The following is a 64,716-nucleotide window of genomic DNA, read 5'->3' as shown; positions in this document are numbered from 1 at the left end:
GGAGAGTTCCGGGGCTGCTGAAAAAAAACGCAGAAAAGCTCCTAAACGTCAGTTTACCAGCTGCAGTATACGTGGAGCCATATTGTATATTCCACATGGTTTCTATCTGTCACATAAAAGTGTGATCTTGCATCATGTGACAGACAGGGCTAGTGCTAGACTATGTTGTGCCGTAGACAAGATCATGTACTCCCCCCCCCCAAAAAAAGAAATTAAATCAAAAAATTAAAACAGTAGAAAATATGAAATCAACAATATATGAAACTGCTAAATTTCTTTTAATTTGCAAAAATAAGTGCCATAAGATGCCACCAGCACCAATATTAATGACAAAATATATATTAACCAAATATAAATGGTAAAACTGTATTAACCACTTTCCCTCCAGAGGATTTACCCCCCTTCCTGACCAAGCCATTTTCTGCAATGCGGCGCTGCGTTACTTTAACTGACAATTGCGTGGTCGTGCAACATTGCACTCAAATTAAATTTATGTCCTTTTTGTCCACACAAATAGAGCTTTCTTTTGGTGGTTTTTTATCGCCTGTGCAGTTTTGTTTTTTGCGCTATAATAAAAACTAAAAAAGACCACCAATTTTGAGAAAAATACAATATTTTTTATTTTTTTGCTATTAAACATGTCCAGTAAAAAAAATTTTAAAAATCTAATTTCGTCATAAATTTAGGCCAAAATGTATTCTGCTACATGTCTTTGCTAAAAAAAAAAAATCCCAATACGTGTAAATTAATTGGATTACATGAAAGTTATAGTGTCTACAAATGGCGGTGTATATACTGGAATTTTTTTTTATACTAGTAATGGAGGCAATCAGCGACTTATAGTGGGCATTCTGACACTGGGGGGGACTGACTAACTGCCACTGACATCCCCAGTGGCACCAATACAGTGATCAGTGCTAATAAAAAGCAATGACACTGTACTAATGACACTGGGGAGGAAGGGGTTAACATCTGGGGTGACCAAAGGGTTAACTGTGTGCTGTTTCACTGTGTGCTGTGTGTGTGCTTTACACTGTAAGCACACTGCTTTGTAAGGCTCTGCTATGCAGAGCCATACAAAGCAATGTGCAGGAGCTGACAGGGGAGAGATGTGTATTGTTTACATACAGGTCTCTCTCCCATCCATAATACATGGTGCCAGCAGGGAATAACTGGCCAGGACCGATGATTGACAGCCTAGGCCGCCAATGGTCTACCTGGAAATGCAAAATCACTGTTCAATTGCTTGGTAACACAAATTGCTAATCAGCCAATCACATTATATTAGAGTAGATTCAACTTTTTGTTATTACACATTTAAAAATACAAGGCAACGAAATGCAGTTTAGTTTCTAGCCAGAAATGCAATAAGCAGTACAAAATATATAGTGTCTGCAATAGACACTATTTATGAACATAATGTACATGTGGAAGTACTATGGCATGGCAGCAACTCAATGCATTTAGGCATCTAGATGTGGTGAAGGTGACTTGCTGAAGTTCAAACCGAGCATCAGAATGGGGAAGAAAGGGGATTTAAGTGACTTTGCATGTGGAATGGTTGTTGGTGCCAGATGGTCTGGTCCGAGTATTTAAAAATCTGATGATCTACTGGGATTTTCACACACAACCATCATCTTTAGGTTTTAAGATAATAGTCCAGTGAGCGGCAGTTGTGATGACAAAAATTCTTTGTTGATGTCAGAGGTCAGAGGAGAATGGGCAGACTGGTTCGAGATGATAGAAAGGCAACAGTAACTAAAATAACCACTTATTACAACCAAGGTATGCAGAATACCATCTCTGAACGCACAACACGTCAAACCTTGAAGCAGATGGGATACAGCAGCAGAAGACCACACCGGGTGCCCCTCCTTTCAGCTAAGAACAGGAAACGGAGGCTAAAATTCACACATGGTCACCAAAATTGGACAATAGAAGACTGGAAAAATGTTGCCTGTTCTGATGAGTCTCGATCTCAGCTGTGACATTCAGATGGAAGGGTCAGAATTTGACATAAACAGTATAAAAGCATGAATCCATCTTGCCTTGTATCAATGGTTCATGTATAAGCGGCTGACAAATCTGCAGCAACTGTGTGATGCCTTCATGTCAATATGGACCAAAATCTCTGAGGAATGTTTCCAACACCTTGTTGAATCTATGCCATGAAGAATTAAGGCAGGTCTGAAGGCAAAAGTGGGTCCACCCTGGGACTAGCAAGGTGTGCCTAATAAAGTCCACAAATGAAAATGTACGCCTCGGTAGAATTCCCCTGGAAGTAGACCAATGGTGCTGCAAAGCTCACAGTGTCTTCCTGGCACATTGAACAGCATAGGAGTATAAGATGAAGAGCCGCCAATTTTCTCCCGATAAACGTGCTTTATTCATAAAGGGTACAGTGTGCAAATTACAGCAGCTGATGCATTTCAGTTAAAAACCTTATTCATAGCTTTGTACCTAACAAAGTGCCGGTGAGTGTATAGTCATATAACCCTTTCCTCCCTAGCAGAAGTCTGTCCTACTTCTACCTAGTAAACTGCCATTGATTTCCTCCATCAGCTCATCCCCCACAGCTATTACCTTTTGTATCACTCAACCCTTCCTCCTAGATTGTAAGCTCTTACGAGCAGGGCTCTCTGTCTCCTCTTGTACCAAATTGTATTGTAACTGTAATGTCTACCTTCATTTTGTAAAGTGCTGAGCAAACTGTTGGCGCTATATAAATCCTGTATAATAATAATGTCAATGGTCTGTCCTTTTCATTCATTTATTTTCAGTTCTTTTTATTTATTTATTTATTTCAGGTACTTCTATAGCGCCATCAATTTACGCAGAGCTTTACATATATATATTGTACATTCACATCAGTCCCTAACCCTCAAGGGGTGTACTTTCAATCATGGAGACTCAGCATCATCTGTGGGCATTACTGAGGGTGGTGTGCATGGCAAATGCAGCCTGCCTAGGAACACCTACTCCTCAAAGACTGACATCCACCCATCAAAACATTTTGACATTTCCAGAACTTCTCTTAAGATCCAGCCCACTGCTTGTATCAGGGTTGTAGGCTTTTCAAATATGTGTTGAGGCAGGGAGATATGATGTGTTTAGAAAGCTATGTACAGCACCCTGGCATGCCATAATATGCATGCACCATAATATGCATGCATTGCATAGAGAAGCACAGAGACCCAGTGGTTACGTCATAAAAGATATGCAATGAAAGGTCTTATTTAAAAATTTTCGTGAGGGGATACCCCCCCCCCCCCCCAGCAATCTGTTATGTTCTACCTCCATAATACTGGTTATTGATCCTTTCCTCCCACTGTTATATAGCACTATCTTTATTTATCTCCATGGATCAAACTACCTCTCTGATGTTTTTCCTTTGTTACTGTATTTGTACTTGTTTTTTATATTTCCTATGCTCTGCTTGGTAAATTTATATAAAATAATAAAGACAAATTTGCCTTTAAAAATTTTCATGAGCATATTGATGAAGACAGAAAAGAGGAACCAAGAAGACAAAAAATATGCAGATTAAACGTCAGCTTTAAAGTCAGCACTGTCTGATTGTTTGTAGCCTAGTCTGTCGGTGGATTTAAAACCACTGAAACATCATGACAGCCAGGCAACTAGCCTATTCAGAAGGCAGTATCCGCTGTGTCAGTCTCTGTACTTCCCTCGTGACAGGTTTACTTTAATCTTGCTGGAAATAAATAGACACATGAAAGACATGCTATTTTTTCCCTGGATCTTTGAGCTCACTGTAATTCCGGTAACAGATCTGCATGAAAACTTTCACAGATGAGTCAAATGACTTATGGAGGGAAGGCAGTGGGGTGAGGATGCCTTGACACTTCATTTTCTCACGTAAGACTCGATTGATAAATGTGGTTAGGCTGTGCAGGAGTTAATGCTGTCCTGATCCTGCTGCATCACAGCATCTAATGACTTTCAGGGATAGAAAGAGCTCCATCCAATCAGCAGCCAGACTGAGCTGCAAATCAGAAGGCGCCTTGCATCTTGTATTTGGGAATGTGTGTGTGGGTACCAGACATCTCCAGCTGTCCTCACATCCTGAACTCAGGACCACGTGTGGGATGCAGGCTGCTCACAGCTGGGGATGACCCTTGTCAATGACACAATCCGAGGGTCACCGTCAAGTGTCTCCCCCTTCTGGGGGGAAGGTAGGTCTTTGTATTTATGGCTCAGTGTGCAAGGGGGGCAAGATAATCCTCTTCAGTGTAAATGTGTCATTGCTGTGCTCAGCCTAACTGGATCACTGGTGCTTTCCACGTTCAGATTAAAATCACTTGTCTTGTTATATAGACTTTGCTTAATTTAGTGAAATTAATCTTTCACAAAGGGAAATACCTGTGTGTGAAGCCTTAGATGGAAGCTGTCATGCTCCTAGCCTGTCAGCTAGTAAAGAAGAAGGCATCACATGATGGTAACTTGGGATTTTCACGTATTTTGTCGCATAAACGATCAGACCAAACAAAAAAGCGCTGGCGGTGTGTAGCGCAATGGCTGAGCAATAGCGGTTTCTTACATGCAACACATTGCAATACTAGTAGAAAAAAAGAGCGAATATTCTGTTATCATTGTTCTTGTATACTAATCTCATACATTTGTTTCCTGAATGTCTTCTTCCTTAATCCCACCTTTATCTCAGACATCTCAAGTAATTATTATTGACTGTGACTTGTATACATGAAGCTGTGACTGTTGTATGAAAAGCTCATTTACTCAAAGTGCCTTGTGATCTCCTAATCCCAGTCACACTGATTTACGATGGTTTTTCTGTGTTTTACTATATAATTGTGCTGTGAAGAATTCTAGATTTTCATAGTGTTATACAACTGGCTTTTTTAATACTTGCTTTATTTAATTCCAATACACTGCAACCTTGTTACAGTGATAAAATCTATTCGTATGATGAGGACCTCGGCTTCTTCCGATGAGTGACCCCAGCAGCCTCTCATATGGAGCCCATCCAGGAGGTGAGAACTAGATTTATTTATTTATTTTGGGTACTTATGTAGCGCTGTCAATTTATGCAGAGCTTTACATATACTGTATATTGTACATTCACATCAGTCCCTAACCCTCAAGGTCCCTCATTTACATTCATACATACACATACTAGGGCCTTTTTAGACAGGATCCATTTGACCTACCAGCATGGTGGGTGAGAGGAGACTGGAGTACCCAGAGCAAACCCATGCAGGCACAGAGAGAACATGCAAACTCCAGGCAGGAGGTGCCATTCTGGGATTTGAACCAACAACCCTAGTACTGCCAGGAGGAAGTGCTAACCATTTAGCCACTGTGCTGCCCCATGACTCTATCTGGATAATGTATATTATGACTTTTGTTTTTAGGTATGCTTTATGACACATGGACTTATTATAGGATTGTTTTCTATTTATTATAGGTACTCATATAGCACCATCAGTTTACGCAGTGCTTTATATATATATTGTACATTCACATCAGTCCCTAACCCTCAAGGGGCGTACAATCTAAAGTCCCTAACTTACATTCATACATACACATACTAGGGCCAATTTAGCTACCAGCATGTCTTTGGAGTGTGGGAGGAAGCCGGAGTACCCAGAGGAAACCCACACAGGCACAGGGAGAACATGTAAACTCCAGGCAGGTGGTGCCGTGATTGGGATTAAAGCAAACAACCCTAGTACTGCCAGGTGGAAGTGCTAACCATTTAGCCAATATAGACCTTCATTTAGATTTCTCTGTTTTCCAAAATACAATTGCGGGTCAAAGCATAGGACAACACAGAACACTACCACTACAATTTGGGTGTATTTTTCTAATTTGTTTTGTCAACCAGATCTGAACATTTGTGCTTAACCACTTGATCTCTGGAAGGTTTTACTCCCTTCATGATCAGGGCGGTTTTTGCTATTTGGCACTGCGCTACTTTAACTGGCAATTGCATAGTCTTGCAGCACTGTACCCAAATTAAGTTAATTGAATTTTTTTTTCACACAACTAGAGCTTGCTTTAGGTGATATTTGATAGCCACTGGGTTTTTTATTTTTTATTATATAAACAAAAAAAAGACAGAAAATTTTGAGGGAAAAAAAAAAAAAAAGTATTTTCTGCTTTCTGTTATAAAACATATCCAATAAAAAATCTAATTTATTCATACATGTAGACTAAAATATATTGTGCTACAAGTGTTTGGTAAAAGAAAAATTCCAATAAGTATTAATTGGTTTGTGTGAAATGTATAGTTTCTACTAATTATTATATTTATACTGGAATTTACGCAGCTATGATGCTATACTGGCAATGGTGATCAGTGACTAATAGTGGAACTGTGATAGTATGGCGGGCTAGCTGACGCTGGCTGAGAGGTACACTAACTGACACTGATATTAATAGTGACACTAATACAGTGACCAGTGCTATTACTGTACACTGTACTAACCACACTGGCTGGGAAGGGGTTAACATCAAGGGGCAATCAAAGGGTTAACTGTGTTCCTAACAAGTGTATTGTGTGTTCCTTTTACTTACAGGTCTGGCTATTTTTTATCCCTGTTTTGTTGGAGAAGAAACAGCCAGACCACCGATCTGTACAGAGCCGTGTGTGTTTGTAAACACAGGACTGTTCTGTGATTGGCTACAGCCAATCAGCAGGTCTCAGCCATAAATCATTGGCCTGTTGATAAAATCTCAAGGACAGTGGGGGTTAGCAGCGGACGCATGCATGCATGTACCTAACTCAGAACAGGTTGGTTGACATGCATGTATGTGATGCAGCCTGCTTGTGCCGCCCGTCCACAGTAATGGTCCTGTGGGTAGGTGGGAAGCATTCAAATTTAGCAGCAAGCAAGAGGAGATGCAATTGCTTCTAAGAGGAGTCACAAGACCTGAAAGGCAGAATTTTAGGATGCCAAAAGGCAGAATTTTAGGATGCAAAGTTCAGAGCTCAAAGCCCAATTCCAGGGCAATTAAAAAAACCTACCTTTGCAGTGCCCCCTCCCCCTCCACGCCACTGCAAGTGTTAATTGTACGTGAAGGCTAAGGGGGAGATGAAGGGGCTCTATCACTTACCGTGCACCCCAATCTAGATGTCACTTGAGTCTGCAGGGGCTGCTATCATATCCAAGATGACGGCACCCAGGAGCAGTCTCGGCTTTTCGATGTCTACACCAGGTAGGCTTTTACAGGTAAACACCATGCATAAAATACATTAAATCACAGAATCATATGATACTGGTAGGGAAAATCTCTCAATTAGGGTCATAGACAGAAATAAATATCTGACAGAAATTTTAACTCCATCCACAACTACTAAAACTTTTTTTTGCTGGCGTTAGACTTTAAAAAGTGCAAACAGCAATCTGACATAGGATGATCTCCAACTTTAGCAGACAAGCAGGTATTATCATTTACAAGTTATTAGTGTCATAAAAATGTATTGTGACTATGACATGTAATTACTAATATGCACATTCATCCTTGCTCCCCTACAGGGAAAGTATAGTGTATTTTTAGTCAGCACATATCATTGCATTGTTCACTTTAAAGCCAATCTCCAGGCAAGCAGATAAATAAACATGTAGGCAGGTGCCTACAAGTTAGGTTGTTGTTAGATTATTATTATTATGCAGGATTTATATACTGCCAACAGTTTGCGCAGTGCTTTACAATATAAAGGGAGACAGTATAATTACAATACATTTCAGTACAGAAGGAATAGGAGGGCCCTGCTCATGGAGCTTACAATCTAAAGGAAGGGGGAGGTGATACAAAAGGAAAAGGATTCTAGACTTCCCAGGTGGGGAATGATTAACTCTGAGTCTGCCAATTTCCCAGGCTTTTCTGGGATTCGCCCTCCCCTAGTAGTGATGTAAAAAGGGGGAAGACTAGGTCCAGTGGAACTGGAAGGACTGCATGGGAGGTAAGCAAAAGGGCCAACAAGGAAGATGTAACTAGGAGTAACCTATGATCACTACCACCCTCAGGGGACCCACCTGCTAAGGACTTCACCATGTATGGACTTCTACATGCAAAGGTATATGTCATGGGCAGCCTAGGAATAGTTAGGGACCTAACTGTTCATGGACTGTATTGTTGCAGAGCCTTCAAGTAAAGATTCATTACCTGTTTCCAAGCCTGGTCTGAATTTACTCTAAAGGGGTACATGGTGGTACATGGAATATCAAAAGAACAGGGCCTGTTATTCATACACATTGCTAAGTGCAATGATGTAGAAAGGGATGGTATGACAGCCTGACAGTGGGAGAGCAGAACCGGCAGGGGTGATGGGTCCCATGCATAGCGAGGGAAGTGGTTTGCCTGTCTCCCTCCCGAGCAGTTGGTGCCCCAGCACCCAGGACTGTATCCATGTGGCAGAGACCCTAGGGACCTAGTGGCAGTTACAGAAAAAGTTAAGTTGTGCACACAAGTGGGTTCACACAACACCTGGTAAAATAATGCACTATCACAGGGAGTGCGGTGATAGAAGAGCTGGACTGGTGGAAAGGGACATTGCTCTGTGTTGTCTCCTTCAAAATGTCAGTATTTCATATGTGTGTATGTATTATGGGACAGTGTGGCACAGTCAACAAGACTCAGGTTGTGATACCAATACATTGGGTATACGGCTCACTTCTGATTCGGGGTACCTTGCCTTGTCCCAGGCATTAGCGAGCGTGTACACATTAGAGGAGGAGAGAGAGAAAAGTCCCCGTGTGCATGGACAAGGTGGTCCCAGCCCCAAACAGAAACCATTATTTTACCTGCCAAAGGATTTTCATTTCTGTCCATCCAGTTTCAAGATTTACACAGCTCGATACACCACAACCTAATTTGGCATGGTAAAAGACCTGATTCTCTGCTCCAGGTAAAGTAACCTGACTGTTGTTGTTATTATTATTATACAGGATTTATATAGCGCCAACAGTTTGCTCAGCGCTTTGCAATATAACAGGAGACAATACAGCAACAATACAGTTCAATATAAGAGGGTTAGGAGGGCCATGCTCCTTGGAGCTTACAATCTAAGAGTCTATAATGTAACATGGATGTAGTAGTAGCTGTTATTTCTATACATTTCTACTTCTAAGTTTACTTTTTAATCTGTCCCCTGGACACACTCCCTGTGACTTAGAAGCCTCCTCTGTGTATGCTCCCGCTTTGTACGGGCTCATTACCACAAGCGTATACATATTTTCTGAATGAACACTGGTTATTGCTGGCAGAGCTCGCAGAAGGCTCTGCATAAAATACAGTACTCACATTTAGATACATACAACATTTGGACAAGTACATTTCGACTAGTGACTTGCCTATACATAAGTTTACATGCATAAAGTCTGCAGATATGTATGACCCCGGATGTAGTTGTGTCCTACTTTCATGTATGCTGCTAAACGCAGCACACATTTTTGTTTGTGAACGCAGCTGTGTGCCTTTAGATGCGTACAAAACTATATGCTGTATGCGTCTTAATGCAGCATTTAGAAGGCTCTTGTGATTGAGTCCTACTACAACTGGACATGCCGAATTCCCAGAGTCTCATACACAGGCAGTGCAAGAGGGACACAGACTGCAAAAGCAACTTCTCTCCTCCAAAGAGGTGCTTTACAATGGTTCTGTGTCCCTCTCACTGCCTGTGCATATGGCGTCTGGAACGCTTGCATGTACAGTTGTAGTACAAAGTCTCAATACTTAAAGTGACACTAAACCCATTGATTTAATGGTTTCCCAAAACAGTTACATCCATGGCATGACATGAATGATAACTGTCACAAGTGCTTGCGCTCTCAGCCGAACTGTCAAACCATCAAATGCTGGTGTCTGAACTGATCAGGAGCACCATGGCACCTGCAGCTCAGAGACTAAGATGGCCGCTTCCTTTGCTGTAAAGTATAGAAGGGTTTAGTTCTGCTTTAACAACTGATATACTAGTCACATAGCTTCCTCTACTAGCACTTGCAGACAGTGTGCGGATTCTGCCTACAAAACGGGCACGTCTGCTTTTCTCTGGCTCTTAGAAACTAACTGGTAACATGAGGCAGGCCCCTCATGTGACAGGATTGAACACACAACCCGGATAAGAAGGCCTGCCAGTGCAGCAGTTATATTATGTGGCCAAAGACATACTTATTTCCAGCTAGTTGGATAGACCAGGGCTACCTACCACCTATTATTATGTTCTAGTTACAGTTAGCCTTTGGAGCGCATTCGCTCAGGTGGCTATAACGTTGTGTTTAGATGTATACCTTGTGCGGCCCTTGAGGGTTAGGGGCCGATGTGAATGTACAATATGTATGTAAAGCACTGCGTAATTGATGGCACTATATAAGTACCTCAAATAAAATGTATACAGCGTATAGTTTTGTAACTAACATCTAAACGCAGCACTGTAGGAGCCATACACAAAACTGCATCTACAAACGAAATGTGTACCGCAAACATCTATACACATTTTAAAAACATTAGAATGTGTATTTTGCATAGAATCTTCTGCTAGCTCTGCCAACAACAACCTGCATTACATGCAGAAGCCATAAGTACACTTTAGAAAACACAGGGAAGTATGCAGTGGTAAGTTTGCCACACAGACAACGACAGTTTGTAATGTTTTCTCACCTTTGTTTTCCCAATTGAACAGAGAGAAGAGAGGCGCAAACACAACGGTCTTTACACTGAAATTCTGCAAATACTTAGTGTATTACAGTGGATACTCTCCTTTCTGTTACTGGGTATGTTGGTATTCACTTTCCTATACTAGCCATGAAAGAAATCTCACTAAAGCCTAAAACATATTTTTATGTTCATTCAATTAACTAAGGCTTTTTTTTCTTTTTCTTGAGTGTTTGTTTGCCCCACCCTCCCCACCCAAAGTCTTACAGTCCAACTGGCTACTTTATTAGGTACACCTTGCTAGTACCGGGTTGGACCCCCTTTTGCCTTCAGAACTGCCTTAATTCTTCAAGGCGTTGGAAACATTCCTCAGAGATTTTGTTCCATATTGACATGTTACTGTTGCCTTTCTCTGCCCACTCTTCTCTGACCTCTGACATCAACAAGCCATTTTCATGGACACAACTGTTGCTGTGTGGATGTTTTTTCTTTTTCGGACCATTCTCTGTAAATCCTAGAGATGGTTGTGTCTAATCCCCAGTAGATCATCAGTTTTTAAAATACTCAGACCAGCCTGCCTATTACCAACAACCACGTCATGTTCAAAGTCACTTAACTCCCCTTTCTTCCCCATTCTGATGCTCGGTTTGAACTTCAGCCAGTCGTCTTCATGTCTAGATGCCTAAATGCATTGTTGCTGCCATGTGATTGGCTAATTAGCAATTTGTATTACCAAGCATTTGAACACGTGTACCTAATGAAGTGGCCAGTGAGTGTATGTAGTGATGTGTGAGCCCAGGCCAGCGCAATGCACACCAGGGGTGTGTGTCCATGGTGGCCTAGGCTCACAGGAAGTGGGTTGAAGAGAGAGAGTGAGCATTATTTGGCAAACCTCTTTTTTTTTTTTTTTTTTTTTTTTTTTTTTAATTTAGAAGGTGGAAGGCACTTTAGATATTTAAAAATTGAGGCTTGATCTAGACACAGGATTTATTTGCCAAAGGACAGCACCCGGTTATGGCTGAACATGTTTGCATTTCATTGCATAGTTACCTTTGTGTAGGTTAGACCAATGTAAGTAAGCCTATGTCATACCTGTTGGACTGCTGTGGATTCGGAGAATCACCATTGCCTTTCGGATCCCGTGCCTACTTGGCATGGGTGCCATTCACAGACTGCCTTGTGTTTCTCTGAATGAAGTGTGTTCCCTGATTGGACAAGGTAGGGAGAAGGGGGCATCAATGTTACCATTTCTAAAAAGGCAAGGTGTTCAGTGAATGGCGCTCTTGCTGAGCTAAAGCAGCTGTGACCACTGTATGAGTTGTGATTACTACAACAGTTCACTGCTTCCACAGCAAATGCTCATGTACGGCATATGTACAGAATACTTACATTGGTACAAGCTAGACCAGTGTAACTCCAATGTAATTATGAAATGTAATTATGCAATCAAAGGTTTAAGTTTTATAAAAAATATATTGGGCACTGTATATCCTTTTATCTACACTATATTTCCAAAAGTATTGGGACGCCTGCCTTTACACGCACATGAACTTTAATGGCTTCCCAGTCATAGTCCAAAGGGTTCAATATTGAGTTGGCTCACCCTTTTCAGCAATAACAGCGTCACCTCTTCTGGGAAGGCTGTCCACAAAGTTTAGAGTGTGTCTATGGGAATGTTTGACCATTATTCCAAAAGCTCATTTGTGAGGTTACATAGTTAGTCTGGCTGAAAAAAGACAAAAGTCCATCTAGTTCAACCATACAAAAAAAAAGTTATAATCCTACATCCACAATTCATCCAGAGGAAGGCAAAAAACCCAGCAAAGCATGATCCAATATGCACCTGCAGGGGAAAAAATTCCTTCCTGATCCCCTGAGTGGAAATCCGTTATTTCCCTGGATCAACTTTACCTATAAATGTTAGTAACCAGTTATATTCTGTGTATCCAAGAAATAATCCAGCCCTTTTTTAAAGCAATCCACTGAGCTGGCCATAACCAACTCTTGAGGATGTCTATTCCACAATTTCACAGCTCTTGCTGTAAAGAAACCTTTCCGTATTTGGAGATTAAATTTCTTTTTCTCCAGACATAAAGAGTGCCCCCTTGTCCTCTGTGATGACAGAGAGAATAAATTCAGTTCCTCTAATGTTTCCTCATAGCTGAGCTCCTCCATGCCTCACATCAGCTTGGTTGCCCTTCTCTATACTTTCTCCAGTTCCCCAATTTTTTTTTTTTTTTGTGAATTGGTGCCCAAAACTGAACTGCATTTTCCAGATGAGTTTTTACTAATGAGGTCAGGCACTGATCTCGGACGAGAAGGCCTGGCTCACAGTCTCCACTCTAATTCATCCCAAAGGTGTTCTATTGAGTTGAGGTCAGGACTCTGTGCAGGCCAGCCAAGTTTCTCCACCTTAAACTCACTCATCCATGTCTTTATAGATCTTCCTTTGCGCACTGGTGTGCAGTCATCTTGGAACAGGAAGGGGCTATCCCCAAACTGTTCCCACAAAGTTGGGAGCACAAAATTGTCCAAATGTCTTAGTATGCTGACGCCTTAAGAGTTCCCTTCACTGGAACTAGGGGGTTAAGCCCAACACCTGAAAAACAACCCCACACCATATTCCCCTCTCCACCAAACTTTACACTTGGGACAATGCAGTCATGAAAGTACCGTTCTCCTGGCAATCACCAAACCCAGACACATCCATCGGAATGCCAGAGAGAGAAGTTTGATTCATTACTCCAGAGAACACGTCTCCACTGCTCTAGAGTCCAGTGATGACGTGCTTTACACCACTGCATCTGACGCTTTTCATTGCACTTCGTGATGTAAGGCTTGGATGCAGCTGCTCGGCCATGATAACCCATTCCATGAAGCTCTCTATGTACCATTTTTGTGCCACGTTATCTGAAGGCCACGCAAAGTTTGGGGGTCTTTAGCTATTGACTCTGACAGTTATTATTATTATACAGTATTTATAAAGCGCCAATAGTTCACTCAGCGCTGACAGTTGGTGACTTCTGCGCCCTGTGCGCTTCAGCTTGCACTGACCCCACTCTGTCATTTTATGTGGCCTACCACTTCATGGCTGAGTTGCTGTTGTTCCCAGTTGTTTCCACTTTGTTATAATACCACTAACAGTTGACCGTGGAATATTTAGTAGAAAGGAAATCTCACGGATGGACGTATTTCACAGGTGGCAACCTATCGCGATGCCACGCTTGAATTCACTGAGCTCCTCAGAGCTGATGTTTGTAGAAGCATTCTGCATGCCTAGGTGCTTGATTTTATACACCTGTGGCCATAGAGGGGATTGGAACACCTTAATCCAATTATTTGGAGAGGTGTCCCAATACTTTTGACAATATAGTGTATATAGTTATGATACATATGAAAGAACTCTACGTTTAAATGTTGAAAGAACTGCTAAGTATATATTCTGTTACCTACTCAAAACTGAAATGGTTTTGGTGAATTGCAATAGAAAACCTCAAGACAAAACATTTTTTCTAGGTTGGAACAGGGAAAGTATACAAATCGCTATCAGGTATTCAGGCCCAATGCACATGGACGCATTCAGACAATCAATGTATACTGCGAGCATATGTCTGTGCCTGGGAAAGACAGATGCAGCATAAAGCAATTGTGTGTTCCAGGATTTACGTCTGTGTGTGAATTTATGCAAGCAGTGTATGCTTACATACAGCTAGTGTGCAGCCATTCATGGCAGGCAATTGTCTCTCTTGGGCACAGATATATGACTACAATTTACATTGGATGCCTGATAGTGTCTGTATGAATGAGGCCTTATTAATGTATTTCTCCTTAGGAGTGATTTCTCATTGCTTCCTTCTCCAGAGACAGGAAATAGGAGGAATTCCTATGAAAGTGAGGGAACATTGGTCATATCGCCTCCTCACTTTTGTCCCAGTAATAGTGGTGACCAGGGCAGAAAGTTATCCCCCCAAACAGGGACAATTAGAAAAACGTTTTGGCTGGGGTTACACTTCCGGATGTATCTAGATGTTTGTCGTACTTTTTCAGATTCTTCTTCCTAAATAATGTTCTATGGTATTGGCAGGTCCTGTTTGCATACTTCTTATCACATGGATTGTGTATAGCCAGCTATGGCCCCTGATTGCCATCTACGTTATCTGGATGATCTCTGATTGGAAAACACCAGAGAGAGGTTAGTAGAAAAATCTACCATGTGTTTTGTTTTTTAAAGTGACCCTAATACTAGACCATGCATTTCATTTTAGCTGCTGCTAAGTGCCACCATCTGGATGTCACTTAATTGACACTCTATAGCAGCCATTTTCAAGCTGTGGCTAATAGACCTCTCATCTGATGGTGCCTGCACAGTGCCAGGTTCAACGCCAATTGGCAGAGCCAGGAGTATGACTGCAAAAATGTCATTCTGGCCACCACTGTAAGGGGCATTCTACCCCTGTACCACCCTCAATGTAAGGGGCATTTTCCCAATGACCTGCGATGGACTAATCTTATTAGAGGTTCCCTGAGACCTAAGCATTATTTCAAGGGGTCTGCTCTATAGTGTTCCCCTACACTTTGCTCCCAGCTACTGTATAATCATTTATGGAAAGGAAAAACATTTTTCTGTGATTCTACTTTTTTTAGTTGGTGACAGGGTCTCTCTAATAACTGAAAATAGTCTCTGGGAAAGCACTAGAAAACAAATCTAAATGCAAATAATTAAAGGAAAGCTCAAGGAAATACTATTGGAAAAGACAGCAAGAGGTAAATGCAATTAACATATATGGCATTAGTAGCTAAAAATGACACTCCTATACTTTCATTGCAGCAACTAATTCCATTTCTAAATCGGCAGGTACAGAAAGCAGAAAGTATATACAGTATCTGGGAGAATTGAGCGAACAGTACTGTTACAGACTCTGCATGGTGTTTTGACAACTGTATATTGGAGAGGATAATAAGGAGATTATTCTAATAGATGCAAGATATAGATTTTTTTTTTTGATTTTTTTTTTTTTTTTTTTTTTATACAATACCTGTTTTGATTTTTTTTTTTTTTTTTTTATCCTTTGCTGCATTTATGTTACTGAAGCTTCTTTGTATCCACATTCTGTGTACATGCATGTACCTCAGCCAGGGCTGGCCAGAGGAGTTTTTTAGAAGAAGCAACTGCCTGAACATTTTTGCAAAAAGGGCAGGATCCGCAACCTATGCTGCTGAAGTAGTTCATTTAGGGCATCATATGCAAACCCCCTGGTTGGAGTATATGTTGACTATTATTATTATTATTATTATTATACAGTATTTATAAAGCGCCAATAGTTCGCTCAGCGCTGTACATTACAAAGGGAGACAGAACATGTGACAGAACAATACCAATACAATGCAAAACATGAGGGGATCAAGGGCAATAGGGTTGATTTACTAAAACTGGAGTGTGCAAAACTTGGTGCAGCTGTGCATGGTAGCCAATCAGCTTCTAACTTCAGCTTGTTCAATTAAGCATTGAAAAAAAAACTGGAAGCTGGTTGGTTTCTGTGCAGATTTTAATAAAATAACATGTGTTTAACCTTTTGGCAGCCATCTTCCCCTTAAAGCTAGTGTGCCTACTGGTATTTGGATGCTCTCTCCATGGATGTTGACTCAGGCCCACAGAAAAACATGTTGTAGGGCAGTGGTAAGTGTCAGGAACAGGGGCGGATGGGCCCAGGGTCAGTAGGGGGCCCCATGAGATGCCCCTGGTATCTTTTTCATAGGCTTTTTTGAGTTTGGGCAAGGACACAGGGGCTCCATGATCCCCTATTGCCCGGGGGCCCCATGAATTGTCAGTCCGCCCCTGGTCAGGAGCTGAAAATGCTGAAAGAATAATCCAGGACACATAGCTAAGGCTCAAGAAGGGAAACAGACAAAAGAGAGTACTTTGCTAAAAGTAGCTGAGGGTCAGGACTGGCAGCAAACAAGAGAATAATCCAACAGATGTAGCCAAGGGTCAGTTCAGAAACAGTAACCCAGAAACCTATTTGTTAATCTAGGAAACGCAGTCACAAGCACTAAAACACAAGATAATGATGCTTAAAGTAGTGCTAAGTAAAAGACTTACTTTTTTTGCACTCCTTGCATTAGGGTAAAAAAACCCTTCTACTAGCTGTTCCATTTCCCCTCCTCCCTAAATAGGAAGAGACCTCTCTCAGTTCAGCGATGTCCCATCTGCAGCACTGTTGCTCTCTCTTCTGTCACAAGGCAGACCGAGAGCAGTGGGAGTCATGGGCTCCTGCTGCTGTCGGTCAAATCCAGTGAGCAGGTGGTGTGGCCGAGTCAAACTGTGTGTGTCTATAGACACACATGGCCTGGCTCGGGAGAGTGCCCCCATAGCACACAACTTCCTATGGGGGCACACAGAGGAGAGGACAGCCAGGGGACCCCAGAAGAGAAGGTTAGGCCGGCTCTGTGCAATATCCTTGCACAGACATGGTAAGTATAACCCTCTTTTGATTTCAGGGAAAAAAAAAAAGAATCCTTCAGTATCACATTAAAAAGGGTGCTTAGACTAATTGCAGGGGGCAAGTTGCCAGATTTATTACCCCTCAGTTGACAAAGACAGGGCTGCAGCCAGCAACCCTGACAGTTCACAGCTCATGGAGTTGGGGGGGAAAGTTAACCTTTGTCTTGTCTTGGTCCTAAAGGACCTTGTCCCAGCACTGCTCCAGCAGTGGCTGCATGGCTTCTTCCAGGGTGTGTTTCCTGATGGTGACAACAGTGGACCATGCCTACAAAATGTGTGTTGAAATGGCCATTAGGCCACTAGTCCAAGCCTATGTGGTAGGTTGACAACACAGGAACACAGGTGTCTGAACGTGGACCTTTATGGTAGGTTTAATGGAACCATCCTTTAAAAATTGATATTTCAAGGTCAATGACTTATCGTGAACCTAGATTTGAATATGAGTTGAAATACTGCAAATACCTAGAGGTCTCCAGTGTTACCAGAATAGAAGATATATGTGTTATACAGCTTTTTGAAAAAGACAAAAATGTCTTCAGTGCTAAAAAAATGGAAAATTGAATGACATATACTGTAATTTTCCTTTCCTGACGAGCTCCATGTCAGCACAGCTAGGGTAAGGGTCCTGCCCCCCCCCCCCCCCATGCTTCCAGGACCTAACTCATAAATGTGAGCCCACCTGCAGCCTCAGCGGTTTTTAACTAGTCCTACCAAGCTGGGTGGGAACTGTGCTGACATGGAGCTTGTCAGGAAAGGAAAATTACGGTAAGTATCTGTCATTCAATTTTCTATTTTCTTGACAGTTCCATATCAGCACAGCTGGGAACTAACTAGCCACACACGGGAGGGATAATGCTACACACTCCTCAATTCTGGCTAAAAATCAGAAGCCAGGATGCCTCTGCCAAACTCAACTGTCATTAGGACTGCTTCTATACAGTAATGGGCCATGAACGTATATTTATTCATCCCCACGTAACTGCCTTGCAGATAGTGTCTGGGAACACTCAGCCTGCTGCTGCTCACAAGGTTGAGACCCTTTGGGTGAACAGTGAAGTGATCCCCCTGGCACAGCCAGCTTTTCAACTTCTAGGCCAAGAAGATGAGCTTCACCAACAAGCCATAAAATCATTACATGCTCCACCTGGAGTGCTCCGACTTCCTGATGCCAGATGTCGCCTTGATGTTAAATTTCAAAGCTTGACCCACATCTGATGGGCTAACATCTTGGGTGCTCCCCAAGAGGGATGTAGGAAGGACAACTTTTCGTGTGATATGGACTCTGAAGGCCACTTAGGCACGATCTTGAGCATCAGCATGAGTACCACCCTATCCGGGATGAACGTAAAAAAGGGTTCTTTAAACCCCAGGGCCACTAATATAGACACTTTTCTGGTTGATGTAATTGCCACCATGAAAGCAGTTTTCAGTGAGGTACCACAAGGGGCCACTTTAATTGAAAGCATCTGACGCAAACAAGTCCAACACCAATGGGAGATTCCACTTCACAAACAATCCCTTAGGTATGTTTCAACCAAGTTGCAGCTTGACGTACAGTATAATTGAGTGTTGGATGCCCACTGTATGCCGGTGAAGGCAGAGATAGCTGAAATGTGGTCCCATAGAGTACTTACGCATAAACCTAAATCAAGCCCCGCCTACAGAAACTTCAGCATGTGACAGACTTGTGAAGAACCCAGTGTAAAACCTTGATCAGCAGCAATCCTGTGAATGTATTTGATACTCTACTATAGGCACTGTTAGTGCTGTTCTTCTTTGCTTTCATAAGAGTATTCACAACCTTTACAAAGCACCCGATATCTATTAGCCTCTGCCTCTCAAGACTCAAGCCATGAGCTTGAGCCTGTCAGGTGTTGGATGAATGTAACTTTGGATAATCCGATCTTACCCGCAGAGGGAGTGGATCCTTGGCAGTCATTGGGAGGGGCAGAGGGTACCAAGGCCCCTTCAACCAATCTGGGATCACCACCAGAATTATCACCTTCCCCTGCCATAGCCTCTGCAGGAAGCTGAGAATCGGAGAGGCAGAAAGGCATAAGCTGTCCTGGAGATCCACTCTGCAATGAACACTTCCACCCCGATTGTTTGTGGATGCAGGACCCTGGAATCGAAAGTAACTTGGTGTTGACTGAGAATGTGAACAGGTCTACCGCTGGAAGAGATTACCAAGCTCATTAGCAGTCTGGGCCATTCATTGTCGTCCAGGATTTTCCTGGACAAATTGTTTGCCTAAAGATTCTTCCGACTGAGTACATAGTCAGCTGACAGCTGCAGGATATTAACTTGAGCCAACTCTAGAATCAGAGAAACCTCCTTCCAGAGGGAGACACTAAGTGCCCCCTTGTTTCCGGATGTTGGCCAGTCATTGTGCTATCTAACTTCACCAGGACAGGTCCATCCTGGATGAGGTCACTGAAGGCTAGGAAAGCCTGAAATTCAGTTATTAATGTGTACTTTGCTGGTGTCTTACTGCACCACCAGCCACTAGGTCGTCAGATGGGAATGACATCGCAGTAGATTCTGCTTCTCCAACTAAAAGTTTACTTGCTTTTATACCGTGCATAATCCAAAACTACTGACCTAGGCCCTCTGACTGCTACCAGTCCAGAAACCCAACTTAACAAGGAATGAGAGCTCAACTGAGCCTATCTGACCTGCTGGATCTGAGACATGAAAGATCTCCCAAATATGTCATGAAATGCTTGCCTTGAGTGACTATGTCCATCACCAAAGCTGTACCAATGTCCAAAGAGGAACCACCAAGTGCCCATAAGACATGTATGGATGGCAAAATTCCCAAAATATCAGACAGCATCCTGACATGAAGCTCTTCATTGACTTCTTGGATTATATGCTGGCTTTTTCTTTGACTCCCAGCCAGAAATGCAGAAGCTACCCTCTTTGGAGTGCGTGTGGAAACACTCTTGAACTTCAGTCTTCTTTAACTCAACAGATGTTCATCTTGAGACAGGAAGCCAAACTGACCACTAATCATTCAGACGTCCCCTTCCAAGATGAAGAACAATGCAGTTATTGTGTAAGTCCTTGAAGGCCACAGCATCTTCTAATGGTAAAGTCCTTTAGATTGTAAGCTCCACGAGCAGGGCCCTCACATTCCTTCTGTACTGAAATGTATTGTAATTGTACTGTCTCCCTTATATTGTAAAGCGCTGCGCAAACTGTTGGTGCTATATAAATAATAATAATAATGTATCTGGTCAATTCCATAAGGGACACACCGACCAAAGGGGTGATTGAAAACCCTTGACATCCTGCTGTAACAACATGCTCCAATCGTGTAGAACAGGCACTTGATTCAGTCACCATACGGGAATTGTCAAGCCGTCCTCTGGAGGCACTTGAAATACTTCCACCGCTTTGCTTCTATTTAAAGGAATTTCATCAACCTTACAAAAGGAGGAATAAACAACCTGGACAAAGATCGCCCTCATCTTCTTGTTCAGAAGGGACTGATGAGGATTGATTGGCTTCGGAAGGCTCTGAGACTAGTTATAATGGCCCTAAAAGAAAAACTGAACATTGCCAGAATAGATGGTCCTTGCAGAAAGTGAATTCACAATTCCTTTAGAGTGGCTTTACCACATGCTTAATTAATTATGACAACTTGGTCACCATCATCTGAATTACTGTCTTCTTGAACAAAGCAGGAATCATACATTCATGTTCATCCACATGTTCTTTGGACAGATCTGGCAAGGGTTGATTTGACTGAGAAGGTTCTGAGACTGCTGATTGGCAGAATATATGACCCCTTCACAAAGGGAGTGGAAGTAACTCCTTTAGAATGTATTGACCACATGGTCGATGAGTGTGATAAATTGTTGGGTGTCAACTTCTTCATCCCTGGTTGCTTGAACCAGCAGGGCTCATACAGTCATGCTCACCTGAATCTTCTTTTGGAAGATTCTGAGAAGGATTGCTTGCCTGGAAGGCTAGGAGACTGTTCATTGATAGAACAGATAATCCTTTCAAAGGGTAAGTGGTAACCACTCCTTTTAGATTTCATTGACAATGTGTTTACTGAATGTAACTTCCTGTTAGGTGTCATCTCTATCCCTGGCTGCTTAAACCAGCAGGATACATACAGTCATCCTGGTCTGCATCTTCCTGTTCATAGAGTCTGAAGAGGCTGTCTTGCCTGGCACGGCTATGAATTGTCAGAACATATAGTCCTTTCATAGAGTGGAAACAACTCCTTTTGAGTGTACTGGCCACTTGTTTAATGAATGTCACAACATGTTAGGTGTCATCATCCTCATTTCTGATTGCTTCAACAAAGCAAGATTCATATCATCATATTCACCAGTCTCTTCCCCTTTAGAGAGTCTGAAGAGGCTGTTTTGCCTGGGAAGGCCATTAGACTGCTCGCTGCTAGAACATATAACCCCTTTACAGGGTGAATGGAACACTTACATTCATATTCATCACACAGTCATGTTTATCTGCTTCTTTTTTTAAAAGTCTGAAAAAACTGAAGACCACAAACAAAATATAAAAGGATGTTCTATATATCGGCAGGTATTGCTGGCTACAGTAGTCATCCACAGGTGACTGCTCTACCTTTTCTGGAAATGCTGGTCTTTTGAGGGGGTTGGCATAATGGCACAATAGTAAAGCAAGCACCAGAAGCCATCAACAGGTTAATGTGTGAACAAAGTATTACTTTGTGCACTTGTTATGCAGAGTACTATCTGTGGAAGAGCTCAGGGTATGCACAGCAGCTGCAAGGAGCCAGGCACAACAATAGCCAGCAATATACCATTCATTTGGATACAAAGCATTTTTACATTTTGCTCACCCAACCTCCGTCATCCAACTGTAAACACTGGCACTGTGCGGGTGAGCGTGCCTAGGAGAGACTCTGCTTACACTTCTGCCCATTTCACATGGACCCAGCAGAACCCAGACAAGGCTGTTAGCCATGATAAAATCCACCCTGAGCATCAGCATCATGGCTCCCTGGATTATGGGTCATTTAGCCGGTACACCAGAGACTGTGCCCAGCTGAAACCCACATGTATGGATGGACAGCCAACCCTTTAGACCAGCCAGGTAGAGGAGCACACCTAGGTCCTGCACCTGGGAGGAAAAAAGAGGAATGCTGAGGGTATAGGTCAGCTCAAATTTATGAGTTAGGTCCTGGAAGCATGGGTTGGAGGGGCCCTTACCCCAGCTGTGCTGACATGGAGCTGTCAGGAAAGTGATGAATGATCTCTCTCCACAAAAACTTCTGAGTGGACTGTTGGAAAGTTAAACTTCTTATTTTTATGTATGTCAGAGATTCCAATGTTGAAATCTTATATACTGCCTGCTTTGCTTATGATTGGTTTCCACTCTTGCTGGTGTTAATGTTTACATGAAGGCATTACGATGCATCAAAACACGTTACTTAGCATCCCATTGTTTTCAACAGGTCTGGTTCACACATTCTCATTGGTGGGCCCATTGAAGTCAATGGGAGCACATTAAAACGTATGATACATGCAGTTTCATGAGCTGCAAATACATGGTTACTGAGACCCACCCTTGGCAACAGGCCATGTGCTCTTGGTCCAGCTACATTTGGAATACCGCAAGCTCTTCTCACACCTTCCTAGATGCTGAGCACATAATTTGAGAAAATGTACAATGAAAACATGCATAAACATGAAAATGCAAGTGGAAAAATGCATAGAAAACACATGAAAACAGAAGTGCATAGATGTGAAGCCAGCCTTAAAAATACAGAAGCCTAAGTGGTAGGTGCATTTAGCGCTTGAGCGTTAATTCATTTCATTGGGCAGAATAAATTATTCCGGCCAACAAAATTAACGCCCAAGCGCTTGATGCACCTAAACGCGTTACACACTTTTACAAGCGTCGGGTGTTTTTTCTACCAAAATGCTGCTGCCAGAAGGAAAGGCTTCTAGGAGAGTTGGTAGAATGTCCATTGTGGATGAGGCCTTAAAGTAGGTTGAATAGATGGTGAAGAGGCCCCCATGACCACAGCTCACAAAAGATTTGAGGTCCAGTGAATGAATCGGCTCACCAGTTTCCACCTAGAACTAAAACAAATCCTTAAGGATCATGCACATGGCAGCTCAAAAACAGGCGTTTTGACTTTCTTTTCCTTCTGCCTCTAAACACCTCTCCATGCTAGCCTATGTGTCCATGCACATATACTGTAAGCATATACAGGTGTTAACCCCTGGTTCACATATATGCCGTGTTTTGCGTGGGCACGAGTGCCCGTTCATTTGAATGGACTGAATTGAAGTGATCATATTTTTATTTGAATTCTAATATAAGAGCATTAACCCTCTAAATATTTATCCTTATGCATAACCCCTAAACTAAATGAATCCTTGCAGATTAACGCTTAACTGAAATCCTTCTACCATGTGTCAAAAACACCTGTGCCATAATGAAGGAACCAAAAATGTAAAAAAGATTGAGTATATGCATGTGTATTCCATCATATATATCAAGAGGGTTACATTTGCACTGTCTAATACAGGCCATAGATGGGAAGAAAACCGGCCGATTTTTTCTTTAAAAAAATGAAATTGGTCATTCAAGCGGCTGACGTTACCAGGAACGGTAAAAAAAATCGGCCGATTTTCATCCCGTCTACAGCCGGCAAAAAGTGTCCCTGCAGAGAGCTCCGCTATTTCTTTGACAGTTCTTTGATATTTATAGCGGTTGCAACAATGTATCTATTTGTATCCATTTAGGATACAGATGTTTTTATTCGGAAACAAATAGATACATTGTTGCAACCGCTATAAATGTCAAGGAACTGTCAAAGAAATAGCGGAGCTCTCTGCAGGGACACTTTTTGCCGGACTGGAATTCTTCCTCCTTCCTCCTCCTCCTCCTTTTTCTTCCTCTTGCAGGTCACTGCTCATGTGCAGATTTTTTTATCGGTAAAAAGATCGGCCGATTTGCCCATAATTGCTGAGAAAATCTGCCAATCGGCCTTTTTTTTTTTTTTTTTTTTTTTTTTGTTTTCCTCCAACTTTACCGATAAAATCTGCCAAAATACCGAAAAACGGCCGAACAATTTAGCCCACTAACGATCCGAAAATCGGCCGATTTTTATTTTGCGGCCAAAAAATCGGCCGATTTTCGACCCATCTATGGCCTGCATAAGGCCCATTCACACAAGTCCACAAGCTAAAAATGCATTGAGTTGCACTGCATAAAAATGCTACAAATCTGCATGTTTACACTACTCAATCTACCTCAAATCAGAGGTGTGATGTGAACGAGCTCTAAGTGATATTTTATTTTTTTTCTTTAGCTATTAGAAGCTACTTTTAATTGTTTGTTTATATTACAGGTGGAAGACGATCTGTTTGGATGAGTAGATGGTCCATGTGGAAATATTTTAGAGATTATTTCCCTATAAAGGTAGTTAAAGAATATTGTTATTTATTTATTTTTTTTCATAAAATAATTTAGGAGAAGCAACAGAACAAAAATATAAATACCAGGAATACAGGAAGTACCAATTGTTACAGGTAGAGATGAGCGAATTATTCAAAAATTCGATTCGGCGAATTCGCGGAATAAATTCGATTTGAGGCGAATATATTCGCTGCGAATTTAACGTGAAAAAAGGGTGTTTCTAGGCTTCAGAGAGCCTTTATATTAGTGCAGAACACTGTACCTTTAATTTAAATGCCCTTGGAGTCTGCTGGGGAAGAGAAATAATACTGTCAGTCAGTATGACATGCAGATGAGTGCCGTTGATCTTAGAATCACCGCACACTTCACTCATTTGGGCAGTCACGGGGCCTAAACCAGAGTGTGGAGCCACAGTGTGGCGGTGGAGGCAGCAGCAATGGGAGGCCATACAGCACCCTATGACAAAATGGAACCCACCAGCAGTGTGAGGAGACCTGAAAGTGGCACATGGCAGAGTGTGGCGATAGAGACAGCAGCAATGGGAGGCCGTACAGGGACCCATGAGACACTCTAGACCTGGCAGCAGCATGAGGAGGCGGTACGGGGGCCCATGGCAGATTACGGGCCTGGCAGCAGCAATGGGAGGCCCGTAATCTGCCAGCACCCTATGACAAAATGGAACCCACCAGCAGTGTGAGGAGACCTGAAAGTGGCACATGGCAGAGTGTGGCGATGGAGACAGCAGCAATGGGAGGCCGTACAGGGACCCATGACACACACTCTGGACCTGGCAGCAGCAAGAGGAGGCGGTACAGGGGCCCATGGCAGAGTGGCGAAGCGTAAGCAGCTTAAATTGAAGGCCATACCGAGGCCTATGTTAAAAATAATAACATGTTTGGGGCATGATTCATGGCGGATTTAGTCAGTTGTGTCAGGAACTGGTGGTTTGAAATCCAGACTAATCCACGCCTGATTCATTTTCACAAACGTGAGTCTCTCCACACTTTGGGTGGACAGTCGTGTCCTCCGCGGAGTTACAATACCTCCTGCCGCACTAAACACGCGCTCCGATGCCACGCTACTGGCCGGGCATGACAGCCTTTCAAGGGCAAATTCAGCTAGTTGGGGCCAAAGGTCAAGTTTCGTTGCCCAGTAGTCAAGTGGATTGTCTACCTCGGTTGGCAGGGTGCTGTCCAAGTAGGCCCGAGCCTGTTGTTTGAGGTCCTGCTCCAGGTCCACCTGCTGCTGCTGCTGCTGCGGCTGGTTAGTAGTTTCCTCACTGCGCTGGTGAAGAAAGCTACTCATCATCGACTGCAGACTGAGGCAGCTGCTGCTGGTGGAGCTGCCACTGCTCCTACCACCCCACCCCTCCCCTGCTGCCATGGCAGCGGAACGCGAGCGCACAGGGCCCACAGTGTCTGAGGATGGACGTTGGCGCAGAAAGGCAGAGACCAACTGACTACATAGGTGGTTTTTATAGTACGTTATTTTGGCCTCCCTCTCAGCAGGTGTGAAAGGCCACCATTTTTGAACGGTAGCGAGGGTCCAACAAGGTGGACAGCCAAAAGTCATCCCTCTGTCTGATGGTTATTATTCGGCTGTCAGCATGCTATGGGCCATTTGTGCCAAGGAATGCGAGGGACTCCCTGCCTCCATCTCCACAGCATACTGCCACGGTGCGTCTGGGTCCTCTGTCTCCTCCTCCTCCTCCTCCTCTACCAGATGCTCCTGCTCCTCCACTCCTGTCCGCTGAGTGGAAAAACCACCCATTTCACTCAATAATTCCTGAGCACCAATGTCCTCCTCTACCTCCTCCTCTTCTTCCTGTCCTGCCCCCACAGGGGTCATGTGGCGTTGAGATCTGTGCGCCACGTCTACCGCACCCTGACCAGCCATTGTTAACAGCATTTGTTCCAGGACGTGACGTCGTTCATCCCATAGTCCTGCCGACTCGCGAATAGCGTGGCCTCCTCAAAGGGCCTGAGCAAGCGGCAGGTGTCACGCATGAGCTGCCAATGGCTGACATCTAAGTTACACAGGGGAGTACCTTTATCCGCTTGTAACATCAGGAAATCGGTGATGGCCTTTCGCTGTTCGTAAAGGCGGTCTAACATATGTAGGGTTGAATTCCACCTTGTTGCAACGTCGCAGATCAGGCGATGCTGTGGAATTCCGTTCTGCCGCTGCAGCTCAAGGAGGGTGTGCTTTGCGGTGTAGGAATGGCTGAAATGCATGCAAAGTTTACGTGACATTTTAAGGATGTCTTGCAGTGGGATGGTGGATTTTAGGAACCGCTTGACAACCAGATTGAACACGTGAGCCATGCATGGTGCATGGCACAACCTTCCTTGACGCAGAGCAGACACCATGTTCTTTCCGTTGTCGGTCAACATGGTTCTGATTTTCAGTTTGCGCGGACACAGCCATCTGTCGATTTCTCTGTTCATTACACTCAGAAGTTCCTCCCCTGTGTGACTACGTTCGCCAAGGCATACCAGGTGCAGCACAGCGTGACACCGTTGCGCCCTGCACATGTGATATGCCGGTCGGGTAATGGGACTTGGCACGGGGGTGGCGGCTGAGGACACGGCGGAAGAAGAGGTGGTAGAGGCGGACATCTTTGCTGGACCAAGGACGTGCAAACGTGGAGGCAAAAGCGGCGTGACCTGTCCAAGTTGCTGGTGCGGCTGTGCCGGCACCACGTTTACCCAGTGGGCCGTAAATGACATGTACTGTCCCTGACCGTAGTTACAGCTCCACACGTCGGCGCTGCCGTGCACTTTGGCAGAGACCGACATGCTCAAAGACTGGCCCACCATCTCTTCTACATGTGAATGCAGGGCTGGTACTGCCTTTTTGGCGAAGAAATGCCGGCTTGGCACTCTCCACCGCGGCTCGGCACAAGCCATCATTTCTCGGAAAGGTGCTGAGTCCACCACTTGGAAAGGGAGGGACTGCAGCACCAGCAACTTGGACAGGAGGACGTTCAGCTTCTGCACCGTCGGGTGCGTGCTCGCAAACTGTTGTCTCTTGGAAATGGATTCCAAGAAAGACTGCTGACGGAATCCGTGAAGAGGAGTAGCAGGAGAAGGAGCATCTGAACGAGCGGAAGATGCCAACGAGCGACAACTCCCCTCAGCAGAGGTGTTGGAGCCTTGACTGGCTGATAGAGGGCGATTGATGTCGGGTGACGGAGCAAGTAACGGAGCGGGTGATGGAGCGGGGGCTGGGGCAGGCAGAACTGCCGTATCTTTATCACGGTTTTCCCAGGCCACCGAATGGCGACGCTGCATATGCTGACGCAACGCTGTAGTCCCAACATGGGCCCCCTGGCCACGCTTGACTTTCTGGCCACATAGTCGACATACGGCTACGTTTACTTCCTCGGGCGGCTTGACGAAAAATTGCCACACCGCCGAGTAGGAAACTTTGCCCCCGCTACTCCTCACTGGCTGACTGCTACTTCCTCCGTGCACACCGGCACCACTACTGGCCGTGGTGGTAGGCTGCAGTGGAGCTGGTGCTCTACTCCGTGGCCGTTTGGCTCCACTGACACTGCTGCGACCCTGCTGCCTCCTGGGCAACCCACCGACTGTTTTGCTCGCTGGCAAGCTGGCACCCTCTTCTCCTGATGATGCGGAAGCAATAGCCTGATGACGACGAGGCTGCCAAGTGCGATCAGCCTCGTCATCATCAATTAGGGTCTCCGCGTCACTACTAGCCCCCTCGGCTGCGTGTGGGTCAGGAGACAGACCTGTCTCTAGACCGGCTACCGAGCCACTCTCCTCGCCAGTATTTCTTCACCTGGCTGCTGAAGAGGCGGATGTCTCCCCCCGTTCCTGACCGCCCTCTGTTAGCTCTTCCTCACTGTACAGTGGGGCTGAGCCCACAGCATGCGATACTTCGCTTGGTGAGGGAACACCAAAGGACAGGGGCAGGTAGAGGACACGTGATTTCAGTGGGCTTGCTCCCGGGCCATGCCAACTAACGGTTGTGTCTGACGTACCCACCGACTGTTGGCTGTAGGTGTCAGAGGTGACCTGGGAAGAGGAAGACGACCGAGTCAACCAATCGATGACGGCAGGGTTGTCGGTGGAGACACGACCGCTGGATGACACCGGGAGCACTGGCCTCTGGCTGCGACTAGTGCTGCCTCGACCCCTTCCTCTGCTGCCACGTCTGCTCGCTCCTGAAACATTGCCTCCTCTGCGTGTTGTCTGACATACTCTTTTTAATTCAATAGTGGTTGTGAAGCAGAAAGTAACGATTCTGTGGCCCTAAAGTCTCTGTGGCCCTAACTCTGTCCCTAATACAGACAGGTCTGTCTCTCTTGAATGACCGGAGGCTAATGGAGAATTCTAAGATGGCCGCAATTTATAGCTCCACCATTACACAGTGCTGGCTGGCTGGCTGCTGATTGGCTAATGCGATCACATGTCATGAGTGAATGCATTATGGGTCAGCGCGCCTTGTCTGCGCGCCTTCCCAGAGATCCCCGCTCCGTCGCCACACATGTCGCCGCCATTTTTGGGAAAATTCGATTCGTGCATCCGAAGTTTGCTAATTTTCGGATTCGGCGCGAATCGAATTTTTCCTCATCTTCGAAACGAATTCCACTTCGCCATGTTCGATTCGCTCATCTCTAGTTACAGGCCATAGTGTAATATAAGTCACTTATGATGAGGAGGCTAGGCTTGGGCTATAATGCAATAACTGCAAAGTATTAGTAAACTCTTGACTATGCAGGATAGCAGGTACTCTAACACAATCCTTAAAATAAGTCTGCAGCCAGCCACATTAGAGCTCTTGAGGACGTTTGCACGCAAGAGGGAATAGTTTCTGCAACAAAGAATTGGGTTGTAGAACACTGACTTCCTAGGGGCACTGAGTGGGGAAGTGTCCAGCATGGAGTTAATTATCAGACATATAATATTAGATATTTCTCTGATGTTCAGGGAAAAAGGCGCCCTTAAAGATAATGATTCCAGGTGGACTTCTGCAGCAATCTGATGGTGCTGCCTCTGCAATGCAGCAGCAACTTTTAGATAGGCACAGCAGAAATCAGCAGGTCTGGGTCTTGGGTGGCTCCGATATCAGGCCTCAAGATGATCCACAGCTCCAGCAGACAGTGGCACGGATACAGACTGGAAACTTTCTCTTGTAATGCATACTTTTTCATTTTATCTTCCGCCATGTCTCTCTCTGACTGGACCTTACCTTCTGCACACCAGTGTCTCTATTCCAGACTGGCTTGTGTTTTCCCAGTCCATCTAATTTTATATGACACCTACTGACTCAAGGCATGGTGGATATTGTAGTTTCCTGGGTCTGGATAGTAATGGAGTTCCTTCTGGCTGAAACCACAACTCCCAAAGTGCAATGCTCTTGACTGCAGATGAATCTGAGTCCACAAAGCTCCATCTTGTGGCTGAAAAAAGGGAACTTCTTGCAAGACAAGTTAGCTATGATAATGCATTAGTAAGCCTGCAGATTTCAGTTACAGTGGGTGTTTTTGCATAGTATATGAGCACTAAGAGGGCTGGGTGTCCTGACATGACCCCATGGCTACATTTTTGTTTTCTTTTTGTAGGCTTTTTTCTTTTTTCACCTGTTAATTCTGTAATAAATACACTTCCTCGTCCCTTCATGTCTACGCTTTTTTTTTTTTAACTGTATCCATAGGGGCAGCCAAAGTTGTTACATGGGTCGGACATTGAACATATCTTCCTATGTCCACCTTCATTACATGCTAGATTCATATAGGAATAGTAGTTCACAAAAGCAAGCTAACTTTCTTAAGGTGGGTACAAATGGATCAAAATCCAACTAGTTCAACAGGGACCAGCCAAATTTCGATCTGTGTTTGCCCCTCCCTGTTCTACAGAAATCGATTGTGGCAGATGAGACTTGTAATTTAATCATTCACAGATGTCTGTGAACAAATGATGCAACTGTGCGAGTACAGAAATGACAATAGTGACTTATGGAATTTTTGTTTTGTCTATTTCTGCTCCCAAATTGTGAGAGTTAAGGTGGGTACACACAGATCCAAATTCATCTGATTAAGAAAGGACTGATCTGTGTGTGGCCCTCCTTATTCGACTGAACCAAAGTAGGATCAGTAGATTGATTTCTGTTGAATGGTCACACTGGAAAACTTTCATCAGTCAGTGGCTACAGCCAATTGACTGCAGCCACTGATCAGTATATTCTAAAGCCTAGTACACTTCATCAGAAAATCGGACTTTCCGATTTTTTTTTTTTTTTTTTCTTTTTTGTGATTTTCCACAAAAGTGCATATCATGATGTAGTCAGAATGGTATTGAGGTGTAAAAAAATGCTCGGCTGACAAAGGCAAACATAACTACAGTATGTACTAGCATAGTAGAAGATGAAGTGTAGGATCTTTCTATGCTTCTGATCAGGCATGGTTTTTTTTTTCTATTCAATCATTTCCATACGATTACTGTACACATTATATGAAAAACGGACATTGTGTTCACGTATGATAAAACTATTCTAGCTTGCACCCTCAGATTTTATTGTCAGAATCAGCTGTCGAAAGCACTATACTAACGACCAGATAATTGGCTGGTAATTTTTGTATGATTTTCTTGTGTGTACGAGTCATAACAGCACAAAGTCCCCACTGTTAAAATACAATGCTGCAGCGGGATATTCAATTCACTTGTTTGGAAGGGGAAATCCATTCAAATTTTTTTCATCACGCCCAACAGGGTATACCCAGTTTTAGTGCTTTCTTTTAAGCTCATGGAAAGTGACAAGGACACTGCATTGTTGGCAAGCTCAACAGGCATTTTCTGTACTTGTTAAAAACTGTTGTAGCTTGAAAAATGAAAACGAATGCAGATACCACATCTAAGGACGAGTAAGCAGCAATACAAAAGATTTTTTCTTTTGGGTTTCCAAATGCTTTAAGCTTAATGACTTGAGCCTATAGTGCTCTAAGTCACTAAATATGCTGCAGTTTGAGTACATTTGATTCCACAGGGAACACAGGTCTTTGTTGGCCTTTTGCTGGAGTTTTCTAACACAAAAGTGTTACTGGGTCTGCTGATGTGTCAACCTAAATTCAGACTTTATAAACTATCCAAACAACCTTTTATTCTTGAGTAAACCCACACAAAATGTGTTGAAAATGAAATGCAAACTGTTTTTTCTTTTTCCTCTTTCAGCTCCATAAAACTGTAGAACTAGACCCAAGACACAATTACATCTTTGGATACCATCCTCATGGCATCATGAGCATTGGAGCATTCTGTAACTTTGGCACAGACAGTACTGGATTTTCTCAAGTTTTTCCCAACCTGAAGCCACATCTCACCACATTATCTGGAAATTTTAAGGTGCCTTTATACAGAGATTACCTTCTGGCTGCAGGTAAATCTGTGGGGGTCATAAACATGTTCCGGGTGCACAGGGTGAATGTGGACCTAAGATGGCAGAACGGGTTTGAGCAGTCACAAGTACCCCAAAAAATAGCACTAATAAAATTAATTATTTGCTAGTTGATAATTATAATTGGTTAAAAATGTTCAGGGTAAATGAATATAACATTGAGGTATTATAATATGTTGAAGACCTAGAGAGACCTCTGAGACCAAGATTTCCTATTTATGAGTGGCAGATCCCAATGTTGGGCAAACGGTAGCAAATCTGACTCAAATCTTAGAACATGCAATTTTATTTTATAAATATGCCTCTATACCATTCAACCAGAGTTAACCATTAGCAATTGTTCTTGGCCGTTTTTAGTTTGAACATATAGTACCATATGTATCTGAAAGTATTTTTCTACATCTTTTTCATAACTAAATAACAACTTGTTTTATCAAACATTTTGGTCTACCATATGGCAAACAAATCCTAATATTTTCCTGTAAATTGTATTGTAGGAATGTGCTCAGTGACCCATTCATCCATAGACTACCTCTTGTCCTGCCATGGATCTGGCAATGTTGTGGTAATTGTTGTGGGTGGAGCAGCAGAGGCATTAAACTGTAGCAAGAATAGGCATATATTGACACTAAAGAAACGGAAGGGATTCATAAAGAAGGCCCTAACTAATGGGTAAGTAATCTGCAACATTTGCATTTAGTCATTACATTTTTATAGTCAGCGGGCTTGAAACCATTCATGTTTGGGTGGTCATTGTCTGCGATATGTATCGTGTTAAGGCAGCAAAATATTAGCTGAGCTCTAGGTAGATATAAAAGACACACGTTGATGTAGCTCTGCAATAATGAATACACCATTAAATGTACATTATACATTTTATTTTTTTATTATCATAATGTATATTATACAGGATGTATATTATACAGGATTTCTTGTGCAATACTTTACAAAATAAAGAGAGGCAGTACAGTTACAATACTATTCAATACAAAAGGGTTAGGAGGGCCTTGCTAGTGAGAGCTTACAATTTAAAGGGAAGGGCAAGTGATACACAAGGTAATTATGGGGGATGAGTTGTTCTAGCATATTTTCAGGGATTGCTTAACCACTTGCCCTCCAGAGGATTTACCCCCCTTCCTGACAGGCCATTCTTTGCGATACAGCACTGTGTTACTTTAACTGACAATTGCGCAGTCATACAACGCTGCACCCAAATGAAATTTATGTCCTTTTTTTTTCCCCCACAAATACAGCTTTCTTTTGGTGGTATTTGATCACCTGTGCATTTTTAAAAATTTTGCACTATAAACAAAAAAGACTAACAATTTTGAGAAAAAAACAATATTTTTGAGTTTTTGCTGTTAAACATTTCCAGTAAAAAAAATTTTTAAATCAAATTTCATCATAAATTTAGACCAAAATGTATTCTGCTACATGTCTTTGCTAAAAAGAATCCCAATACATGTAAATTATTGGTTTACATGAAAGTTACAGCGTTAACAAATGGTGGTAAATATAGTGGAGATATATACAGTCATGGCCGAAATTGTTGGCACCCTTGATATTTTTCCTGAAAATCAAGTATTTCACACAAAAAAGGTATTGCATTAACACATGTTTTGCTATACACATGTTTATTCCCTTTGTATGTATTGGAACAAATATAAAACAGAGGCAGAAAAGCAAATATGACATAATGTCACACAAAACCCCAAAAATGGGCTGGACAAAAGTATTGGCACCCTTAACTTAATATTTGGTTGCACACCCTTTGGAAAACATAACTGAAATCAGTCGCTTCCTATAACCATCAATAAGCTTCTGACACCTCTCACCCGGAATTTTGGACCACTCTTCCTTTGCAAACAGCTCCAGGTCTCTCTTATTGGAAGGACACCTTTTCCCAACAGCAATTTTAAGATCTCTCCACAGGTGTTCAATGGGATTTAGATCTGGGCTCATTGCTGGCCACTTCAGAACTCTCCAGCGCTTCTTTGCCATCCATTTCTGAGTGCTTTTTGACGTATGTTTGGGGTCATTGTCCTGCTGGAAGACCCAGGATCTTGGACGCAAACCCAGCTTTCTGACACTGGGCCCTACAGTGCGACCCAAAATCCTTTGGTAATCCTCAGATTTCATGATGCCTTGCACACAGTCAAGGCACCCAGTGCCAGAGGCAGCAAAACAACCCCAAAACATCATTGAACCTCCACCATATTTTACCGTAGGTACTGTGTTTTGTTCTTTGTAGGCCTCATTCCGTTTTCGGTAAACAGTAGAATGATGTGCTTTACCGAAAAGCTCTATCTTGGTCTCATCTGTCCACAAGACGTTTTCCCAGAAGGCTTTTGGCTTACTCAAGTACATTTTGGCAAACTGTAGTCTTGCTTTTTTATGTCTCTGTGTCAGCAGTGGGGTCCTCCTGGGTCTCCTGCCATAGCGTTTCATTTCATTTAAATGTCGACGGATAGTTCGCGCTGACACTGATGCTCCCTGAGCCTGCAGGACAGCTTGAATGTCTTTGGAACATGTTTGGGGCTGCTTATCCACCATCCGGACTATTCTGCGTTGCAATCTTTCATCAATTTTCCTCATCCGTCCACGACCAGGGAGATTAGCTACAGTGCCATGGGTTGCAAACTTCTTGATAATGTTGCGCACTGTGGACAAAGGCAAATCTAGTTCTCTGGAGATGGACTTGTAACCTTGAGATTGTTGATATTTTGCCACAATTTTGGTTCTCAGGTCCTCAGACAGTTCTCGTCTCCTCTTTCTGTTGTCCATGCTTAGTGTGGCACAGACAGACACACAATGCAAAGGTTAAGTGAACGTCTCTCCTTTTTATCTGCTTTCAGGTGTGATTTCTATATTGCCCACACCTGTTACTTGCCCCAGGTGAGTTTACAGGAGCATCACATGCTTGTAACATTCTTATTTATCCGCAGTTGTGAAAGGGTGCCAATACTTTTGTCCAGCCCATTTTTGGAGGTTTGTGTGACATTATGTCGAATTTGCTTTCTTTCCTCCCTTTTTTTGTTTTGTCCCAATACACACAAAGGGAATAAACATGTGTATAGCAAAACATGTGTTAATGCAATACGTTTCGTGAGAAATACATGATTTCCTGGAGAAATATCAAGGGTGCCAACAATTTCGGCCATGACTGTATATATATATATATATATATATATATATATATATATATATATATATATATATATATATTTATTTTTTTTTTTTTTTTTTTTTACTAGTAATGGCGGCAATCAGCGACTGCGGCGGGCATTCTGACACTGGGGGGAACTGACTTGGTGTCACGGACACCCCCAGTGACACCAATACAGTGATCAGTGCTAATAAAAAGCACTGACTCTGTACTAATGGCACTGGGCAGGAAGGGGTTAACATGTGGTGCGATCAAAGGGTTAACTGTGTGCTGTTTCACTATGTGGGCTGTGGGTGTGTTTAACTGTAAGCACACTGCTTTGTATGGCTCTGCTATTTGAGCAAGAGCTGACAGGGGAGAGATCTATGTTTATACACTGGTCTCTCCCCCGTCGGTAATACTTGGCGATCACCGGGTGCCGGCGAGGAATCACCGGCTGGGACCCGGTGATTAACAGCCAAGGCCACGGATGGCAGCGCGGGTAGGGGGCGCACGCCCCCTACCCGGAACTGCAAAATCACGTATATATACATGATTTTGCACACCCGTGTCACCCTGTAGCAGTATTTCTGCTATAGGGCAGCGCGGAAGCAGTTAAAGGCAGGCAAAGTAGTAGACAGCCAAATAAGTGGGAAGTTCCAGAGGATTGAAGAGGACTGTTTGGTTTATATTTTGACATGAGGTTGGTGATGTAGCTGAGGGATGATTTTGTGGATAGCTTTGTATGTCATTGTTAATATTTTGAATTTTATTTGTTGGGTGATTGGAGGCCAGTGGAGGGACTGACAGAGAAGGGTGGCAGACACTGAACGCTTGGTAAGGTGGATAAGTCCGAGAATGAGCATTCATGATAGACTAAAGAGGGGATAGCCTGTACAGAGGTAGGCCAATGAGAAGGGAGTTAAATAGTCAAGGTGAGACATAACAAGTGAGTGGATTTGTAGATGGGGAAATATTGTAAGCTCAGATTTAAAAAGATTGATTTTTAGGAAGTGGTGTGGCATACATACTGATATGTCCCTTTTAGCAATTTAGTGATTCACAGGAGAAGTGGGTGGTCAACCATGTTGAAAGCAGCAGAAAGGTCAAAGAGTAAGAGTACTGAGTTGTGGCCATTGGATTTAGTAGTTGATAAGTTGTTAGTGAGTTTTAGAAGGGCAGTATCTGTGGAATGTTGTGAGTGTAAGCCAGACTGTAAAGGGCTAAGAAGGTTATCAGTGAGGTAGCAGATCAGATAGTTGTAGAACAGGCATTGTAGGATTTTAGGTAAATGAGAGCAAGGAGATGGGTCTTAGATTTAAAAGGTCCTCACAGGACCCCATTAGCCAAAAAACCGAAGGGTGATCAGTGCATGTTTTAGAGGAGTGGAAGATGCCAGTAGAGAGGAAGAGGTTGAAGATTTGAGTAACAAAGCATAGAAAAGAACAAGAAGGTGACCAAAGCAGTTGTGTGGGAATAGGGTACAAGGGGCAGGTGACATGATGGGCTTCAGAGAAATTTAGTAACTTCCTCTTTAGTGACAGGGTCAAAGTTAGAAAAAATGAATGTGAAATAAATTGCATCTGTCTTCTTTTTGAAATGGCTGACAATGTCCTTGGCAATGAATGAGCTAGTGTGCAAAGTGGAGAGTTAGAAATGGAAAGATTGGTGATGAAAAGATTTTAATAAGAGTGATGAAAGAGGTATTTTTTGTAAGCATGGAGGAAGGAATTATATTTTAGCAGGGCAGCTTTATACAGAGCAAAATCATGCAGGGGCCTAGTCTTTACGCTACACTTGCTCAGGAGTGCAGCTATATGGTTTGAGAGTTCTGATGTCATCTGTTTTCCAGGGTTGAAGTGGTTGAGGCATAATTCTACGTTTGGGTAGCAAGTGCGTCCAAGGAGGAAGAGTAAGCTTTTGTAGACCAAAGTGGCCAGGTTACGGCAGGACTAGGGTAAGATATTGCCATACAGGTTGTAATTGGCGGAATAGAGAAGAGAAGAGTTGAAGTGGCAAAGGTTTCTACAGGTAACTGCTTGCTGGTGGAATGGATAGGAAGTTAACAATAGGGTAAGCATGGAACTGATAAGGTTCTGATCAGAGTGAAGAAGTGGTGCAATTAAGAGGTTGCAGGGAGTGCAGAGGCAAGACAAAATGAGAGTGAGTAGGAGTGTGTGTGTCCAGTGTGTTAGGTCAAAAGTTGAGGTTAGGTCAAGAAGTCACCAAGAATGATAGTGGCTATTTCAGAGGGGGAAAGTAGGGTAGATAGGCAGAGAAGCCCTCAAGGAAGCGTGATGCTAGCCCAGGAAACCATTAAGCAAAAACAACCCTAAGAGAGACTGCGGGAAAAAGACAAATACTATGAGCTTCAAAAGAGGAGAGTGATAGAGAATGAGGTGTAGAAGGAACTTGAAAGGTGCACTCTGGGCCTAAAAGGATTCCAGAGCCACCTCATTTTCATCCTCTGGGTGAGTCCATTAGAGGCCATTGTGAAAGAAGACAGCTGGAGGGGCAAATTTAGATTCCTGAATAAAGTAACAGCAAGTGAAGGGTGCTGGATGTGGAGGTGAAGTTTGGATAGAAGAGAGCCAGGGTTGAGTGAACTATACCCAGAAATAGGATGGGGGAAGTAAGTTGGAAGTGGGGTTTGTCTGAGTGCGCATTTCCAGTGTTCTGGAGGTTATCGTAGCACGTGGGTTGAGAAATTAAAATGTATTTTCAGTGTAATATGCCAATCAGTTTATGTGCTGAAAAAAAGCTTGCTGATGGGAAGGGAAATCAGAGTGAGAAAGAAATGAGCTCATCACTGTGCTGCTTCTCCTGTAACTGTCTAGGAAAAGATTGGGGTGGGTTCTTGTTATTTTTGGCTGGAGTTCTGCTTTTAAAAATTGCAATTTCTAGCTCACAAAAATGGTAGTTTCAGGCAGAGAAAAATAAGAGTGATATGTCAAATATGGATGGGAGGTGAATGTCAATTTTTATACAAAGAACAAATGGCTTAATCAATTAAAAAATCTTTTTTTATTGTAAGCAAGCATAAAATGCACGGTCGATCTGCGGTCAGTTAATATTGGGAGACTGGGGACAAACTGAATCTTTTGTCATACTGCACAAATAATGTATGTCTTTTTCTAGCATTAGGTTGCTGATAAGTGTCTCAGCTCTTGTGAGCAGTGAGCATAGAATAGTTAGTTAAAGCCATTTTTGGGGGGTTTGAAGCAAAGCATTTGCACACGAAGTGGGGACCTGGTTAGGACACAAAGAACAAAATGAACCAGGCAGGGTTTTCAACCCACAAGTGAAAAACTTAAAGTAGTCCTATTTAATAAATAAGTGCAAAGTGCAATAACCTATATTAATCCATCAGAAATAATCTCTTAACTGATCAGGCTGTAATAAGCTAATGGTGACCATAGACACAGACAGAAGTCCAGTTATTGCAGGTAATATTTCAAATTGGGAGCATTGCTTGCTATTATTGTAACACACTACAATGCTTTACAGTGCCTTTTTGGTTCCTGTGTATTCCTTTGGGGAGAATGAGGTTCTTCGGCAATATCACTTTGAGCCTGGCAGCTGGAAAAAGAGCCTCCAGGAATTATTCCAGCAATGGATTGGTTTCGCTCCCTGTGTTTTCTTTGGGCGAGGAATCTTTTCCAGTTCATCGAGAGGAATAATGCCACTACGAAGAGCCATTAACACCGTCGGTCAGTGCTGCTTAACATATGAATTTCATGGCTGGAGACTTATCTTACTTTTTATATTTCACTTATTTTAAACCAGGTGTTGCGTGCTTTGCACAAAACATTGTACAGCTACAGTAAATGGTGCTAATGACTTAAAAGATACTTGAGTTGGTTTACCCAAAACTGTTTCAATCCTTAGCAGATGGTTTACAATTAAACCAACTGATTTATTGTGTTTCTAAAGAATATCAGTTGTGTGATCTCTATGCCTGAGTTACCAGGTCTCAACAACTGACTATTATGAGGAAAAGGTTAATGTTTGTTATGGAGAATGCAAGAGATGGAGTAGAAATGTTCCAAATGAGTGATAACACCAATAAATGCCAGACAAAGGTAGATGGTTCCTGTCACTTGGTTTCTCGGGTATTATAGAATGCTAGCAGGGGTTAATGTGTATTATGGAAAATGCAAGATGGGGTAGAAATATTCCAAATGAGCGATAAGACCACAAACATGCCAAGCAATGGTAAATAGCTCCTGCCACTTGGTTTCTCAAGTATTATAGAATGCTAGCAGGTGACCGCACCTGTAACGGCAATATCAATTTTTGGTCAATTACCTTTTCAGGTGTATTCGTTATGGCCTGCATCAGCTGGCATCCTTTTTTTGCCAACAGTTTGAGACACTCCACTTGAAATCATTCAACAATTCACAGTTCTTTGGGAATGAAAAGACGCTGAAACAGGTTAAATCTAGGCCAACTGAACCTGCAAAGACTTACGTAGGCAGAGAAGTAGTTCTGAAGCAAAGAAAGAAGCCATTTTGCCACTAGCCCTTAAAGTGTCTATGGAAAAACTGCTGAGAGTTATACAGTGCAGTAATACATCCCTGCAGCAGCTTCCCTTCCCCCTGCTAAACCCAAATGCCAAGCCATTTTGACAGAGCAACGCTCCAACACTGCCTATTAGTGTCAAAGCTTGCCTGTTCCCTGCAGACCAATATTACGATAGACTTCCTCACTGGCCAAAGAGCTATGTTAGAAGTGGTAGTTTCTAACATGGTGGTAGATAAGCTTCAATAACTCAAGAGCATCCAAGCTTAACCTAAACAGAACAGTCTGGCATTCATGCAGAGGAAGGTGATTGAAAGGTACTGCAGGTATGTGCAGGAACTTCTAGGTGATGTGTTATACTTTTTTTTTTTTTTTTTTTTTTTTTTGTGATACAGGCAGCTTAAAGAGAACTGTCCCTTTTTAATGTGCCAGTTGGCATTGTCTTGCAAAGGATACAATCCCTCCCCAATGATGCTTACCTTGCCAGCAATCCTTTGCCAATCCTTCTTTCGTCTTAGCCTGCACTAAAATTCCCAGTGTGGACTGGCATTGGACACTAAGGCAATCTGTGATGTCACTTCCTCTGTCATGTAACAATGCTCGGGCCTAGCAATTGCCACATGAGAGTAAGTCGCATGCGCCCTCATGGAATCATTGTGTATTGCTGCTGGCTGCCATGGAGGAAGAAAAGGTGGAGCACTGACAAGACAGTGGGTTCCTTTGCAAGGAGGCTGTCACCGTGCCCTGAATTAGTCTGCAAGTTTGCCAGTGCATGAGCAACTGCAGACCAGGGGCGGACTGACAACTCATGGGGCCCCCGGGCAATAGGGGATCATGGGGCCCCTGTTTCCTTGCCCAAACACAAAAAAGCCTATGAAAAAGGTACCAGGGGCATCTCAAGGGGCCCCCTACTGACCCTGGGTCCTCGGGCAGTGCCCGAGTTTCCAAATGGTCAGTCCACCCCTGCTGCAGACATTTAATTTTAATTTTTGGGTGCACATACACATTTAATAGATTATTTGGACATCAAAACGCCTATTGTTGTCACATGTACACTGTGTTTGTTGTCATTATTACTCCATACACGTGACTTGTAAACTGAGCCTGGGTGTATCACAAGGTGTGTCTCTTAAGTAAAACCTCACTAATTGCTGACATGTCTGCTGGTTAAATTGACTGTCCTAAGCTGAACTTTTAATTTCCTTTCAGTTGGTAAACCTATCCCTGTGCCTAGGATGAAGAATCCTTCTGAGCAGCAAGTGGATGCGTATCATACTCTTTATATAGACTCTCTGCAGCAGCTTTTTAATGCACACAAAGAACGCTTTGGTCTACAGCAGACAGACTCTCTGTTGCTAGTATGAAAATGATGTGTGACAGAACTACTGGACCAAATAAAAAATGCAACTTGATGGCATCAGACCAACACATAGACAGAACAGAATCTAATCGATTGAGATGCCTCAATTGGACTCCGTAATACAAATGATAACATTTTGACAATATCTCAAGTCTTCCCACTGAGAGACCCCGGAATTTCAGAGTCCCAAATCAACTGCCAACTTATATGGGCTTATGTACTAAAGCAGTGGAAAGAGCCACGATGTCAGGCATTAATAACTAATAGATTTCATTTTATTTTGGTAAGATCAATGAAATATGAAATTCTAATTGGTTGTTCTACATGGGTTACTGCATTTTGCCTTACTGAACAAGCTTGACTGCGTGTTCTGTAAGCAGAAGTTAAGTTGAATGTTTACAATAAAGTATCGGTGTAATCAATACAAACTTAACAAAAACTTGTCTGTGGTTTTTTTTTTTTTTTTTTTTCTGAACCTTACTTAAGCAGAGCTAAATCCACAGATTAAACTTTAAAGAAGGTTCAAGTTAGAAAAGGATGTAGGTGTTGATGTATGGGTCCCCTGATTCTGGGTGACAACCCTTCCAGCAATGCCACATCCTCTGATACACCAAGGAAAAAAACGCAACAGCAAAATAAAACACATTTGTACAATATAACAAGACCATGTTGGATCAAGTATTGCTGGACCCAATCCCCTCCAAGTACCTGAATCGTGTATATGGGGGGGGTCCTAACTAAAGGCAATCCTAATGGCTGAAAGGTCCTAGAGTCTATCCAAAACTCCTCTCACTGGCCAGTGTGGTATGTACTAAACATAGGAGTCCTGTGTTGGAGCGCTCAAGTAAATTTGTGGTCCCACGGTAATGGGTGTAAGTCCCCAAACTAAGTACTAAGTTAGGGTGGTGCTGTCCCTTTTTAGAGGAGGGTGATGAGGTTGTGGCCAGTCATCGCTATGCAGTCTGTTGTGAAGCCTCCTTCTTCGGTGTCCAAAACCCATGGTGTTGGTGTCAACTCTGGATGTTCCAGCAACGATCTTTCACAAAACCATTGATGCCCCTCTCCTCCAGCTCACTGGGTCCTTCCAATGACAGTGGCCTCTAGGCACAGTACCACTTTGACGCAGAGGCGAATTCTGATGACAAGCAGTGTGTCTGACTCATGCAGCATGTGAGATTCCTCCAGTCCAGGCTTCATCTTCTGTTTTCATTTTTTTCAGCACACCATCCCTTCTGAGGCTTGTAGTCCTATACAGTACTCTTCTTAATAGAGGCTCTTTTCTAGGGACTACACCCCCATAGATCCAGGCAGCTCCCAGCAGTCTTTTATAGTTCCCTGGGCAGGATCTTCCTTTCCCAGGCTACACTGCAGGCAATCAGTGTCCCTGTATCCTGAATGGTTGGAGTGCTCCCCTCCAGCCATGGCTACAAGAGCAGTCTGTCATAGTCTTTGGTTGGCTCTGTCTCCCCTCCCTGTGGTGACACTCTGCACATCCATGGCCAGGGAGGGAAACAGGATAACTGCTGCAGCCAGGATGGTTTTATGTGGGTGCTGTCTAAACTGTTACAGCCCACTTTGGGCGTCTGTGGCTGGGGAGCACTGCAGACCTAGGCTACAAAAGTATACTGTATGTGAACATTTATCATGTGCTTTGGCCCAATTAATGATTGCTGTAATCTTTTTTTTACCCCTGTTGTTGTTCCACTGGTTGTGATTATAGAAAAGATGGAAAAGATTTACTATAGGTAATATGAGTGGCCATTTCTTCTTTCTGTGCAAGCTCTTAAAATAGAATTATGGCTGTCCAGTAAAAAAAAAAAAAAAAAAAAAAAACATGCTTCAGCATTTTAGGTAGTATTAACCCTTAGTGTTTTTTAGTTCAACACACTGAGCACAATGAAATAAACATTCCTCAATAGACTATTTATTCAAATCTTTACCCCTGTATTTGCAATTTACAATATTCAATGCTGATGGCTCATCCTTTGTCAGTGCTGCTGACTTCTGAATGAACTTCTGGTCATCCCAGGAGATAAGGGAAAATGTCACCAGCACACCGAGAATCACCAATATGGGTCCAAAATTTTTAATAAACATGATGAAGGGGTCCTGCGAGACTCCAAAACTTTGCCTTGCTGTAACGAAGTGATCGTTGATTAAAACTTTTTAACCCATATTGGTGATCCTCGGTGTGCTGGTGACATTTTCCCTTGCTGATTCTGTTCAATTCCAGCCAACTGTCCCTGCAGCACCCACTTATACACACAGCTATTTTTAATGCAGGAATGCAAAACTCTAGTCCCGGCATGCAAGGGTGTCTCCACAGGATGCTGCAAGAGAAAGGAGTCACTGTTCAAGAGGAGACCAGGGGTAGTGGTCATGGCAGCATAAACTGGAACATAGCCAAGGGTTAAAAGATAAAGAAGCTGTATACTCAGTAAGTGATTAAACTATCTGCTCTAAGTACTTAAAAACTGAGGGTTTAATGACATTTTAGGTATACGTGCATCTGCACTTAGTTTTCCCTTCGTTTCCCTACAAAATCCAACAAATACCTGTTGATCCAGCCAGTGAAGTTTAAAGAGGAATTTCAGTTGTTTTCGTGTTTATTAAATGTCAGCAGCTACAAAAACTGTAGCTGCTGACTTTTAATAAACACACACTTACCTGTCCCAGGGTCCAGCGATGTACTCACCTGGGCAGCTACTTCTCTCCTTCTGTCCTCCACGGCACCCGCATCTTTACTGCGGGCACCAGGCTGTGACAGTTTGCAGCTTCACAGCCTGGTGTCCACTGCGCATGCGCGAGTCACGCCGCGCTTCCTGATTGGTCCAACAGTCTCCTGGGACCTGTGAAAGTTCCCAGGAGACTGCGGGAGCAAGGAGGGGGCTGAACTTCTGGCTCACGTTACTGTGGTGAACTGAGCCGGAAGTGGGAGCGAGTAACTGTCAAAACTAGGTGCCTGCTCCCACCCAAAAGGTGCCAAATATGGCAGTGGAGGGGGGGAAGAGGCAAATAAGTGGAGCTTCTGCTTTTGAGTGGAACTCCGCTTTAACTAATGCAGTTTCCTGTAGTAGTGTGGCAACGATGCTGCATTGCTCCTGAATTCACAGCAGAGTTTCCAATCTCATGAGATGTTCGAGGGGATGTGGTTATCATTGTCATGGCTGATTCTGGGAAGCTTATGATTTACTTTATGAAGCCTATGCATCACACAGTAACTGGATTTGAGAATTGTTGAGACTGTTCTATAGGAGCCTTTATTTGCTCTTTAAGGCTCTATGAACATGGGGGTGTCTAGCTGCTATGTGTCCCTCCCAGCATTTTAGTGAGCTGGGGAGTGACTGGTGCAAAGATGAGCCCCCCCCCCCCCTGCAGGCAACCTGACAAAGTCTATGAAAAGCTGCAGCTGGGCAGGGCTGAATGATGTATTGAGTAGTAATCTCTTTTAGGGCCCTTTGGGTTCAGGGATGAATTGTTGGATAATATAAAATTTTCTGTTTAATAAGTAATAAAAAACACAAATCAATAGGAACCATTTGGATAGGATTTGTAAATAACAGTAAAAAAAATTGACAAATAATCCATTAAGATTGGGTGACTACTGATAATGCAAGCTAAACAAAAATTCTCTGGTTTGATTTCAGTACACAATCCAAGCCAGGTGAGAGTTTGCAAGTATAATATTTAATGAGAAACATCAGTCCCCTTTCTTTGGCTACCCCCTCTATTTCTATTATTATGGAGCATGCACAGATGTGCTAACCCACTCTGCCTGGCCTTTACATTTTCAGTTCATGCGCAAACATGGCTAAGTTTTAAAACTTCCGTAACTGTTGTCTATGCATACGCACTGGGAAAGCCGCATGTGCACAGATATACAAAAAAACCAAGCGTGCACAGATGTGTGTCACAGGGCTCAGCTGGGGCCTGTATATATTTATCAATGAACCTGAGAAAACAGTGCTTGCCAGCTTTATTAACAAAGAAGGTATGATGGCGGTTGCTGGTGGCTGTGGTTGGGAAGGAAGACCAAGGCAATATGAGTAACACCCTAGTTGTTATTATACCCAGGGTACATAACTGGTTAATATATAGAAATAATAACAATTCATATGCCTTTCCTGTTTCACAGCCTTGGCTCCTTTGCAGTAAATCCATGGTGACTTGAAAGAAATGAAGACCTATAGCCAGGGGCGGACTGACCATTTGGAAACTCGGGCACTGCCCGAGGGCCCGGGATCAGTAGGCGGCCCCATGAGATGCCCCTGGTACCTTTTTTCATAGGCTTTTTTGAGTTTGGGCAAGGACACAGGGGCCCCATGATCACATATTGCCCAGGGGCCCCATGAGTTGTCAGTCCGCCCCTGCCTATGTGTTGGATTTGGTAAAATGCCTATCTGGTTTCCTGTTGAATATATACATGTTATACATATTTACTTTTATACTTTTTCATATTTCTAAATATATGTGCTGTGCATATATCTTGTCTGCTGGACTTTACAGTCCTCCTTAACGCAAAAAAAAAAATGTTTGTTCAGCGATGTTCTCAACCCCTCCCGTCGAGCTGTGAAGATCTTGTACCTAGGCCTTGAATATGTGGAGGGAGTGAAGAGATAACGAGCACAAGCAAGCTTCAAGTTCCTGTCTTCTTTTTATATTTCAGCCAACCAAAATGTGCTTTTTAGACTATGATCATATTTACATAATAATGATGTATACTCTATTGATCTCTATGTATAAAAGGTTAAGCACTGCCCTGCAATAAACAGAGATGAGGACGTGATTATACTGGACAGTTGTCAGTGTGATCCTTTTCCGGCGTGCATGTGCAATTCATTTCTCAAAATTAGGAGCAGCAACAGATATCCAACTCTGAACCCGATTGTGGTTCTCACGACCATTATACCTATACCACACTGTTTAGCTACTATATCTTTACAGAAGTATGAGTCAACATTCAAACATATTTTACAAAGTCAGGAAAGTCTTTTGGTTGATTTCCATGACCCATGAAAGTCAACTATATGATTACAGGACATGAATTATTCATGAAGATGGATAATCCAGCCATGCCTTCTTGGCATTAAAGATCCTTTTATAAGTTATTCAAGGTCACTGACTTTATAATTGCTTTGGTTTTGTAATCTTTTACAGTGATACCAAAATTTTGTATGCAGGTGAATGGACACAATGAAAATACAAACCTTTCACAGCAGATGCTGGTTCTAGCAGTTAACCTGTCTGAAAAGGGTCTTATCTGGTGAATGTAATTTTTTGTCCATTCTCACCATGGCATATTTTAAGACACGCTCCTCTACACTCCTTAAAACAGTTTACTTTATCAGACACTTCACTGGATGCTTTCCATGACCTCTTGAAACAAAGCACATGGGCATAGCATGCTATTAAAAGCCAGGAAAAAATACATTTGGCTATGTATAGGAACCAAAAACTGCTGCTGTCATCAGCAGTGTGATCAAGTTTACAATGAACGAGCCAAAGATAACAAGTGCATTTTTCCATTTATTCTGCATTTACCCCCCTTTTGACTAATTGGTAAACTAGGAACATCTGTCATACATGGATAACCTTTATGAAGATCAATTGTACAAATTGTTATAACTCTAATGTAAAGAGACTAGTAAAGTCTCACATGTACTGTACAGTACACATGGTTTTAAGGACTTGTGTAGATATGCTTTGTTTTCAAATGTTACATTTTAAATTTGAATGCGTAGCTACTCAAATGCCAGCGTTTGGATCTAGGGGCTGCAATTGATCTGCTTTTACCTGTGAAGGACCTGATGAAATGCAAAGCAGCTCAGATGCAACCTTCTAGAAGTTGCAATGCAAAATTAAAAGCAAGTAAATGTGATTTAAAAATGACTGGCTTACATTTGAAGCACTGTTTAAATGCAACTCCATGCAGAAAAATAGAGTTTGTCTACATGAGCCCTAAGGCTGCATGCACACGGGGCGTTTTGATAACGCTGGTTACGTTAGCTGTGTAAAGTCATGTTAAAAACTTGAGTTTTTCAGCTTTTTTTTTAGCATGTTTGCATTAGCGTTTAGCGGCATCTTGCCGCGATTAGCTGCGTTTTCCCGTGTTTTTCGCATTAGCGTTTTTAGCTGGTTTTTTACCAAAAAAATAATTTTTTGGGCAAAAAAAGTCCACAAACCCCAGTTTGCGGCATTTTACCGCGGTTTTCAGCATTACAGCCTTTTTACAGCTAAAAACTCCTCTAGAAGCCCACTAGTCCTGGGTTTTTTGTTCAGCCAAAAAATGTTGATTACAGTCTATGTGTGCACGGACACATAGGATAACATGCTGGGGGGGGTTCACTGGCTGTAGAAAAAAAAACGTCAAAAGCCAAAAACAGTATCTGTAAAAACTTCAAGTATGCATGAGGGCTAGGTGAAGGAGGTCAAGTGTGCTCAGCAGATGTTCTAAACTTCTTGCAGAGTGCTTTATAATGTCCTGACCAAATAGTATGACTAAAAAGTGCTCAATGAAGCTTCTTTTGGCTGTGATGCATTAAAACAAATGTGGTCCACAGCACCTGACCACAATTCACAGGCAGGTATATTATTGTGATTGCTCAATTTGATGAACCTTTTCAATAGGTGACACACTTCCAATTATAGCCCAGACATCTGATGCCGGATGCGGTCCAGTATACAAAGCACATACAGTACCTGAAATCTATTGCTATGCTCCTAGGTATATACAAAACTGATTGAACAGTCTGGTGAAATTAAACTGTTTGCATCAACCTCCAACTCAAATATCCTAAACAGCAGATATTTAATGAAAAATGCTTTTGAAAAAAGTCTTTTAAAATGACACAGGCAATCTGATCAGGGCCATCTGTCAATTTTTACATGGATGGTTCATGTATCTCTATGGACCAGTGGGTATAAACAGACTTGTTCAGACTTTATAGCCACCTACCTCCAATCCAATCCACTAAAAAAAACAGAAGAGGATCCGTCTCCCTCTGTCTAGGTGGATTGGAGGTAATTGGGTGTAAACGGACAACAGGTCTGTTTACTCCCGGCCTCCCAAAGGGCAGAGCGGGCTGTATCTGTGTCTGCTCTGCATAGACTGAGCACACACGGACCTGTCATTCGCCCGCTCTACTCAGCAGGTAATAAGCAGACAGAAACCCTTCTGAACAAACCGGATTCCACCCTGCATGAAATGGGCCTTAAGCTTAAAGGGGACCTCTCCCACTCCACTCTATAACTTGGCAATAATGGGGAAAATAAACAAATTATGCTTACCTATGTCTTTGTGACATTGTCTTCATATTTACCTATTTTCATCCTGCCTCTGTGATGCTTGGGTTCCCCGCATAGATGTGGGCAAGGCTAAGCGTGGTCTCCTAATTGCAAGACAGCAGTGCAGGTGTAAATAGGCATGTGGACCATAGAGTTAACTGGAAGTTATTGTGCAGGTGTACACGGTGTATGTTCATCTCTAAGAGTGGAGGCCTTAAGGTTGAGTATGCCCCCACAGCAGCCTCAGTCTTGTCCCACTGTGATCCTACTACAGGTGCCTAGCATAGCTCAGAAGAACCCACCCTGGAGTACCCACCCCAGAGTAGGCCTCTTATGTTACCCATGCTTGATGCCCAACATGGAGGGGAACATGGAGTAAGTGCCACCACTCAACTACCCCCCATACATGCATGCTAGTGTGAATTTTAGTGAATGGGGGGGGGGGTAATCAACTTTAAGATGACGCTGATCTAGCCTAAAACATTTGTAAAATAACAACAGTGTCGATGTGTAGATATCATGGGAGCTCTGTGAATCTGAGGTCCAAACCTATTTGAAGCCTTGAGTTATGTCTACATTAAAACAATAAAGCTGCTATCAAGTGCCAGAGCCTTCTCTACCATCTTTATGAAAAAATATGGGCAAAATCAAAAATGAAATATATGCTGTAGTCTGTCATTAACACAGCCTGCCACTCCCTCCTTTAACAGCTTTATTTCTTTTTGATCCTGCCAGTAAATCTGTTATTTTTCTTGTTAAAGTTTTTTTTTAGTTTAACAAGTAACAAAACCTGAAACAAATACAAAGCAGACTGTCCAGGTAGGTCTAGTGTACAATGGTTACAAAACTGAATGCAGTCCTGGGTTGCAAATGGAACATCGTACATCTTTGCTGTTGGATCAACAGGATATCAACAGTAAAATGAAGAATATGTGGATAGTGGCCTCGAGGGTCAGTCATAATTCTGTTATTTTTCAATCTCCATCTGTTTCTTTTGCAGTGAAATCAGACAGCAACATTTTCACCCAAAAGACGGTGTAGCGGTACATGGACTTTAAAGTGAAACATAGCCCCGAACAGAATAACTTGACAGCAGGAAGGATTTTTATTGCAGAAGAGACATATTAGGGATGATTTACTAAGGCAAATAGGCTGCTAATTTTGCCCAGGGAATTTAACCCAGACATCAGTGAACATGGTGAAATTCCAGTTTGTACAGAATTCCAATCACATGAAAGGGAAAAAAACAGCATATTTGCTTTCACGTGATTAGATGGTGAAATTTAGCAGCTTCACCTAATTCACTAAGTTTTGGGAAAAGTTCCGTTGCAAAGGGCAACTTCCTTTGCAAAATGAACAGTATATTTGCCTTTCGAGCGTCAACCTCACTATGTCTCTTCTGAAATAAAGGCTTCTTACCTTCCTTGCAAGATACTTTAGGATGTAAAGTTAGCTGTGCATGCCTCAACACCAAGATGAATGAATTCCTGTGCATTACTTACATCATTCAATCAAGATGGTCAAAGCCCCTAACCCTGAAGAAGCCAGGGAAATGATGTCAGCACTGGCGGGGGAGTCCAAAGAGGTTTAGTTTTGCTTTAAGTAAGCTACGAACAAACTAAGCCTAACTCCAGCTAACGCATTTTAAGTAGTTAAAGTAACAGGTATTTTGCATGTTAAAAAAAAAGGCTTAAAGGCTAAGTTAACCTTTAACCCCTTCACACCGGCACCTCCCGGCCCTTTAAGGGCTTTCTGATGCCGGGAGGTGGGACGGGGTTTAGGGTCATGTGACCACCATGATTGGCTGTCACGGCAGTCAATTGATTGCAAAAGTTCCAAATGCAAGGAGAAATCGGGACCTTTCCGTGGGACACTGCCACATGTGCTGGGAGTGTGCAGGGTGTGTGCTTTCAGCACATGTTTGTTTACAAATGGTACGCAAATATGCGGCCGCTTGGCATCAAGGCCCAGCCACCTAGAGGCCGCATATTTGCGTACTGTCGGCGTGAAGAGGTTAAGGAAAAAATAATAAATGAACATATTTTTGAAGAAAAAAAATGTCAATTTATAATTTTTTCCTACAGGAGCCTGCAAAGCATTCCACCTGCGATCAGTGGATCAAATGTGCAACATCAGAGTCTTGCATACTCTTCCTCCAGATTTCTGCCTGTACCTCTATATGAGCATTCAGTTAGGAACCTGGAGGAAGAGTGAAAAGACTACAAGCACACTGATCAGATGACACCCTTAGTCCTTTGGGAGCTACAAGCCTGTCTGCTGAGATCGCAGAGGGGACTTGTAATTTATTCATTCATAGATTGCTGTGAATGAATGATGTTTGTGGGGGCCAAGCTCTCCACAGCCACGCCAATTTTAAATGTGACAGGGGTTCTGTGGGAAAGGAACCCCTGCCCACTGTCATGGAGGGGACTTTGGGGTGCTGGACATGATACATGTTACACCATGCAATATGTAACATGTTCTAAAGGTGAACCACTTGTGTCTGCCACTTCTGCTGCACACCTTTTCCTATTGAAGAAAACGGAAAAATAGAGCTAAACTCCAGAAAATAAAAAAGTCCTCATTTACAATGGGGCTGCTGCAAGAACCAACTGTTTGTTTATGCCTAGGGGACTGTAAAAAGTGCTTTTATCTACCCAATCCTCTTCTTCTGCAGGCTACTCACCAATGCTAGACCAGTCCCTGCAAACTCTTCTCTCCTAAGCTCTGGAGCAGGGGCGGACTGAGAACTCATGGGGCCCCCGGGCAATAGGGGATCATGGGGCCCCTGTGTCCTTGCCCAAACTCAAAAAAGCCTATGAAAAAGGTACCAGGGGCATCTCATGGGGCCCCCTACTGACCCCGGGCCCTCGGGCAGTGCCCAAGTTTCCAAATGGTCAGTCCGCCCCTGCTCTGGAGGTATAAAGTCCTGTGATAGCATCAAGACTGATGCAGGGACCAAAACCCTGCAATGAATGTGGGGAGGGACAGTCCATTGCCCTTTGCTGGGGAAGTGGAGGATCAGGTAAGTAAAAGTGCTTTTCCTGTCCCCTAAACAAAATGAGCAGTTAACTTCTGCAGTGTAGGTGCCGGCCCACTGCAAAGGTGGACTTTTTAGTTTTTTGGAGTTCAACTTAAGGTTTTTGCATTTGAACGTTGAACAGCAGGGGCAGGGTGTAGAACTGGCACAGTGACGGACAGTAAGTGCATATTGCAGCAATTCCAAGAAACTAGAGTAATTATGTTGAAAACAGGCAAGAGGTGCCTGCTAGGTGCTCAGTGTTAGATTAGGTAGACACAGGACACTTTGGATTTGCTTCTAGTGTTTTTTTCATGCTCAACCCCAGTTTGAGGGAATATACTATATGGTTACTTTACATCAAGGTCAGGGGAAATCTTACTAGCATTAATAAGTAAGCAATAATACTACTACTGAGCAATTATACTACAAGCCATAGCTTACTTGGCATCGAGAAGACTGCTTCTTCACTCGTGATTTACTAAACAAAGGCAAGTCTATTTACCTTTTATTAGCTATATCTCTCCCACTTTTGGCTGATCTTTTTTCATCTACGCTTAGTTGGCTGCAATTCTGTAGAAAAGGTGTGACTGGTCACTTTATTTAATTATAATAGACTAAACTAAACCATAGACTATAATCAGGTGGTATTTAATCTTCACAGTTTTATTACATGGCACCACCTATAAAGAACTATTTAAAAAACAAATTAATGGAAAAATATGAGCAGAACAAACCTGATAATAGTAAGAACAAACAGGAACATTGAACAAAGTGCATCAAGTATAAATATGTAATGGCAGGCAACATGAAAAGAACAAAGTATTATAATGTGAAATCCAATCCCCAATCCTTGTTTTAAGGGCCTTTTGTAAACAGGAGTTGGGTAGGTGATAAGACTTTAAATATGTCTCAAGTTGTAAAATGTTGGCCAAGAAAAACAAGCCATTGTTTAGCTGACTGTAAGAGGCCAGTGATGAAATTCAAATGGAATGACAGCTGACAGTGTTTTATGGCAAATAAATCACTGGAGTACTAGCGATGGAAAGAACAGACTGCCAACAGATCCTACTTATAATAGATTTTTCTATAAATATGCACCATTGCCTTGTCCAGGCATCTTTGGTGCTGGCCTCATGTTATGCATATAATAGCATTTGTTTGGGAAAATGTGGCCAAAGATTAGGTGGACCTCTGTGTCACTCCTCCAAGAAATGGCAGAAGTCTCTTGCAAAGCTGGAGGCTCTAGATGTGGGTGTTTTTTCTGAGAGACTGATGGTTGGGATGGAAAGTTACAAGATTACCACAGGATGGAAGGCAGACGGATGAAAGGATTTCCCCCCCCCCCTTTACTAGTGACATGATTTTCCCAAGATGACCCTCTAATACCTAGGCACAGTCAACTGCCTGAAGCTCAAGGATTGCTTTTTTTTTTAAGAAAAAGGCACAGCTTTTAAACTTGAAAGATCCACTTTAAATTGAACATTTCTGAACTTTTGCACTAGCACTGGTACTTTTATATGCATCTATTAGGATGTTATCATGAGTTATTATATGGCATTTTTACGAATGTGCTAGATGTTTAACCACCTGGTTAATTTTAATCAAAGAATAATACATTTTGGGGGTTATTTACTAAAACTGGCGCATGCAAAATCTGGTGCAGCTCTGCATACAAACCAATCAGCTTCCAGATTTTGTCAAATCTTAATTGAACAAGCTGAAGTTAGAAGCTGATTGGCTACCATGCACAGTTGCACCACATTCTGAGTGCTCCAGTTTTAGTCAATCTCCCCCACTGTAGCTACTGCATGACTACTCGTTTCAATATAACTGTGAATCTGCTGTTTGGAAAGTATTGGATCTAAACATGCTAGGTACATAGTAATAACTAAAGACTAAATAAAGTATAACAATAAAAACTTACAGATGCTTGTGTACATAATCCTTGGGCAGAGCATGTAATACAACAATATGCAAAGCTATGATCAAATATTAACAAGGCTAAATAAAGACGAGGCAGTTGGAGCTGGCACCTATTCTTCCATATTAAAGGAAACTTGTCATAATAGAAATATGGGAGCTACCTTTGTTTATTTTTTAAAGCTGTAATCTCTGGACCTGTCATCCTTATCCTTATCCCTCCTATGCTATTAAGTTAGTCACAGACATGGCACAACTGTTCAGGAGCTTAAATGTCATACTTGTTTCAGGTCTGTGATTCACAAGGTCAGGGGTGTCAAACTGGCTGCCCTCCAGCTGTAGCGAAACTATAAGTCCCATCATGCCTCTGCCTTTGGGACTCATGCTTGTAAGGCCCCATGTACACGGGACACTTCTGAACGATGGAAACTGACTGCTGGAAAACGTAGGTTGAAAAACGTCTGTTTAGCCGTGTTTGCATAATGCGTTTATGCGCGTTTGCATTTAGAAGCGTTTTTTAAAGATAAGCACAGGAGAACCTCCCAAATGCCCAGAATGCAGTGAAAAGTGGTAAATTAATAACTATTTCAGACTGTTTCAGAGAAATACAGAGAGTAGAATCAGAGACAGCAGTATGTGTTGAGATAATTAGGTGTGAGTTGCTCATTATTATTATTATACAGGATTTATATAGCGCCAACAGTTTGCTCAGCGCTTTACAATATAAGGGAGAAAGTACAATTACAATACATTTAAGTACAGAAGGAATGTGAGGGCTCATTAACATTTCTTTTATTTCCAAGGGTGGGAAGGTGTCTGGTGGAGGGAGTCATTAAGGCCACCTGGCAGGGGGTCTTCATGAGGAATTTAAGGTGTGAATGGTCATTAACATATATTTTGTTTCTAAGGGTGTAAGAGGTCTGAGGTGTGAATTGGTCATTACAATGGGTGACAAGCTTGGTAGGAACATCCTGTTTTCAGTGTTTTATTCATCTGAGTACCTTGAAAATGCTTTGCATGCATTTTTCATGATGAAAAAGGCTCTGGGCAGCATTGGGAACTGGAAGAGTTAAAAAAAATTTCAAACGCTTATAAACGCGTTTAGCCGTATTTACAAGCGTTTTGGTTTGAAACACTGATAAAATCGACTGCTGAACGCAAGTTTTCTGCTTTCAAAAAAATGACTGTAAACTCAAATGCCTGTAATTGACTGTAAAAGAAGATGTGTACATGGACACATAGGAAAACATTAGGGAGAGTTCAGGGGCTGCTGAAAAAAAATCACTGAACAGCTCCTAAACGTGAGTTTATCAGCTGCAGTGTACATGAGCCCTAACTGTCAATCTTGCAAAGCCTCTTGGGACTTGTAGTTTGGCAACAGCTGGAGGGCCGCCAGTTTGACACTCGTGCACTAGGTAATGAAGCTATGGTAATATTGACATCTCATAGACTGAACCTATAAAGTGGAGGTAAACTCCCAGAAAATTTTTTGAGAAAAAATTATTAAAAAAAAAAATTCCCCTCCAGAAGGATTTTGCAAAAACATGCTAATGGACACAGCATATTTGCACATTATGACACACTGACATAACAAAGTGACCCCCTGCAGTGCTGCCTCCTCATTGGCCAGCACAGGATGACATAACAAACACAATCGTGTGGAAGTTACTGCATCCTGGCACAGAGCTATGCCAAAACTGTACACTGAGCATGGCTCTGTGTACACTCAGAATACAAAAATGCCAACAGGAAGGAATAAGCATTAATGATGGCCTTGGTTCACACTAGTGCAGCTGCAGCATGATGTGTTTTTCAGTGTGTTTTAGTAGTGTGACTTCGCACATTTTCAAACTGTTTTTCATGCTTCATGTTTTTTTTATTTTGTAGAAGGAGAATTCATTATATACAAAACATGCTGCCAAAAATGCACTAAAACACATGTATGCATCTTACATGCATTTACAAGCAATTTTGGTATTTTTCCATTGATGTTCATGGGGCCAAAATCATGCTGCAACTGCAGCCAGGTGGCACCTGCACCTTTTCAAAAAACGTGGTGCAGCTGCACTGCAGTGAATGGCCACCATACATAGAGAATATTGTGATTTCCATTATTATGTAGTGCAGCACTGCAGCAGCTGCATGAGACACACACTAGTGTGAATGGGGGCTAAGAGATAAGTGCCACATACATTTTCACCTTATAATAACTCATGCAGTATTTATTTAAAAATAGTGCATACTTGTCTGAAGTATCCAAGTTTCTCAAAAGTAGTCATTTCACTAAAAACATGCATTATTTAACCTCTTGAGCTCCAGAAGATATTACTCCGTTCATGACCAAGCCATTTTTTGCAGTTCAACACTGAACTACTTTAACTGGTAATTGCACGCTCATGCAACACTGTACCCAAAATAAATTTATATACTTTTATTCACACAAGTAGAGCTTTCTTGTTGTGGTATTTGATCACCACTGGGTTTTTTTTATTGTTTATAACATAAATGAAAAGAGACCAAACATTTAGAAAAAAACCTATTTTTTACTTTCTGCTAAAAAACATATCCAATACAAAATTTTAAACATCTAATTTCTTCATAAATTTTAGGCCAAAATGTATTTTGCTACATGTCTTTGATAAAAAAATTTCCAATAAGTGTACACTCACTGGCCACTTTATTAGGTACTACTTGCTAGTGCCAAGAAAATATCCCCCACACCATTACACCACCACCAGTCTGAACCGTTGATACAAGGCAGGATGGATCCATGCTTTTATGTGGTTTATGCTAAATTCTGACCCTACCAGCTGAATGTCAAAGCAACCAGTCTGCCCATTCTCCTTTGGTCTCTGACATCAACAAGGCATTTTCATCCACACAACTGCCACTCACTGGATATTTTCTCTTTTCAGATCATTCTCTGTAAACCCTAGAGATGGTTGCGCATGAAAATCTCAGTAGATCAGCAGTTTTTGAAATACTCAGAGCAGCCTGCCTGGCACCAACAACCATGCCAAGTTACTTATTATTATTATTATACTTAAATCCCCTTTCTTCCCCATTCTGATGCTTGGCTTGAACTTCAGCAAGTCATCTTCACCACATCTAGATGCCTAAATGCATTGAATTGCTGCAAAGTGATTGGCTGATTAGCAATTTGTGTTACCAAGCAATTTATCAGGTGTACCTAATAAAATGGCCGGTGAATGTATATCGTTTGGTTTGCGTGAAAGTTATAGCACCTGCAAACTATAGTATATATACTGGGATTCTTTTTTTTTTTTTATATATATACTAATAATGTCCATGATCAGCAACTTATAATGGTACTGCGATAGTAGTAATCTGACACTAAATGACGCTGGGGGTAACTGACTAACTGCCACTGACATCACCAGTAACGTTGATACAGTAATCATAATATACACTGTCATTGTACTAATGACACTGGCTGGGAAGGGGTTAACATCTAGGGTAATTAACCTTTTCCCTACCACGCTATAGCCGAAAGATGGCTACAGCGTGGTTGTCTAGTTCTGGGATGACGTCCTACGGACACAGCTGATCATGTAATACGGTAAACGGCCAATCACAGTGGTCTTTTACCACATGATCAGCTGTGTCCAATGACACAGCAGATCACCGGGTAAATACAGTTGCCAGTTATCGGCTGCACTTTCCTCACGCTGTACTGCCGATAACCAGCAATTGTCAGAGAGTTGATAGGCACTGATCATCAGGGCACTGATCATCAGTGCCCTGATGATCAGTGCTCAGCAGTGCCGCCCGCCTGTACCCATCATTGCCACCCACCTGTGCCCTGCAGTGCCACCCACCTGTGCCCAGCAGTGCCACCCATCAGTGGTGCCCAGCAGTGACTCCCATCAGTGCTGCCCAGCAGTGCCGCCTATCAGTGCAGCATCATCAGTGCCAACTCATCAGTGCCACCTATCAATGCCGCCTATCAGTGCCTCCTATCAGTGCTCATCAGTGCTGCCTATCTATGCCACCTCATCAGTGCCCATCACTGCTACCTATCAGTGCAGCCTCATCAACACACATCAGTGAAGGAGAAAAATTACCTGTTTACAAAATTTTATAATACAAACAAAAACATTTTTTTTAATTTTTTTGCAATTTTTTTGTTTATAGTGCAAAAAATAAAACTCCCAGTGATAATTAAATACCACCAAAATAGAGCTCTATTTGTGTGAAAAAATGCTAAAAGTTTCATATGGGTACAGTGTTGCATGACCGCGCAATTGTCATTCAAAGTGCAACAGCGCTGAAAGCTGAAAATTGGCCTGGGCAGGAAGGGGGTAGTGCCCAGTAGGCAAGTAGTTCAGCAAGGTAAACGGTTACCCCTTGTGTTAGGCAAGGGATTAAATGTGTGCCTAACTGTATGTAATGTGTGTAAAATGTGCTGCTTTTACTAATAGATATCTAAGTTTCTCATTCCTGTTTTGCATGGATGGGAAATAGAGAGATCGTTTTCTCTGTACAGAGCTCTGTGTTGATTGTCAACACAGAACTCTGGGTTGTAAATTTACACAACTGATCAGCAAGTCCTGGCCGTGAATCATTGGCTGAGGCTACTGCTGAGTACAATTAGAGCGGGTGCCAGGGGATGGCACCCGCGCACATCTGCTAAAGAGCAGCACATTGTACCTGGGGGTCAGGAACGTGCATGATTGTGAAAGTATTCCTGACCCGCACAAATGTGAACCTAGCCTTCATTCCCAGAGTAATCTCCTTCTAGTGAAATGTTACAATTTATTTGCATTGCTGAGCTCAGGACATAACATTTCTACTCTGATACATTGTATACCTTTTTCAGGTCACTGCAGAGTTCCCCTCATTGTTATTTTGTACATTCATAAAATATTGACTGCCTGTACCATGAGATTTAAAAAAGCCATAATGTGTTTTCTGTAGTGAATTGACTTTATTTATCTCTCTCTTTTGGGGGGTATTTGATCTTTTTCTTTGAACTGACTCTTTTTATTCTTACATGCAATATTTACCCCCAAAAATTGCATGTGATAATCGTTAGTAAATTGACCCCACAGAGTCCAATCTATCATAAAACAGCCTGCCAGCCATTTTTTTTTAAAACATGGTTTACTTCCGTTTTAAAGCCAAGCTGACATATGAGGGGTGTTCAAGTCAAACCAGGACTTTGATTTTATATAATAAAAGAACAAATTTCAAGGAGTGGAAACTGCATTTATTTTTCAACATACTCCCCTGCTATACACTCCGTTTAACTAATTCATGGAAAGCTTCAGCATAGAATATTTGTCAGTGCATCTGAACCATTCTAAGACAGCCTGCTTCACTTTGACATCATTGTGTTCACAGTTCCCACAGAAAGATTTGTCTCTTGAGCAATTTCACGACAGGTTATGCGTGGAATATCCAGGATCAAGCGTTCCATACGCTGAATGTTTACAGGAATGACTGCTGTGGGGTGGGAACCACCACACCGGAAGCACGGCCATCTTTGAAATGTTTACACCATTCAAATGTCTTACTGCGGCTGAACGTCTCATCGCCATACTGTGCTTGAAGTCTTCTGTAGATATCTGCGGGTTTTACACCTTGGTTCTCCAGAAACGTCACCACCACATGCTGTTCCATGCACATACTAAGGCCTCTTTCACACGGGCGTTCCATATGTTCGTTTTTCATCTCTCCTTTTATGGATGAAAAACAGACACCCGTGTATTTCTATGGACTAGCAGATGTAAACAGATGATCATCTGTTTACATCCATTAATGTCTGTATCCGTTAACATACATTTTTTGGAATGGAAGAAAACCCTATTTTTCTTCTATAAAAAAAACAGAACGGGCAAAAAAGGATGTAAACAGATGTAAGTGGATGAAAAACTGATGTAAATGGATGAAAAAATGGATGTAAACGGATGAAAAAACAGATGTAAACTGATGAAAAACAGACGTAAACAGATCTGTTTTTGCTTGAAAAAAAACTTAAAAGAAACTGATGATAAAAATGGAACGGCCGTGTGAAAGGGGCCTAACACTTGTCTGCCATCTTGATTACTCTGGAATGGTGCTGCCTATCAGTAATAGGACACACTTGACACTGCATGTAGTATGCCACGATAGAATCCCTTTTTATAACTGTAAAATGAAGTCCTGGTTTGACTTGAACGCCTCTTGTAGAAGCACCAATAAAGCTCTGTTCTTGCAGGTTACTTTTACCAAGGCCATTGGAGTAGGATTTCATTTTATGACAGGGGCAGCAGAGCCTACCAGAGCATCAGTAAGAAGTCGTTTCCATATGTGGTTGGGGGTGGTAAAAACATGCTAAACATGTGTTACTCCCATTGTTACGCCCATTGACACTGAACATTTATTACTATCACTGACATCGGGCATTTATTACTACCACTGACCATTGACACCGGGTATTTATTATTACCACTGACTAATGACACTGGGCATTTATTATACTCACTGACCATTGACATTAGGCATTTATTACTACCACTGACACCAGGCATTTATTACTAACACTGACCACTGACACAGGGCATTTATTACTACCACTGGCTAATGACACCAGGCATTTATTACTACTACTGGCTAATGACACCAGGCATTTATTACAACCACTGACCATTGATATTGGGCATTTATTACTACCACTGACAGTAGGCATTTATTACTACCACTGACCATTGACACCGGGCATTTATTACTACCACTGACCATTGACACCGGGCATTTATTACTACCACTGGCTAATAACACCAGGCATTTATTACACTGACTGACCATTGATATTGGACATTTATTACTACCACTGACAGTAGGCATTTATTACTACCACTGACTGTTGACACCGGGCATGTTTTACTACCACTGACTAATGACATTGGGCATTTATTACTACTACTGACCACTGACATTTGGCATTTATTACTACCAATGACCATTGAGAGCGGGCATTTTTTCTACCACTGACTACTGACCCCAGGCATTTATTACTCCCACTTACCATTGTCACCAGCAGGGGCGGACTGACCATTTGGAAACTCGGGCACTGCCCGAGGTCCCGGGGTCAGTAGGAGGCCCCATGAGATGCCCCTGGTATCTTTTTCATAGGCTTTTTTGAGTTTGAGCAAGGACACAGGGGCCCCATGATCCCCTATTGCCCGGGGGCCCCATGAGTTGTCAGTCCGCCCCTGGTCACCAGACATTTATTACTCCCACTGTCACATTAGGATCAGTGGCCGTGTCCTAATTGGCTACCTGCATGCAACACCTGCCATCTATGGACGCATAATCAGTCTTTACAGGCATCAGTTCCCATATGAATGAGGCTTTAGTGTCCTCTTTACAAGATTTTCCCTCTATTCCCGTTCTATCATTTTCACTCTCTGTGATAATGGTAAGCAGGACAAACAGAGAGGGTGGGGCAGAGGGACACAGACAGTAATAAAAATCACACAGGGGGTCTAATCCTTGTCTACTCTATCTAAAAACGGGAAAAAATCATTTGCCTGTAGTTATACTTTAATATGGGTACACTATAAATATTGGAAATACACTGTGCAAATGAATACTGTATATGATTTTACATTTTGACCACAGATACACTTTAATTGTTATTATTATGCAGGATTTATATAGATCCAACAGTTTGCACAGTGATTTCCAATATAAAGGGAGACTGTATAGTAACAATACAATTCAATACAAAAGGGTGAGGATGGCTCTTGCTGTGAGAGTTTATAATCTAAAAGGGAGGGGCAAGTGATACAAAAAGGAAATAACTGTGGGGACTGTGTTAATGAAGAGTGTAAAATTTTATTTGTTTGGGTAGAGGTGGGGTAGGTAGCATACCGCTGGAGAGATTGGGGTAGGGAGTTCCAGAGGATGGGAAAGGCTCTGGTGAAGTCCATGGGAGTAAGTGGCAAGGGGGTTAGGAGAAGGATGTTGAAAGGACGATTTGAGTGATATTTTGAGATGAGTTTGGTGATGTAGCTCAGGGCAGAATTGTTGATAGCTTTGTATGTTGATAGTATTTTGATTTGTATGTGTTGGGGAGTGGAAGCTAGTGAAGGGATTGGCAGACGGGGGCAGTGGACCCTGGACAATAGGTAAGGTGGATAAGCCTGGCAGCAGCGTTCATGATAGATTGAAGAGGGGATACTCTGTGTAGACGTAGGTCAAGGTGGGAGTTGCAATAATCAATAGAGGAGGTACTTACCCCTTTTATAGCAGAAATTAACATTTATTGCCTACAAATCTGGGCACACCAAACATTTGCGTGCCAGTGACACGGGAGATTCCTGTTAACGCTGACCACAAAACATAGCTTTTGCATGGCTTGACGTGCTGGGACTGCTAACTTTGTTTTTCTATTGGCTCCTCAGTCATAACGACCACATACTTTGCCAGCATTACACTATGCAAATCACACCTTTTCTATTTTAGGGAACCTGTTTGGCATCCAGTCTGCAAAGTGAAAAACAACTGGTATACATTGCAATCAAAAGAACGGTCCCTTGGATATAAAAATCCCATAGAAACGGCTTTGATCATTTTCTGATTTTGATTTTAGATGTAAAACCCAAGTAAAGGACACAAGGTTTGTTATTGCACCATGTATTATAAGCACTGTTTATTTTTTATCAAATAAATGTTGTGTCAGTGCTGCTGATCTCCTGCAGCCTCTTCCAGTCTACATGCAGTGATGGCTGTATGACATTTCTCAGGACAGGATCCCTGATGGTGACAACAGTGATATGATGACTATGACTTTGTGATGTATTTTCTATCAGCCACTTGGAGTCTCCATAGAAAGGTAGATGGTGAGTGGAAACCTGCAACCAATGAAGACTACTGGAAAACATAGGCGCTGTGGAAAATGCTCTCAGACAAGCACCTTAGTGAAGGTGCATCTTTATTGGGTGAGACAAAGTAGCAAATATAATAAAATTGACCAGCCTCAACATGAGGGGTGCTTTGGGGCAGGGGGGGCTGAATGAGTATGGTCTCGAGTGACCCTGCCCCATGTGACATCATTGATGTCACATGGGGTGGGGTCACATGCGTGATGTCCCCGGGTGGGCCCGGCCCACCCCTTACCTATTTAAAAACTGTCAAACCACCGGAGCAGGAAGACTGCTGGAAGCCATCATCGAAAGCGGAGTCTTTTTTTAATTATTTTTTTCGGGTTGGTGGCAGGCATTGTGACTGCCGTTGGATCCACTGCGGGGGACATTCTTTTATTAAAGGACTTGTCAAAGACCATGTCCTGTCTTTTTTTCACACTGCACCTTTTGTTTTTTTGTGAATGAGTATCGGGACCATGTACCCCATACTCATTCACATAGGGGGGCCGGGATCTGGGGATCCCCTTGTTAACCAATTAAATACCAGGCACTTTTACACCTTCCTGCCCAGGCCAGTTTTCAGCGCTCTCACACTTTGAATGACAATTGCGCGGTCATACAACATTGTACCCAAACTAAAATTTGATCATTTTCTTCACACAACTAGAGCTTTCTTTTGGTTGTATTTAATCACCGCTGGGGTTTTTATTTTTTTAAATTAACAAAAAAAGGCCGAACATTTTGAAAAAAACACACATTTTTCTTTGTTTCTGTTATAAAAGTTTACAAATAAATAATTGTTCTTCATAAATTTAGGCCGAGATGTATTCTGCTACATGTCTTTGGTGAAAATAACCCAAATTAGGATGTATTATTTAGTTTGTAGGAAAGTTATAGAGTTCACAAACTATGGTATAGATCTGAATATTGATCAATCCTGACATACTGACAGCCAATCTAATTTCTTGAGGTCCAAGAATGTCAGAACAGTACAGATATCCCCAAATGACCCCTTTTTGCAGAGTAGACAGTCCGACGTACTTCAGAAGAGGCATGACGAGTTTTTTGAAGTTGTATTTTTTTTGTCATAATTTTTCGGAAAATGAAAAAATTAGTTTCACTATTTTTTTTTTTACATATTGTCACCAGTGCAGTACAGCATCATCATATAACTGGCATGGTGGTGATCAGGGACACTGACTGGTGACAGTATGAAAAAAAATATATATATGTTTTTATTATTTTTTATTACTTTTTTTTCTTTTTTTAAGATTTTTTTTCATATTTCACTAAGACCAAAGTAGTACAATGTTACCATAGCAACATTGTACTACTTTGGGGAAGTGATCAGTATTTTTTTTTTACACAATTTGCTTACAGCAAAGAATTACTTTGCTATAAGCAAGCATTTACCTGAATGACATCGATTCATTCAGGGTTTTTTTTTTTTTGTGCTTAGCTGTGTCCGAGGTACACGGCCAGTGACAGATCGCGCCACTCCGCAGGAGCGCAATCTGCGCATGTGCGGGAGGACGCCATATGGCGTCCACCCGGAACGCTGATGAGATTTGCCGGCCGCCATTCAGCCATAAGGCGGGCGGCAAATGGTTAAAGGAGACATTCATGTTCCGATAAGCCCCCCACCCGCAGACCCCCACAACCACTGGCCAGGGTTGTGGGGAAGAGGCCTTTGTCCCCATCAACATGGTGACAAGGTGCTTTGGGGGGAGCCCCCCTGCCCAAAAGCACCCCCCCATTGAGGGCATATGGTTTAAGGGGGGGGCCTTGCTCTTCCCCCCCCTTTCCTGACTTGCCAGGCTGTATGCTCCGATAAGGGTCTGTTATGAATTTTGGGGGGGACCCCCACGCCATTTTTTTTAAATTTTGGCTTGGTAGTTCCCCTCAAAATCCATACCATAAACAAAGTTTCCTTTAACTCTGGCACTGACACTTATTGTATTGCGAAAAAAAATCATAAACCAAGGCATTATTTTCAACAAATTTTCATTCGTAAACCGAAAATGCCATTAACTGAGGCGTTTGTAAACCGAGGTGTAGGGAACTCTCTCTCTCACACTTCTGCCCTCATTGTCTTTATTTGTATTCCACTCCAGCTCTACGGCTACAATTGTTTTACTACACGTGCACCCGGCTGTGTGGGAACGGTCGCTGCTTTCTCCATGGTAACTGCTAAGAGACCGTCTCCGGCTCTCATTTTACGGCCCGCGAGCTCTCTATTATGACACATGTGGCGCAATGCTTCACTCCAACGTTTCTCCTCAGCTCTGACCTCTAATAACCTCATCCCCGCCCACCGTGACATCACACTCCAGCCCCAACCAACGCGCCACTTTCTGTAGCCAATCACTGCCGCCCTCTCATCGCATCAATGACACTGAGAGGAAGGATGTGGAGGGCGGGGCTCGGTGTAAAGCGAAAGGGGTAGTGGCACACCTCTGCATTGCAGGTCGCTGATTGGCTGCCAGCGGTGTGTTGGCGGCGTCATTGGCTTGCTGTGCGTGTTCACGGCGGTGACACCGGCTGCGGCGAGCATCTCTTACGTGTGACTCCTCTGCGTGCAGCATCCATCTATACCGGTGCAGC

The 64,716-nt window shown here is 42.6% G+C and overlaps 1 protein-coding gene across 1 annotated transcript; it reads left to right on the top strand.

Annotated features, from left to right (window-relative positions):
* The first annotated feature begins 4,026 nt into the window (after window positions 1-4,026).
* On the top strand, window positions 4,027-41,452 carry LOC149469219 (diacylglycerol O-acyltransferase 2-like). The gene is made up of 9 exons (XM_089669487.1): window positions 4,027-4,193; window positions 4,925-5,009; window positions 10,664-10,754; window positions 14,720-14,827; window positions 24,501-24,571; window positions 31,765-31,969; window positions 32,485-32,659; window positions 38,640-38,842; window positions 40,863-41,452. Exons 2-9 carry the CDS (start codon window positions 4,992-4,994, stop codon window positions 41,015-41,017), a joined length of 1,026 nt encoding a protein of 341 aa, XP_089525613.1. The 5' UTR covers window positions 4,027-4,193; window positions 4,925-4,991; the 3' UTR covers window positions 41,018-41,452.
* The last annotated feature ends 23,264 nt before the right edge of the window (window positions 41,453-64,716 follow it).

The sequence above is a fragment of the Staurois parvus genome, unplaced genomic scaffold (assembly GCF_062004578.1).
Source record: "Staurois parvus isolate SC_StPar_1 unplaced genomic scaffold, SC_StPar_1.0 ptg000078l, whole genome shotgun sequence".
Taxonomy (NCBI): domain Eukaryota; kingdom Metazoa; phylum Chordata; class Amphibia; order Anura; family Ranidae; genus Staurois; species Staurois parvus.
Note: the sequence above shows the minus strand (reverse complement) of the source record. Positions and strands in the feature narration are given on the sequence as shown.

Bases quoted from the DNA above. Each gene is read 5' to 3' on its own strand.
- LOC149469219 (XM_089669487.1), top strand. The intron at 31,970-32,484 runs GTAAATCTGTGG...ATTGTATTGTAG, and splicing joins AGATTACCTTCTGGCTGCAG to GAATGTGCTCAGTGACCCAT. The intron at 38,843-40,862 runs GTCAGTGCTGCT...ATTTCCTTTCAG, and splicing joins AAGAGCCATTAACACCGTCG to TTGGTAAACCTATCCCTGTG.